The 55,096-nt window shown below is 36.5% G+C and overlaps 5 protein-coding genes across 5 annotated transcripts; 3 read left to right on the top strand and 2 right to left on the bottom strand.

Annotated features, from left to right (window-relative positions):
- Positions 1 to 1,713: 1,713 nt before the first annotated feature.
- LOC130727842 (protein FD-like) lies at positions 1,714 to 3,073 on the top strand. Its single transcript, XM_057579102.1, has 3 exons — positions 1,714 to 2,220; positions 2,313 to 2,390; positions 2,700 to 3,073. Exons 1-3 carry the CDS (start codon positions 1,867 to 1,869, stop codon positions 2,772 to 2,774), a joined length of 507 nt encoding a protein of 168 aa, XP_057435085.1. The 5' UTR covers positions 1,714 to 1,866; the 3' UTR covers positions 2,775 to 3,073.
- A 3,416-nt stretch (positions 3,074 to 6,489) lies between these two features.
- LOC130732236 (protein FD-like) lies at positions 6,490 to 7,646 on the top strand. Its single transcript, XM_057584331.1, has 3 exons — positions 6,490 to 6,905; positions 6,999 to 7,075; positions 7,312 to 7,646. The coding sequence occupies exons 1-3, from the start codon at positions 6,722 to 6,724 to the stop codon at positions 7,387 to 7,389; spliced, it is 339 nt and encodes a 112-aa protein (XP_057440314.1). The 5' UTR covers positions 6,490 to 6,721; the 3' UTR covers positions 7,390 to 7,646.
- Positions 7,647 to 26,439: 18,793 nt separating this feature from the next.
- Positions 26,440 to 36,063, top strand: LOC130727840 (CO(2)-response secreted protease). The gene is made up of 9 exons (XM_057579100.1): positions 26,440 to 26,694; positions 26,854 to 27,107; positions 27,207 to 27,318; positions 32,914 to 33,430; positions 33,524 to 33,624; positions 34,001 to 34,243; positions 34,382 to 34,496; positions 34,592 to 34,802; positions 35,274 to 36,063. Exons 1-9 carry the CDS (start codon positions 26,495 to 26,497, stop codon positions 35,834 to 35,836), a joined length of 2,316 nt encoding a protein of 771 aa, XP_057435083.1. The 5' UTR covers positions 26,440 to 26,494; the 3' UTR covers positions 35,837 to 36,063.
- Positions 36,064 to 37,033: 970 nt separating this feature from the next.
- On the bottom strand, positions 37,034 to 40,942 carry LOC130727841 (GDSL esterase/lipase EXL3-like). Its single transcript, XM_057579101.1, has 5 exons — positions 40,555 to 40,942; positions 38,424 to 38,554; positions 38,066 to 38,299; positions 37,700 to 37,955; positions 37,034 to 37,332 (listed from the first exon to the last, which is right to left on the bottom strand). The coding sequence occupies exons 1-5, from the start codon at positions 40,814 to 40,816 to the stop codon at positions 37,142 to 37,144; spliced, it is 1,074 nt and encodes a 357-aa protein (XP_057435084.1). The 5' UTR covers positions 40,817 to 40,942; the 3' UTR covers positions 37,034 to 37,141.
- An 8,975-nt stretch (positions 40,943 to 49,917) lies between these two features.
- Positions 49,918 to 54,868, bottom strand: LOC130727838 (GDSL esterase/lipase EXL3-like). Its single transcript, XM_057579096.1, has 5 exons — positions 54,499 to 54,868; positions 51,206 to 51,336; positions 50,824 to 51,057; positions 50,363 to 50,618; positions 49,918 to 50,246 (listed from the first exon to the last, which is right to left on the bottom strand). The coding sequence occupies exons 1-5, from the start codon at positions 54,779 to 54,781 to the stop codon at positions 50,056 to 50,058; spliced, it is 1,095 nt and encodes a 364-aa protein (XP_057435079.1). The 5' UTR covers positions 54,782 to 54,868; the 3' UTR covers positions 49,918 to 50,055.
- Positions 54,869 to 55,096: the final 228 nt, after the last annotated feature.

Raw genomic sequence — 55,096 nt, 5'->3', positions numbered from 1 at the left:
ACTTCTTCTCTCATTTGTCCTCGTCCTTCATGGCGGAGTGAATTAATGTGTTATCAAGTTCTTCACTGCACTCGGGAATCTCCAACATGTCATTAAAAATTAAAAAGAAAAATTATATATAAAAAATGAGGTTATGTGATAAATTTAAAACCACAAATGACAATGTAGCTGCATAAATTTCAATATATATATATATATATATATATATATATATATATATATAATTATCACACAATATGCAATTTTTTCATAAGAGGAAGACTAAAAGAAACAACTACACAGCATACAATACTTATATGAGACGGCGGGAGCCTCTACACACACTAAGAGATACCTTCTTTATAGCATCTCCAATGCAAGGTTAATAGTTGGGTTGCTCAAACACTGTTATGGTGGGTCTAAACTGCCACATATAATTTAAGCAATCCAAACTTGCTCAAACCACTTGCTTATTTTACTTTTATTTGAGTCTCACTATACCTTATATATTTATATTATTTCAAGGTCATTACTCTATCCAAGTTCATTAGTAAAAGAGTTTTTTTTTAATAAAAAGTAAGAAGAAAGAGAATAAACAATCGTTGCTTAAATAAATTGTTACTTAAATTTAAGCAAATAATTTGTCATATCATGTTGCCTTAATGGTGATCCAAAATAAGCTATAAACGACGTTACTTAAGTGCTCCAACTGAATTAAATAACTCCTATTGGAAATGCTCTTAAAAGATTTTCATGTGACATTATTGACATCCCAAGGAAGATGTATAAATTTCAAAAAGTCATCCCTAATTTTTACTGCACTCAAGCCATCACAAACTTAAAGAGCTAGTTCAAATATGAATGTCCTGATATTGATACCCATTTTCAAAGTCCTGAGTTCAAATCCTATTAACACCTAAATAAAAAAAAATATGAATGTTTTCCCCTCGGTCATAATTAAATTTAAATGGCTTAATTACACTTTTGGTCCCCCAACTGTTGCCTTCATGCGAAAATCGTCCCCAAACTTCAAAATTAGCAAAAAAACGTCATCCAACTATACATGTCGTTGCACTTTTGGTCTGCTGTTTGCCTTCCGTGAGAAAACTAACGTGCGAAGCTAGTGTGACTCACTCACGCGTGTCTCCCGTGACTTTCTTCAGAGTGCTTCATGACTGGACAAGTCACATGCTTCTCACGTGACTCTAAAATGGTTCATGGTGAAGAAGACGATGAAGGAGAGAGATGATCGTTGGAGCCTTTCAGAGTCACGTGAGAAGCATGTGACTTGTCCAGTCATTAACCTCTCTGAAGAAAGTCACGTGAGACACGCATGAGGGAGCCACATCAGCTTCTTACATTAGTTTTCTCACGGAAGGCAAACGACAGACCAAAAGTGCAACGACATGTATAATTGGAGGACGTTTTTTTGCTAATTTTGAAGTTTGGGGACGATTTTCGCAAGAAGACAATAGTTGAAGGACCAAAAGTGCAATTAAGTCAATTTAAATTGATACTTGTGGAGATACCTTTCTTGAAATCCATTGGATTACAAGCGCCCCACCTGTGTAGAGGATCTAAATCTAGATATATAATGGCTAAAGATATTTTGCTAAAGAAAGAGACTGACAGAATTGACGCGTGAGTGGGTGACAGATATCAATATCAGTATAGTGTGCAAAGTAAAACAGTGTTTCCAAAAATGTCTTGGTGGTCTCGCTTAAAAAAGAAAACAAATGCATTAAATTTTGTCCACACCAAATGTGGCATACTAGGGTTATTACCAAACAGAGTAAACAAGACAAAACAAAGCTAAAGCCAACTAGGAGAGTCAGTGGAGTGTGTGTTGCTTCAGAGAAAAACAGAGAGACTGAAACAGGGTGAGTGATGGACCCTTCACCATGTAATTGCTGGAACCATTTCACCAAACCACCCTCCCCAACTCCTTCTTCTTCTTCAGAAGTATGGAAGGATCTGAAACTTTCCTCTCTCTGTGATTCCTCTATGGAGATGGAAGCTTCTTCCCCTTGGCACAGCCTTTGTCCTGCTAGCTCTGTTTTTCAGAAACAGAGCCATCAGCATCACTCGATGCTTTCTTCCTTCAACACTTCGTTTGATGCTTCTTCCTCCAGTGGGGAGAAAATCGCTCAGCAGGATCGTGTCTATGCCTTTTCTGATCAGCGACGCAAGCGCATCCTCAAGAATCGAGAATCTGCTCTTAGATCCAGAGCGAGAAAGCAGGTAAGTACTCTCTTCCCTCACTCTCTGCACCTTCTTGGTGCTTTAAAGTTAAAACTTTATTTCATTTAACTCATAGAGAACAATTTGTGCAGGCTTACAAAAAGGGGTTGGAAATGAAACTTGCCCTTTTAACGGAAGAGAACTCTAGACTCAAAAGTCATGTAGCAGAGGTCAGCCACTATTTCTATTTGGTTTTTTCATTTTTTGTGTGCTATTCATTTGGGATTTTGGGTAAAGGAAAAGTTCTACAGACTCTGCCCAAAAGAAGAAAGGAAAATGTCAACAGAGGAAGTACAGACTTTAATTTATCCTTTTTTGATTGTGGTACTATTCCAATGTTAATGTGAACTAAACATGAATTAACTAAAGAAAAAACCCCTTAATACGTTTTCATTACTTAGAGTGAAAGAAAAAAAGCAATACTTTTAGTTAGAGGCTTTGATGCATCCCCAATTTTGGTCACTTTTTTGTTCTTACAGCTGCAGTTCCGCTTGTCCTCTGCTAAGCCTGCCAAAGGGGGTGCGGTTTATAGAACCATGTCATCTCCGTTTTGAGGAGTATGGAAGCAGCACTTTCAAGTTTCAACCCTTTTCTTGTATGCTTTTAAGTTCTAAACTTTCTTAGATAAGAAACAGAGAAGTGTAAGGGGTGCTAAAAACCCAGTTTTGGTATATATGTATGATCTTAATCAAGTGTGTATCTTGCTGGTGATGTAGATATCTTTGTAAGCAGATTGTTGTTTGACCAGTAGTAGCGTTGTGCCTGAACACCTACTCTTTTTTTTAGCTGCTGTAAATTGGAAGGAATTTGTCTAGTATTGGTATATAACATATATGTCTAAACCTTTGCCTTATGGCATGTTGTATGAGTCATATCAAATGGCTTTTGATTCTTTAGAATAATTATATTTTCACACCTAAAAAATAGGTGTCAAGAGGTGGAAGAAAGAGAGATAAGAAGAAATGAGATAAAGAAATAAAGATGTGCTAGATGATTAGATAGAAAATGAAGGTGGAATAAGAGTGGAGGAGTGGATGAATCAAACTCGTATAATTTTTTTTTTTTTTTTGCATTTTCCATTTGGGTGTAAGGGGATTTAATGCTCTGTTTGGATGTATGGATGAAAATGGAAGGAAAGAATATAAGAGAAATGAATATAAAGAGAAAATAAAATGATTTTGAAGTTGTTTGAATTGAATTGAAGTGAAGTAGTAGTCAAAATAACAAAATAATGCAAGAGTTTTTTTTTAAGCAACAAGGGTACTGTTGTCTTTGACATGTAGGTGAACTAGTCTTTCATAGAAAACGAGGCAATTTCATCATCCTTCCTTGTTTTCCTTGCAGATGCGGATGGAAAACTGAAATGGTACTGTACTCCCCCCAATTTCCTTGCCCACCCATTTTCCACTCTTATCCAAACACACATACAAAAGTTGTTTTCCATTCATATTTGAATATCATTCACTCTTGTTTTAAATAATGAAAAGCGTCTAACTAATCTAGTTCTATGAAATTGTTGTAGGTAGGAGATGTAAAATAAGACAAGTTATAAAACGGTTCCATCTAGAAACCTATTTTGGTTTTTAGGTGGGTGGGTGGGTACATTTTGATGGCCGGGTTTATCCGGGTAAAGAGAATCAATTAGAAATGAGTGTAATATGATATCAAGTTGTGTTTTGCCCAAGTTAATTTGTTTACATCCAATTTCCAAATTAGGCTAATGATGTTTTTCTTCATTGTAGATGATGATCTTCAACCTTATGAAGGGTTACGATTATCTCACTACAAGAAAAATCGCTCTAACTAATTGCTTTTTGACCATCGGTAATTGTCATGCATTTGATTGTTGATATTTACTTGGTCAGGAAAAAAAAATTACGGATGTTTCTTTATAATATCGTTTGTATATAGGTCACTGACGTACTTAATTGTAGTCCATCAGTAACGTAAAGACAACACAAAGATCAATATTAATCATGTATTATGTACAACCTATACAATCAGTAGTTTTGAGATTTTTTAACAACCTAGTTGTTAATATAATTGATTTAACATGCTTAAAAACTCTTTATTAGTTAAATATGTTTTTATTATTTTGGCGACAATTCATATTTTGTGAATGAGTGAGTCATCTGGACTAGACTTTCCACTATTGAGATAAGTTTTAAATAACATTCAAGTGCTTGTTTGGATATACAAAAATTATAACAAAGACAAAATCAGAGTACATAATTTTGATACAATGTGATTTTCCACAACGTTATTCAAAATACATGCATGTACTAGGCGCACTAGGATTAAATTACAAATCGACAATTCAAGTTTTAGCAACATTTCATCTTGCAACTTTAAAGAGAATAATGTTACTTTCACACCTCTAAAAGAGGTGGAAAGAAGTGAATGAAGAAAGAGATAAAAAGAAAAGAAAAAGTAAGAGAGATAAAGTATGAGATGTGATAGATAATAAAAGGAGAGAGATAGAAATAAAAATATGTGGAAATGAAGTATTTATAAAATGAGGTGTGTCTCACCCTCTGTGGGTTTTAGAGAGCCTTAGTGCTTGCGGTTTCTAATCCCCTCCCTGTAATAAAAAAAAAAAAATAAGGTGCGTACATATCATTATTGATTTAAAGATCTTATATTTCCTGGTCGATATGAAAAGCTTCTTCACCATGGTCTTCGCTTATTGAATGTTACAATCGAAGATATCTTTTAGGGTGCAGGCATTAAAAATTCAACTTCTCATATTTCTTGTTAATTCTTTTTTACCACATTATCTATTTATCATATTTTAAATTTTTCTCTCTTCCATTTCCATCTCTCTACCTCAATTGGATGTCAGTGAAATTGAGTGTAGATCAATTAGTTTCCATAAAAATGTCTTGTGATTCGATAACTTGTGCTAAATTCTTATATAAAAGTAGGAAACAACGTATATGCCATATGGTCCCTTACACCCTTTTTTGTCTTTTGAATTTCTTCTCTATTACTATACCATAAAAAGAAAAGGACAAGAAAACGTTGCTGTCAAATGAACTATTCCTTCTTTTGACTCATAGGGAAAAAGCTATGTGATGCCATTTAACATATGGACCAACTGGCAGGATATTAATTTCTCTTAATCATAAGGTGTCGACATGAACAAAACCAAAATTACATTAAAGACGTCATTCTATTAACTACATGGGAATTAAAAAAGTTATATGGTAAAGATTAAAACATAATATAAGTATAAAATAACAGATTAAAAACTTATTTAGGCCCTAATATTTTTTGAATTTCTTTTTGTCAACATCTTATCTTCTTATATGCATTGAATGTAAAACTTTATGGTGGGCCCCAATATTTTCTGAATTTCTTTATGTCAACATCATACCTTATCTTCTAATTTTAATTAGGAATTGAAGTATGTAGAAAGCCAACAAGGATACGATCTAGCCTACATCAGACTTGTGTCAAGTCGGATCAAATTTGAAAATAAATATGGTTAAGTTTTTTAAAAGGCTATCTAGTTAAAAAAAATTAATCATATGTCCCTTGAAAAACCTTATAAGTGTAATAGACTGACATATTTAAATAAATACAATTAAAGAAAAGTTATTTCTTTTCCTCTTATAAAAAATAAAATTATTTTATTATTGTATGCTGGTTTTTATTCTAATATGTTTAAATTCTATTTATATGTTTAAACATGTTGAACTATATAATGATTTAATCATATAAACATTTTTAGGATGAACCGATAATCTATTTACTTTAACTTAAGCATTATATATTGATTTTAATATATTTTAACTTTTTAAAATTTAAATTTTTTTGACATGTTTACAACTAAATTTACGAGTTTACTCAAATGTCTTATTATAATTAAACATACATTTAAGTAAGCTAGCAAACTACTCCCTCCGTTCCTATATATAAGTCTACTTTACCAAATTTTCTTAAATTAAGAAAAGTAGTTACAAAAAATAAATTTGTAAAAAACTTTATTCACTTTTCTATATTACCCTTATTTAATTTCTTATAAATTTCTCTCTCCAAGTTATTATTTCAAAATCTCATTGTCTCTTTCATATTAAATATGAGAATAGTTTTGGAAAAAAATAATTAATGCTCAATTAATATTGTAAATTGACTTATATTTAGGAACGAGAAAAACACTAAAAAATAACCTTATAATGAACGGAGGGAGTAAATAAGACTTTAAAGAAGATGAGACACCAACTTAAAAGAAAGCCTATGACACATAACTATTTCTTCTCCTACTTCCAATTATAATCATTTATCACAACTTTACTTTTACTCTTCTTTCTTCACATCTTTACAATAGACATTGAATGCAAAACTTTATGGTGGGCTCCTTCTCAATTCCAAATATGGCGAGTTCATCCAAATCGGTAGCACAACTTAAAGTAGTAAAATTCCCACGAGACACCATTCGTATGTGGGGAATGAGGAATCTTTCTACCTGACTGACTGAGAGAGTTGATCGCGTGGAGTCATGGCATCACCGCCGCCACCATGTAACTGTTGGAGCCATCTCACAAACTCACCACCAATTCTATTATCCGGTGCTGCTGATTCTGCACAAGCTCAGCCACCTTTGCTGATCAGCTCGAATCAACGGCTTCAGCGCCAGATCAGGAATCGTGAATCTTCTGCTCGTTCCAGAGCAAAGAAACAGGAAACTCTGTTTATCCATTTCATTTCTTCATGTTTCTTTTTCGCTTTTTTTTGTTTATTAAATTCCTGATGAAGAAGAAAACCATTTCTGCAGGCTTGTTATAATGAGTTGGAATTCAAAATTGCTCGCGTAATGGAAGATAATTCTAGACTTAGAAGACAAATAGAAGAGGTTAGCCACTCCTATCTCTCTGACTCTGTTTCTTAATTTTTGAAATGACAATTTGAGAGTGTAAATTGATTGATCTCTACAGTTTTAAGTTATATTACTCTTGCGCCTTGGTTTTTCTCCTTGAGGTTCGATTTTTATTTAACGGCAAACTGACCATGAAGTTAGATAGCCCTCAGCATTTCTGAATATTTGTTCTCTTATTTATTTGGTCATGTTTCTTTGGACTTTGGTTACAGTTGCAGCTCCGCTTGAAGTCCTCTACTAACCACTCCAATATGACGACTCTGGATCGAACCTTAACATCTCCGTATTAAGAGGGAAATAGCACTTGGGAGTTGCAGTGCTTCTACCAGCTTGGGTGCAAACAAAAATTAAAAGAAGTTTTTTAAGCGTATTTAGTTAGTTGCTATGTATGGCTTATGGGTAATGTCAAGTTTAGGGTTTGAGCCTTTGAGGGGTTAGGGGTATTATTGTAATCTGGATTATTAGTATCTATTTATATGCATGTAACACTGTAATCCTAAGGTATTTTAAGTCCTAATCAATAAATGGAACTATAATTTTTCTATAATCACAGACGTATGCAATTTAACTGAATTGCGTGACCAAAGTCTTGTGTGTTTCTCTCCACTCTAATTTGTATTCGCAATACTGTTATACCAAAAATGTATTTAATTTATATTAGATAAGCTCCAATAAATCGGTATTCAAATCTCTTAAGAGTCTTTATCAAGAGCTTGCAATAAACAAAGAACATGTACAAAACACTCGCAAACCATATTCTCTTCATTCATCCTAAATACAACTAAATCACAGTTTGCCCACCCTTAGAATTTTGATCATGACCGAACTGTGCTGTCATGAACCACATCATACATGTTGCCTCATTTGTAGGCTTTGATGTATTTTTGGGTTTTGATCTGTTGTGTTGTTGTTTCCTCTGCATTTTTGTTCCAAGGCTCAAGAAGAAAAGAAACTGAGAAGAACACGAGTGAGAATCTGTGGAAAGATTGACAAAAAAGAAAGTAAGAGTGAGTGAAGGGTGTGTTGAGTGTTTCTTCACTATTGTTTAAGGAGTTATGATTCATATCCAGTCTCATCTAATTGTCACATTCATTTTCGATCTATTTCTCATCTACTCTATCAATCAAAATATCAATTAATCTATCATATTTTTACTTTTACTTTCATTTCTTTCTATCTCTATTTTCATCCACTTCAACCTACCTAAAAAATGAGGTGTAAACAAAAGATTATTCTTATTTTTTAGGAAAATAACAATTCTACTTTGGGGCTATTGCTTTTAAGAAAAAGTGGGTGTGTGTAATAATTAGGGTAATTAAAGTCAAGGAAAAGTGGGTGAGAGCAGTTATATGATACCATTATGTAAAAGTAAAAGGGTCAATCCAAACATTAAATAAGTTTTTTATAGGCAAATGTTAGTTTGTTAGTAATGTTAATAAATTAGTCATCTTTTAAGGTTCGAACCCTGGACCCTTCACCCTTCATCCCACCTAATCCTTATGTCCCTGGACTGATATAGGCGAATCGGGTCATTTATTTTGGGCTTATCACTATCATGTAACAAATGGGCCGGGCAACCCATGGTCCAGCCGGACCAAAACCCAAGCTATAAATAGAAGAGGACCGCCCAAGCGGCAGGGACCCTATCAAATTTACGCATTTTTACTTATCTTGTTTACCTTGTGTTCGCTCTCTATTTCGATTAGCCCGCTCAGTGGTTCCATACCGGAACATTGGCGCCCACCGTGGGGCCAAGGATACTTTCCTAGGCTTCAATTTTCACCGCGATGGTGACTCGATCCGGGGCGAACGGAGAGAGGAATCATGTTCAACAAAATGATGTTCCTCCCGATGTTCTTCAGCGGATCATGGACGATCTCAATGAACTTCGTCAACATAATCAACAGTTACAGAATCAACTTACTGATATCAATCAGACTCAGGGTTTACGAGAGGGCGATCGAAGAATGGCTGAGACGGTGGTGGACTTTCAACCTTTTACAGAGGAAATAACGAACACTGCCGTCCCAGACAATTTGAAGACGTTGAAGCTTGACTCTTACTATGGCGATTCAGATCCAAAGGACCATTTAGTGTATTTCAACATGAAAATGGTCATTGTAGGCGCATCAGACGCGTTGAAGTGCAAAATGTTACCATCAACTTTTAAGAAATCGGCGATGATTTGGTTTACAACTCTACCGTCAAGGTCAATTGTCAATTTCACTGAATTATCTACAAAGTTCTTGTCTCAGTTTTCTACCAGTCGTGCACAAAAAGTAACTCCGGCGACATTATTTAATGTTCGTCAAGGACCAAATGAGACTTTGCAGTCTTACATGGGGCGTTTCAATCAATTATCTGTTCATTTGGAGGATAAAATGCCAGAAATTTGCATTGCAGCTTTTGAATTGGGCTTGAAGCCGGGTGGTTTGAACAGTAATTTGAGTAGAAAACCTGTGGAGACAATGGTGCATTTGCGCGAAAGGGTACAAGGATACATCAGGGAGGAGCAGAGTGATCGGATCAAGAACAACCGCCCGAATGCAGCGGTTCCAGGGCAGAAACAGCAGTTTGAGACGAAGAAGGGAGCGGTTGCAGATCAATATTCGAAGGGATGGACCGAACGTGGCAACGCAGGGTATAACAATCGTAACCGTTATGACGGCCGATTTGAGAATCGTTCTAATTTCAAAAATCGTGCTCAACCGTATGGAGTGCGTGGGCCAGGACATTCGATGACGTGGACTCGGAACCAAAATGATCGTGCAGTTCCTTTGGCGGTTAATTTGACTGAAGCTTTGCACACGTGTCTGGAGGCGAATGTTATTCGTTTTCCGCGACAGCCAAAGCCGTCAACGGGTTATGTGGATAAGAAGAAGTGGTGTGAGTATCATAGGATTTCAGGACACAATACTGATGACTGTTTTACTTTGAAGAAGGAGATTGATAAATTGATAAAGGCTGGGTATATGAAGCAGCTTGAAGGGCGAAGCAATTCAGATGAAGCAGGAACTTCAATAAGACGAACCGAAGATGGAAAAGAGATTGAGGAAGATGGTCAAGATAGGCAGTCAGATGGAAAAGCAAATGGACGAATTCATTCTATTTTTGGTGGATTTCGTGGTGGAGGAATGACTAACTCAGCTCGTAAGAGGTACGTTCATTCTATTAATGCTGTTTACTCTAACGATTGGGGAAGTTGGGCAACCAATCAACCCGATATAACGTTTACTGTGCGAGATTTTGAGGGCGTACAACCTCACGAAGACGATCCAATTGTTGTAATGCTGAGGATTGCGGATTATGAAATTGAGAGGGTACTTTTGGATCAAGGAAGCTCAGCGGATTTGATTTATGGTGACGCTTTTGAAAAGTTGGGGCTCAGTGAATCTGATTTATTGCCTTATGATGGTTCTTTAGTGGGTTTTTCTGGAGAAAAAGTATTTGTTCGAGGATATGTGGAATTGAAGACTGTTTTTGGAGAAGGGAAGAACGCGGAGGCATTTGCTATTAAGTTTTTGGTAGTAAAGTGTACTTCACCGTACAATGTACTTATTGGGAGGCCATCACTAAACAGACTGGGGGCGATCATTTCTACAAGACATTTAACGGCGAAGTATCCATTGAGCAAAGGAGGAGTTGGAATTTTAAAGGCTGATCAAATGGTTGCTCGAAAGTGTTATTCAGAAAGCTTCAAGCAGTATGGGCACATGGGTAAGAAGGCAGTGAAAGAGGGGCATCGGGTCTATGAGGTGGATTTAGAACAGTCAGAAATTATTTTGGATCCTCGAGAGGGATTCAGTGAGCACAAGATGAAATCAGAAGAGGAAACTAAGGCGATCCAGATTGGGGAGCGAAACTTGAAAGTTGGTGTCAATTTAACTACAAGTCAGGAAAACAGGTTAGTAAAGTTATTATCTGAGAATATGGATTTGTTTGCATGGAGTGCAAGGGATTTACCAGGAATCGATCCGGAATTTATATGTCACAAATTGGCTTTAAATCCCGGGGCGAAACCTATTGTTCAGTTTAAAAGAAAGATGGGCAAAGAAAAGGCAGAGGCGGTAAAGGTGGAAACAAATAAGTTACTGGAAGCTGGATTTATTAGGGAGGTAAAGTATCCAACTTGGTTGACGAATGTTGTTATGGTGAAGAAGGCTAATGGAAAGTGGCGAATGTGCACGGATTATACAGATTTGAACAAACACTGTCCTAAGGATTCTTATCCTTTACCAAATATTGATAAGCTTGTTGATAGGGCATCAGGGTTCGGAATGCTTAGCCTCATGGATGCATATTCAGGGTATCACCAGATAAGAATGTACCAACCCGATGAGGAGAAGACAGCTTTTATGACAAATCAGGCGAACTATTGTTATCAGACTATGCCGTTTGGGTTGAAGAATGCGGGAGCAACATATCAAAGGTTGATGGATAAGGTGTTTGACAAGCAGGTGGGGCGGAACATGGAGATTTATGTAGACGACATGGTGGTCAAGTCAGAGGAAATGATGGCACATTGTTCTGATCTCGAAGAAGCTTTTGGCGAACTAAGAAAGCATAACATGAGACTTAATCCAGAAAAGTGTTCGTTTGGAATTCAAAGTGGAAAGTTTTTGGGTTTCATGATCACGAGGAGAGGAATTGAGGCGAATCCTGATAAGTGCAAGGCGATACTTGATATGCAGAGTCCAGCCTCAGTTAAAGATGTGCAGAAATTAACAGGAAGAATAGCGGCTTTGTCCAGGTTTCTTCCGTGTTCTGGGGAAAAGTCAGCACCATTTTTTCAATGCTTAAGGAAGAACAAAACTTTTCATTGGACTGAAGAATGTGATAGGGCGTTCCAAAGTTTGAAGGATCATTTATCCAAGCCACCAATTTTAGCCAAACCAGTTCCAGGTATTTCATTATCAATGTTTATTTCCATCTCTGATAATGCAGTTAGTTCAGTTTTGTTGCAAGAAAGTAAAGATGATGTGAGGATCATATATTTTGTGAGTCATGCTCTTCAAGGAGCTGAAGTTAGATATCAAAAAATTGAAAAGGCTGCGTTAGCTTTAATCATATCCGCCAGGAAATTAAGACCTTATTTTCAAGGCTTTCCAATTGTGGTAAAAACAGATTTGCCACTTCGGCAAGTTTTGCAAAAGCCTGATCTGGCTGGAAGAATGGTTTCCTGGGCTCTTGAGTTGTCGGAATTTGAAATCACGTTTGATAAGAAAGGTCTGGTTAAAGCACAGGTATTGGTGGATTTTGTCAATGAAATGTCTTCCTGTGAGGAAAATATGGAAGTTGGTGAATGGAGTTTGTCTGTAGATGGTTCGTCTAACGTCAAGGGCAGTGGAGCTGGAATCATTTTAGAAGGGCCAGGTGGCGTGACAGTTGAGCAGTCACTCAAGTTTGACTTTAAAGCAAGCAATAATCAGGCAGAGTATGAAGCTATAATTGCAGGGCTGAAGTTGGCGATCGAGATGGGAGTCAAGAGCATAATGATTAAAACAGATTCTCAGATAGTTTCCAGACAAATTCAGGGTGAATATCAGGCGAGGGACGCACAGCTGGCTAAGTATTTATTGAAAACTCAAGGATTGATAAAGCAGATAGGCACAGTGCAGGTCAATTATGTTCCGCGGGAGGAGAATACAAGGGCAGATATTTTATCAAAGTTAGCAAGCACCAAGAAGCCGGGAAACAATAAATCAGTCATCCAGGAAGTTTTAAGCAGCCCAAGTATCGAAGAAGATGAGACAATGATGGTGTTAACTTTAGCGGATTCAGATTGGATGGGGCGTATCAAAAAGCGTTTGGAGGCAGAAGGATCTGATGTGTTGAAATTTTCTAAGGATCAAATTCGCGAGGCAAGTCGTTACACATTGTTAGGCGGTCAATTGTACAGAAGAGGGATTGGAATACCTTTATTGAGATGTGCTTCCAAGGATGAGGCGGAAAGAATCATGTTTGAGGTTCACGAAGGTGTATGCGCAAGTCATGTTGGGGGAAGATCTTTGGCGGCGAAAGTGCTCAGAGCAGGGTTCTATTGGCCAACTTTACGAGGGGATTGTATGGAGTATGTGAAGAAGTGTGGTAAGTGTCAAATTTATGCAGATTTACATAAGGCGCCGCCTGAGACTCTTAGATCAATGAGTTCATCGTGGCCATTTGCAATGTGGGGAGTAGATATTCTGGGACCGTTCACTCCGGCAGGTTCTCAGATCAGGTTTATTTTGGTTGCGGTAGACTATTTTACTAAGTGGATTGAGGCGGAATCAATGGCGAAAATAACAGCAGAAAAAGTTAAAAAGTTTTATTGGAGAAAGTTGGTTTGCAGATTTGGCGTTCCAGCAACTATCGTCTCAGATAATGGAACACAGTTTACAAGCAGGAGTGTGAAGGATTTTTGTGCAGAAATGGGAATTGAGATGCGTTTCGCCTCGGTTGAGCACCCTCAGACAAATGGACAAGTGGAGTCAGCGAATAAAGTCATTCTCAATGGAATTAGAAAGCGTCTAGGCGAAGCTAAAGGCTTATGGGCTGAAGAGTTGATCACAGTCATTTGGGCGTACAATACAACTCCTCAATCGACTACTGGCGAATCGCCTTTTAAGTTGACTTACGGGGTAGATGCAATGATACCAGCAGAATTGCAGGATGTAACTTTCAGGGTGACAACTTATAATGAAGAGCATAACGACATGAACAGAGTGGTTGATCTCAATTTGGCAGAGGATGAAGGTGTGAAAAACGACTAGAAGGGGGGGGGGGTTGAATAGCGTTTTCAATATAAAAACTTTCCCCTTAAGATTTAAAGTAAATCTTTTCGGTTTCTCTAAGATAGATGGTGCAGCGGATAAAGATAGAGAGAAGAGAAAAGCACACAAGTATTTTATCCTGGTTCACTTGATAAATCCCTCAAGCTAATCCAGTCCACCCGTTAAGGTGATTTCTTCCTTCTTAGAATGAAGGCAATCCACTAATCAGATAATTGTTACAACTGCACTTGAAACCTACAAGTGACTAACAATACACTGACTTAGCTATCACTAAGATTCACTCTCTTAGTCTTCTCTAGGATCCGATCAACCTTGATCTCCTAAAGGAATCACCACTAAGATTCACTCTCTTAGTCTTCTTAAGGATACTGACCTACCCGGTCCCTTAAGGAAAATCAAACAACTGTTTGAGGTTGGTGTTTACAAAGGTTTGCTTCTAAATAAGCTGAGTGTAAACTAAATAAGAACAGATGAAGAAAGTAGAGGCTTGAATCTTTTCTTGTATTGCAGCTCTTGATTTCTCTCACTCTTAGTCTTTCTTCTTTTCTTCAGCCTTTTATAGTCCAAGGTGCAAAGGATATTTCTGTTGAGAGAATATGACCGTTGGAGGGCATTTCTGGAACTTCCAGAACCTGCTGTGGCTGAACCTTGGTAGGTAGGCTTTTCAGAATAGTACACTGCTCTTGTACTTCTCGATAGAGACATTTGCCTTTAACCATTGACTTCTGATCAGAGTTATGCTTCGTGTTGGAACTTGTGAAGCTTGGTGATCAGAGTCAGAGGGATGCTTGGATCCTCTGACCTTCGTAACTTCTGCTTCTGGACCTTCAGAGCTTCTGAACCTTCAGAGCCTCTGGTCCCTCAGAGCTTCTGGTCTTCAGATCTTCTGATCCTCAGATCTTCTGATCCTCTGATCTTCTGATCCTCTGATCTTCAGATCCTCTGATCCTCAGATCCTCTGATCTTCAGATCCTCTGATCCTCAGATCCTCTGATCTTCAGATCCTCTGATCTTCTGATCTTCTGATCTTCTGATCTTCAGAACTTCTGACGAATATATCTTCTGGTGTCAGAATCAGAACCTGTTTGTCAAAACACTCAAGACAAACATTAGAGTATCATAGTTGTTCATCCACAAATAAATACTTGTTATCATCAAAACATAGAGTTGTACCACATGACCAAATCTTGATCTTACAGAGGAAACGCAAGCAGAGGTTCGTTTGAGACAAGCGATGGTAAAACAGAGGTCGGAAAGGCGATACAATTCTAGAGTGGTTCCGAGGCAAATGAAAGTTGGTGATTTGGTTCTGCGTAGGAAGGCAAAGGGGCCTGATGATTCGAAGTTATCACCTAATTGGGAAGGACCTTACAGGATTCTGCGTGAGCTTGGTCAAGGGGCGTATCATTTGGAGGAGTTATCGGGGCGAAGGGTCCCAAGGGCTTGGAATGCACAGCATCTCCGTTATTATTACAGTTGAAGTGCAGGGTGGTTCGTTCGGTTTGTTTTGTTTTGTACAGTTTGTTTCAGTGTATGTTTGTCCAAGACTATGTTTCGTTGTTTCAGTTTGTGTGTGTTGAAGTCTACGTTTGTTGGTTGTATTGTTTAAGACTATGTTTGTTGTGTAAGACTAAATTTGATGCACTCTTTTCTCTACCCCAGGCGGGAGAGTTTTTAACGAGGCATCAATTATTAATGAATAACAGGTATGCACTCTTTTCTCTACCCCAGGCGGGAGAGTTTTTAACGAGGCATAACCTTTTTAAAAAAAATGATCAAGGGCGTATCATTTTACTTATTTATTTTACCTATAGCGGAAACTTATCAACTAAGGTCTATCAATTGGGCGACGTCAGACAATTGAGAAAAAAGTAAGTCTCTTAAAACAAGAGTATTCGGCCACGAATTCATAAGCACAGTCTTAAATTGGATTTAAGCTTGTCCAAACTAAGCACAAGTCTCCACGCGAGCATACTAATGAAATCGAATATGTTGACTTTGATTTCCTTGAGTAACTATGTCAAAAATGAAAAATTTGACTAAGTTATGTACACAAAGGCCTTATGATTCCAAAATAGTTGATTAAGTTTAAACTTCACAACATTTGAAGAGATTCATTTAAGCATATTTCATTATGTACGGCTAAATGTGGGAATAACGTATTCAACTAAACGACGAAGGCGGATCAAATTTGGTGAAAGGTTAGTAAAAGTTATTCATGTTAAGTTATACTTTGAACTTACTGATTGAAAGGTTAGTAAAGCGCAGTATTATTAATTATATTGATTTGTCTGATTGATCTAGTTGTTATTGGATGAATCATGTTATTGAGATTGAAAGAATTACTTAATGGTTTCTATGTTAAGTTAAGATGTGATGTCCTCATAGAATAGGAATAGGAACATAAATATATTAAGTGTTGAAGTAATTTAGACAGGAGGCAGAACCATTAGAATTATACAATTTGAGAGTTGATATATAGAAAACACATCATATTAATAGTGCTTGATAAACATTACATAAATACTTAGGATAAACTGTGGAGCTAATTGCTCAACACTTACAGAAATAAAGATAAAACATAGGCAGATTTAACTAACTTAGAAAATAAAAAAAAAAGACTAAAGGATAATTCATGTAGAACATATGCTTGAACAGGGGTGGAACTAGTGATTTTCTCCTTCGCCTTCGTTGTTGTTGGCGTTCCCATCTTCTTCATTTTTATCTGCTTCTTCTTCCTCTTCTTCTTCTTCCTCATCACCAGTGTCAGGGCTGATCAATTTGCCATCAACAATCCTTGCATAAGGATCGGAACCGGCAAAGTTGATGGAAACTTGAGGATTTAGGAAAAGAATCTGTTCTTTTGCTTTTGCGAATCCAGCTTCAAATTGGTCAAGGACAGAATTCTTCAGTTCAGAAATTTCTGAATGCAACTTAGAATTTTCATTTTTCAATTCAGCATTGGCGGATTCGAGTTGTGTGACTTCTGCCTGAGATTTCACAAGTTCTTCTTCCTTAGCTTTCTGAGCGGTGTTTAAATCTTCAGCATGTTTTTTCAGGCGTTCATTTTCTAGGGCCAAATCTGTGGCTTTTTTCTCATTCACTTTGTTGGCGGAATCCAACAATTTCATCGTGGCTTTCATCTTCAAGATTTCTCTTTCTTTCTCTTCAAGTTGTTTGGCGGAATTAATCCCGTCAAAACCAGCGGTCTCCAGGTCGACCATTTTTGAAATAGCCGCAATTTCCAGTCCTTTTGTCATGATGGCTTGACAAGCTTCTTTTAGTCCAATCCTTTTGATCTTCTCCTGATCCGCCTTGAACACCAAATTGGTTTCCACCAATGCGTTGAAGTCAATCTTTGAATCCCATATCGAAGTTACCTCTTCAGAGGTAAGTTCTTCGAATTCCTTCAGCATGCTTTTCCATGTCGGAGGCGGAGCGCTTGAAGACCCACCTTGATGCACCAAACGTTGAGGGTTATTCTTCACCATAAATTTTTCCATTGAAGGTTGAGATGCGTCCTTCCCTTTGTTTGGTTCAGGAGTGTCATTCCTCTTCTTTTTCTTTAGAGGACAATTAGATTCCGTGCCTGAGTGACTAGCATCGGCATCAAGCAGAGTCTTCGCCGGGTTCCTTTTTTCTCTTGCAGCTTGTTGTTCACGGCGGAATCGTAGGATATCATCATCAGAAAGGCGAGTCATTTTCGCTGAAATAGAAAAGAAAAGTTAGACACAGCAAACATTTGAAATACAAAGATACTGAAATTCAAGAGTCTTACCCACATATTCACCCAATCTGTTTTCATAATGGGCATCTAGAAATTCGGTGAGATTCAAGTCAATGCTAGATAGAAAGGTGCAATCCACCATTTCTTCAGGGGTGAGGGAATCATCAGGAAGTTTGATGATAGCCTCATAACGGGCGGTCCAGTAGAAAGGGAACTTTGGGCTTCCATCATTGAAATAAAATACATCCTTGCACTTTTCTGTTTCGTTTAGCCTAAAGAATCTCCCTTTAAACTGTTTGTAGTGGCTTCTAAATAAGGTAAATAGGCCTTTTCCCCTAGCGGCGGCTAGAGAAAGATATTCGCCTTTTATGCTTCTACCACTAGTTTCAAAGAAGTAAAAAAACTTACTGCTAGTGGGTTCGATACCTAACACTTGACACAAAAGTTCGAACGCCCTCAGGTATGCCCAGCTATTACAATGGAGTTGTGTGGGGGCAACATTTAGTAGGGTTAAAACGGAGCAAGTGAAATCTGAGAGAGGGAGTTTATATTTTAGGTCAGTAAAAATGTTTTCAAAGAAATAGGTGTGATTTTTGCCGTTAGGGTCAGGAGCCCCAAAACAACAAGGTTCGGTAGGTAAACAGGGGACTATGTCAAGGTACACATCTTGGCCATCAGAGCGAAAAGTGTTTTCAGTAATTAAATCCATTACAGTTTTAACATTGCAGAATTTAGTGAACCTAGTTTTAACTTTGCTAGTGACCCATGTATCGACTGCAATGGAAGAAGTTTTAGAAGCTTTAGAGACTTTACGGGTGCGTTTTGCATCCATTTTGAAAAGAATTCCTGAAATTGTAAAGGATTCAGGAGTTATGACATGTAGCGGGGTGAAATTTGAGTTGCAGTTGTGAAGGAGATTAGTTTTTAAGAATGATTTCAGTAAAACAAGAAGATGAAGAGGGAAAGATTTTACATGAAGGGTTTAGTGTAGAATGATGAAAAATTGTACAAGCAGGTTGAGTGAGAAGTGCTTACCAGGGAAAGGATCTGATGAACTTGGCTAATTTGGGGGAGTTCTGGCAATGTTGGAGAACACTTGCAGGTCAATGCAGGAAACTCTACGAGTACACGAGGTTTGAAAAACTTTTGAAAGAGAAGAGTGAAGTAATTTGAGGTAAAAAATGACTGCTATATATAGAGAAACGGTGGAAGATGAAGAGATGAGTTAGAAAGGTATGGTTAAAGGCACTTAAGGTAAATGGTGAGCAAACGCGTGGTTTGTGTGAATCCACGCGTTCATTCAAGCCACTCATTCAAACTCATTAAGGCGGTGAATCAGCGCGCCATTAAGAGACGACGTTTGGCAAAAAGGTAGCGATTGAATGAAGAGTGACGTCAGTTAGCAGGTGAATGTGTCGTTTCGAGGGAGTCGAGTCTTTTCAGAGAAGGGCTACTCCATGAGTGGATTTTAAATGCATTTTTTAATTAAAGTGAGTAGCATAGCTTAGGTAGGCCTTATGCATTACAAGTTTCAAGATATCTGTGTTATATTTGTGATGATTGTAACAGGTACAAAATCCGGAAAGAGATTTGATTTGTGCATAGTGATTGAAGTGATGGGTGAAGTGTCATTTAGACTTCATACGCCACACAGACCGATTTAACTTTGTAATGATTAGCTTAACATTGTTTACATTATGGTTAGCCTTATTTTGTTGGAAGCCTGTGCGCTCATGAATTTATTCACATTGTATACGGGCGAACCAGACGTTGTGGGCCTAAATAAGACACTATCGTTTTAGTTCTAAAACATCAGTGTCTTGTGGGCCTGTGGACTGATATAGGCGAATCGGGTCATTTATTTTGGGCTTATCACTATCATGTAACAAATGGGCCGGGCAACCCATGGTCCAGCCGGACCAAAACCCAAGTTATAAATAGAAGAGGACCGCCCAAGCGGTAGGGACCCTATCATTTTTACGCATTTTTACTTATCTTGTTTACCTTGTGTTCGCTCTCTATTTCGATTAGCCCGCTCAGTGGTTCCATACCGGAACAGTCCCTAACTCTTATCACTTGAGCTACATTAAATAAGTAATCTCAAAGTAGAAAACTCCAAAATTCCACCATGCACCAATCAAGTCCAATTCGCTGTCAGGAAGACCAATCATAGAATAACAAGTGCTTCACCCGCACCAATCCACAAGAGATTGCAGAAGTACAAGTGTGTCAAGTTTTTTTTTTTTTTGATAAGCCACAAGTGTGTCAAGTAATTAATCATTTCAAAAGTTTCAGCTATTGAGTAAGAGCAATATGAATGGTTTCAGGGGTTGTCTAAATGACAAATGAGAAAGTTTGAATTAAATAACCAATCATTCAATCACATTGAAGATAAGTGAGTTGAAATTTTTATATTTTATTTATTAATTAATTTATTTATAAAAAATCCAATTGGTCCATTGAGTTGTGGGTTAGTAACCCACATGAGTCATTTAGACAACCCCATGGTTTTATATTATTTCTTTAACATGCCTCTTCGCGCAAGAGTCATTTGGGCTTGAAGCGTAAAGAATGCACAGATCCACCTGCCGTGTGCTTTAATTTTATTTATTAGAAGAATTGAGGGCGACATTAAACTCTGAATTGCTTAGTCATAGAGACTCTGATACCATGTCAAGTAACCAATTACCACAAAAACTTAAGCTATTAGGTACACAATTAATGATTTTATATTACTTCTCTAACAAAGTGTTTCACCAGCTGCATGCATGAGGAAAAGGTAATAGGGAAAGTGGTTAGAGATTGTGAACGAGGGAGGGGAAGAAAAATGAAGGAAAATTTAGATGACATATCAGATAAAGGAAAGAGACAAGGTAAAAGGAGAGAGAGAGAATCATATAGAAGGTGGAAGTCCTTATGAGGGTATGAGGAATATAATGACCTAACTAAAATGTGTAAAGAAGCATCCTATAGGTAGGATGACCTCCCTCAACATTAGAGGCTTGAATCTTTATGACCGTAGCTATAAGTTTTAGGGATTCAATTTCTCAAAAGTGAAATATGGAGATCTCTATTGTTATTGTACATGTGCTTCAATATTATCACAATTTTAACCATATATTGATTTATCAATCCACAAACTCGTGACAATTTACTTTATCCTATAAAATAACTCCTTTACTTTAAAAATCAAATCTTAGTTTTAGATACAAGAGTGAGCGAGTGTAGTGTGTTATAACAACTGTGTTACTTTTCACGTTAAAAATTGTGATATATGACAGATTTTTCCATGGTTATTGGATAATATTCTAAAGTTTGGACCAAATTTGTTTGAATTTTGAAAATAGAGGGCCTTCTTTTTTTGGCTGAATAAAATTATAGAGGAACTAAATTGATCAATTGAATCTATTGAGAGTAGAGACCAAAATTGTGCATTTGTAAAACTATGAGGATTGAGGACCGAGAATGTCACTAAGCCGAAAACGAAATAGATCTTATCATGGACTTTTTTGATGGTCTACTTTGGCCCAGTAAATATTGTTCCCTGACAAAAACACTAGTAAATAAACACACTGGTATGTATCATGTGGACTAAGAAAAAGAATAGCATTAATGTATTGGATCGTGGACTAAAGTAATGGTAATGTGCTGGATCAATTGTTTTCTTAAAATTTTTTGACAAATATTTTTGTTTTCTTACAATTTAGGCTTAATCCTCAAATTAGTCCCTGTCTTTGTCTCGTCGTCTGATCTAAGTCCCTCGCCGGAAAAATTTGTGAAATACATCCCCATTTTTGCAAAACGTCTGGAGTCAGTCCTCCGGCGAGTGATGAAATAGCATGGTGACTGGGTTAATAAGGCTTACGAGGATTTAAATAAAATAAAATAAAATTACACATCATTAAATTAAATTAACAAAATCAAATTAAATTAAAACCACATATCTTATTAAATTAAATTAAACCCCCAAATTAACCCCAATTCTAAATCCCTAATTCAGAAAAACCAAATCCCAATTCCTAACCCTAAATCAAACACAATCCCTAATCTAGTTCTTCCATCTTCATTGCAGGCAACAGATGCAGTAGCAGCAAAGGGAGAAGAAAGGCGATCATGGAGAAGAAATTGCCATCTCCCGAGAGATTATCAACAACTGAAGATTTATTCACTTCTGATGTCGCCTAAATCCCTAATTCAGAAGCGGAAAAAGTAGAAGAAATTGGGGATTTTGTTTGTTGCAGATCTCTCCAGTTCGGTGATGAGTTGCCATGCGAGGTAAAATTGGTGAATCTTAGCCATGGTGTCGATGAGGAGGTGGAAGGAGGAGTGGGAGAGAGGGGTGGTTGGGGACAGATATGACGTAGTTGAAGAGGGAGAAGGCGATCTTGGAGTGGTGCTTGAGGCGGAGCAGGGTTTGGGTGAGGAGGTTTGGGGTGAGTGTGATGCCGTGGAGAGGGATGGTGGATTCCATGGCGTAGACATTGTGCTCGTTATCGTCGATGTCGATCACCATAACGCTGTGCTCGCTGTCTTCTTCCCGTTTCTTGACCCAATCTCCATAACAGCTTGGCCACCACCACCACCACTGACAGCTTGACCACCGCCACTGCTTCTGAGTTTCTTGGCCACCACCACCACTTCTGGGTCTCACTCTCCTGGGTTTTTTGTTGGGGATTTGATTGGGGTTGGGTTTTTTTGTTTGTTTTCTAGATTTGATTTTTGTGTTTCTGGGTTTCTGTTATGATGTTGAAGATGAGGGGATTTTTTTTTTAATTGAAGACCAGGGGAATTAAATTTGGTGTTTTTGGTATTTACTTTGTATATTATTCTTAATTTTATGAAGAAGATGAATAAGAAAAAGAAGATGAGATTAATGTAAAAAAATTTAGATCAAGAACACTCATAATGTTGAAGAAGATTCGTGTTTTTTGTTTCATAAAGAAGAAGATTCATGTTAATGAAGATGAATTAGGGATTTAGAATTGGGGTTAATTTGAGTTTTTAATTTAATTTTATGGTGTGTAATTTTATTTTTATTGTTTAATTCATATTATTTTTTTTTTAAAATTTTTTTTAGTGCCATGTCAGCTTTCTTTACACAATCACCATGTCATTTCATCACTCGTCGGAGCTTCGGGCTCCGGCGAGGACTGACTCCAGACGTTTTGCAAAAATGGGGATGTATTCCACAAATTTTACCGGTGAGGGACTTAGATCAGACGACGAGACAAAAACAGAGACTAATTTGAGGATTAAGCCTACAACTTAAATGACAAGCAAAATCTTGAAAAACAAATGACAAGCAAATTAGTGAAATCTTTGACAAAAAATAGCTGGATTGTTGATTCATTCGCTTTCAAAAAAATTATCGAAGTATTTTTTTTATTAATAATTAAAATATAGTATGGATAATATATTTTTTGCTTTTGAAAAAAAAGAATAAATTTTGGCTTAACTAGTGATTTACTATTAGTTCATTAACTCTAATCTTCTATTGAGTGAAATCTGAATTTTATGATATTTGTGTAAACAATTTTATTAAAATGTTATTAGGTGATTCCTCAAACAAAGACAAGAAAAAGAGCCATAAACAAATAGGAAATGAAAGTAGAAAATATTTTCCCGAATGAAATAGGCCATAAACAAAGAATATTGATATTCTATTAAGTATTAACAATGTAAATGTTGATACCATTGATATTTGAACTGCACCCAATTAGAACATTTGGTTTCCTATTAGTTTAGAACGTACACTACCACAGAGGAAATGCAGCTACCCACAACAATATGTCCCCAAATGTATCCGTGGAAGTAGTGGCGCACTACAATGATTCTGATGAGTCAGATACACACAAAAAATGTGGGAAATATACACCCCACCCGATCACTTCAGATTTGAGTAACCAAATTTATACTACCTTGCCCTATATAAATATAAGACAGGGAATTAATGGGTTTATTTTGGGTATATCTATATCTAGATTCTAGACTATAATAAAAAATATTTGTTTTCAATTGATAATATTATCCATAGGTTTAATTCCATTACCATCCCCACTTTGTGTGCATATGGTTTGATGTGCTGAAATTGCTTGCCTGATAAGATAACCATTTCTCCACAAATGGTGAATGGTTTGCAGTTCTTCAGCCCTATGATTAATTTCCTATTTGATTATCCTCCTACCTCACTAACTCGCGCGCACACATAGAGAGGGTGAGACCACTTTGCGCTATTTAATAAATAGAAAAAATGAAAAATATCCCTTCACCCCAAACACATATAATACATGCTTTGGACTTTTGCACTTTGTAGCGGTTTTGACCACCATAAATTGTGGATTTAACAAAAAAAAAAAACTAAAGATAAATTTTTACCGGTCTTATACTGCTATAAGCCGCGCATGTGTTTTTAAAGGTGTGCATTGGTAGTAGTGTTAGACTAGCAATTTTTGTTTGTTTTATAATTTGACAATTTGTTTTTTTTTTTTTTGATAATTTGGAGGGTCTGAGACCCATAATTTGACAATTTGTAGTGAAGAAAAAGATAATCACAAATATAATATAGGTGTTGTGTATATATTGCGCTTCTGAATCTTGGGCGACCCTTAACAATATTTTCATTGATAAAATTGTTGAATTCTCAATGATGGGTACCTAAAAATCTCTTAATATATTTTGATGATAAAATAAAAATTTATAAATATTAGGAAAAACAGTGTAACTTTTTAAATTTCAGGAATGATTTAATGCTTAAACAAGCGAAGACGTCGTCTACAAGGATGAAGAACATTGTCTAGAAAGTATTGAAGACATCGTCTCCCACCAAAGCTGACATTGTCTACATTTATCAAAGACACGGTCTGCACCAAGTGAAGACATTGTCCAACACATGACATCACCTAACAAGCTCAGTATAAGACCTCATACGAACTTTAGCACATATGACATTTGTCTCGGTCTAAATAGGGACTTTTGTTGTTTTCGAATATCCTCGGACAAAGTACCTATTTTGCAAGTCAACGGAAATGGAAATGGTCGTGCACACATTTCTTCAAGGCTACATTTTTTGCAACCATTTTTGACAAAGGTTGATATGACTAGAGTTGTTTTGAAGCTTGTCCATTACAACAATAAGTCAAATGCATCACATGAAGAACATAAAATTGTCTGAAGGTGAAGAAGGATGAAACTCAAACCCTAACATTCATATTTCGTGGGTCTATATGTAGTGAAAGCTGAAGAAGATTGATTTTGGGAATGAGACACGCCCCAGACTCCTACGGGAGACCGCAATGTGGAATTTTCTGCAATGGACGAAAGGTTGACAGATGTTGTTTTCAAATCATTCACTTAAACCCTTTGTCGAACTCAACCCGAATGAGCTCCAAATCGACTAATTGTTCTCGAATAGAACGCTTCCGCTATTTCAAGAGTTTGATGTGATTCTTGTTGCCCTTTCAAAGTTTTGGAGAGAAAGATGCACCTGACAGGTTGGGGCTTGCCTTTACTGATTTAATTCCCTCTGCGGGTCTAGTGACTTACTTTAAGAATTCATACATGCAAGAATTCTATGTTTTCATTCTTTCATCCCTCATATGTAAAGTCTATGTGGAGTTTCAAGTTAAGACACTTACAAGAGAGCTAAAAGAGCTTACATCGCCTACTATTCACATCTTACGAATGAATTGAGTAAAGTTCACTCTTTACCTGTGAAAAGGTTGTTGAACTTGAAGAGACTTGGTAAAGTAATTAATACTTGTAAGGAAAAGTCTTGTAGAATACTTGAGTTTTTGTGGGTATACTTGCTAGTGATCACCAAGGACTAGAGATAGGCCTAGACTTAAGAGTTAAACCAGAATAAATGATTGGTTTTCCTATCACATCACCTATTATATATCTCAATATTTTCTCCAGTATCTTCCTATATATCTCTCCCTAGATCGATGTGTTTAGAATTAAGATGTGAATGAAAAATTATTGATTTTTTAGACACCTAAACAATGTAAACACATTATATACACATCACTTTTCAATCTGCCCTTGTCATACGGTAAACAACGATACACAAGTGACGTGCTGATCGTGCATTGTATATTACAAGAAGATCCTAACGGTTTGAAAAACTACAAAAAATTCCACATTTTTACGTGTTTTATATGCGAAGGTTGAAATTAAAACCCCCCTACTCAACGCTTTTTTTACGCTTCGTGTTTAAAGGCGGTCTTTAGCTCGACAATCAAAACCCCCCTCTAGATGTTAAGAATAAGACTCCCCTCATATACATTGTTATGGTGTTAGCTTAGTTTCTAAAGACTCCTATACCAGTGAGCTAGATTTATGCTAAGGCGCAAGCGGTGTTTTGCTTCCTGTCTTCTTACCCAGCTCTGCTATGACAATTTGTTTCTGTGATATTCTTCGCATCGCATTATATGTTAGTAGAAATTATAAGTTGCTTCCTCCACTTGCAGTTATAATGTTATATATAGTAGTATATAACTATATATATCATATATGTTTGGAGATCGTAACCAAAAAACAATAATTTCTATATATATGGCTATATCTTCACATTAAATGGCGCACTTTGCGTGGATTGAGTGCTTGAAGCCTAAGTGCAGTGCGCCTAACTGCATAAGCAATACGCATGCCATGATTCTCCACCACCGATCACAGATTGCAACTTAATTACTTTTACCGTAGATCATGAATCATGATGATCAGCTGCTGACACAATTAAGCACTGACTAGTAGAAGCCACATTAATTGATTTTGATATATATTTACCAATTATGCATGCTCCTGACTCCTCAATGTCATGGTGTGTGTGAGCTGAGTTCTATATATAGGTGTGAGGTTTTACGCATCTACACAAATTGAGCACCAACAAAGTGCAACATGAAAGGACATTCAGTTCTATTGCTATTATTCAACTCTCTCATCCTTTTTAATCTTGGAATCATTGAAGCAGGGAGTGGTAATGGTGCCACTAAAAGTAATCACAATGAGGTTTATATTGTGTACATGGGAGCTGCAGATTCAACAAATGCTTCCCTCCGGAACGACCATGCTCATGTTCTGAATACAGTGCTAAGAAGGTACAACATATAATTGCACACACACACACACACACACACATATATATATATATATATATATATATATATATATATATATATTATAGGACACATAACTGAATTTGATATATATGTCACTTAATTAAGGTATACTTACACTAATTACATAAATTATGAAAGGAATGAGAGGGCTCTAGTACACAACTACAAACATGGTTTCTCAGGATTCGCTGCTCATTTATCAAAAGAGGAGGCAAGTTTAATTGCTAAGAAACCTGGAGTGGTGTCTGTTTTCCCTGACCCCATTCTGAAACTGCACACAACACGTTCTTGGGAATTCCTCAAGTACCAAACTCATGTCAAAATTGACACTGACCCAACCGTCACCAATTCTTCTTCATCATCAGACATCGTCATTGGCATCATAGACACAGGTTAGTTATAAACTTATAATTACTTTTAAACGTACATTTATTTTATTTGTATCATCATTGATTTGTAATATAATCCATATGTACAAAAACGGAATTCAGGTGTATGGCCTGAGGCGGCAAGCTTTATGGACAAGGGTCTGGATCCTGTTCCATCAGGTTGGAAAGGCACCTGCATGAAATCACAAGATTTCAATTCATCTAACTGTAACAGGTACATAAGCAACACACAATTAAGAACAAAATGTACCCAAAACATAAAGATGCAAATGCCAGGAGAGTACATAAATTGACTAACTTGAAAAGCTGCATATGTCATATCTAGTCTAGTTGTAGTCATGTAGATAAGGATTCCCACTAATCTTCTACATATATACTGTAGTAGGATCATCCGGCAAGTCTTCCCCATCTTTCTGGTACTTGACACTCACTATGTTTTCACAACATATTTGAATTAGTTTCTTTTTCATGAATATCAATTTTGACCCAAAAGATAACTCAAATGATTCTCTGAGAATTTTTTGGATCTAGAATCAATTGGACAACTATTTTTTAAATGTAGAAGCCAAAAAATAGCTTCTACATTTAATTCTGAAATCATGATTTGTTAGAACCAGAAGGTTCTCTAGAGAGAGAGAGAGAGAAAACTAGAAAGAGATAAGTCTTGAGAGAAAAATGATTAATTGTTTATTAATTGCTCTCACAAACTCAGTTACATTGTGTACTATATATAGCACTCATTAACTATACACTAGTTAATCCTCCTGAGCCTAACTAACTATATGAATTACACTTGCTTCAACACACCTCCCTAATTCATACTAGCTAAACTAACAATTCCAAGCTGCACCTTCAGCTTTACAAAAGTGTCCCTCTTCAAGGGCTTTGTGAGTATATCTGCAAGTTGTTCCTCAGACTTGCAAAACTCTAACTTCAAGTTCTTCTTGTCTACTTGATCTCTCAGAAAATGATACCTGGTCTCAATGTGTTTACTACGACCATGAGACACAGGGTTCTTGGCTAGATTGATTGCTGACTTATTGTCCACTAGCAGTAGCATAGGATCTTCAGTGTGCATTCCCATTTCCTTGAGCAATGACTGCAACCATAAAGCTTGACATCCACCCATGCAAGCTGCTATGTACTCAGCTTCACATGATGACAAGGCTACAACTTGTTGCTTCTTTGAACTCCAACTCACTGATGCATCCCCATATCTGAACAAATAACCAGTGGTGCTTTTTCTATCACTTTTATCCCCACACCAGTCAGCATCTGTGTAGCCATACACAACTTTTAACTCCTTATTCTTCTCAGCTGGGAACAAAATCCCATGATCCATGGTTCCCTTCAAGTATCTAAGCAACCTCTTTACTGCCAACATATGAGAATGTTTAGGATCCTCCATGAATCTGCTGACTAAGCCAACACCATAGGCTATGTCAGGCCTGGAGTTGCAAATGTACCTCAGAGAGCCTATCATCTGCCTGTAGAGAGTTGAATCAACAGCTTGATCTTCAGGGACTCCTGTGCTCAACAAATTTCCAGTTTCAACAGGAGTTGAAGCCGGATTACATTCAAGCATATTGAACCTTCTAAGTACATCAGTAATGTACTTTTTCTGATGCATTAGAATCCCATCATCACTTCTGAAAAACTCAATCCCTAAGAAATATGAAAGGGACCCCAAATCTGACATTTCAAACTCCAATTTCAATTTTCCTTTGAAATCCTCAATCTCATCATCCTTGCTGCCAGTTATCAGTAGGTCATCTACATATAGGCATATGATCATCAAAGAATCCAGGGAGTTACCTTTAATGTAGATACCATGCTCACTTTTGCATCTATGAAATCCAAGCTGCAAGAGAAAGCCATCTATCCTCTTGTTCCAAGCTCTGGGAGCTTGCTTTAATCCATAGAGTGCCTTATGCAATCTGTACACCTTCTTTTCTTGGTTAGAAACTTCAAATCCAGGTGGCTGAGATACAAACACTTCCTCATCCAGTGGACCATTCAAGAATGCAGATTTAACGTCCATCTGGTATAGAGACCATTTCTGAGAACTTGCAATTGCAATAACTAGCCTTACTGTCTCTATCCTTGCCACAGGAGCAAAAACCTCATCAAAATCCAGCCCTGGTCTTTGCAAGAAACCTTTGGCCACTAGCCTGGCTTTGTACTTAGCCACTGTCCCATCTGGCTTCAATTTCACTTTATAAACCCACTTTACTGAGATAGCTTTCTTCCCAGTGGGTAATGAAGTGAGTTCCCATGTGCCATTCTTCTCAATGGATCTGATTTCCTCCTTCATAGCTTCAATCCAGTGAGGTTCCTTAGCTGCCTTCTCAAAAGTCACTGGTTCCATTTCAGCTAAGAGAGCCATGTGCACAAAATCACCTTCAGATGTGATTGTGGAATCAGGGAACACCTCATAATCCCTCAATCTAGCTGGAAATTGTCTTTCCCTTTGAGGTCTCTGAGTTACAGTAGTAGTGGCAGTACCTTCACCACTTGTAATTTCCTGACCACTGTCAAAGTCTAGATAAGAGACTTTCCTTGAAGCTGTTGTATCTGAGCTCCAATCCCATTGTTGAGACTCATCAAACCTCAAGTCTCTACTAAATGAACTGCTACCAGTTGCAGGGTCAAACACCTTATAAGCACCTGTTGAATGATATCCTAGGAGAATCAATCTTTCACCCTTATCATCCAACTTCTTCCTCTTATTATCAGGGACATGCTTATAGCAAATTGAGCCAAACACCCTAAAGTGCTTCACACTTGGCTTGTTTCCTGACCATGCCTCCTCTGGTGTCATGTTCTTCAGCCTTTTTGTACTGCACCTGTTCAGAATGTAGGCTGCAGTAGCCACTGCTTCACCCCAAAACTTCTTGGGAAGCTTTTTAGTCTTCAGCATACTCCTAGCCATATTGAGAATGGTTCTGTTGACTCTTTCAGCAGTTCCATTATGCTGAGGAGTGTATGGGGCAATCACCTCATGTGTGATGCCTTCCTTTTCACAGAAATCAGAAAACTCATGTGAAACATACTCCCCTCCTCCATCACTTCTCAGCAGCTTCAGCTTCTCACCACATTGTTTCTCAACAAGTCTCTTGAAGCTTCTGAATTTTCCAAAGACTTCACTCTTTTTCTGAATGAGATACACCCATAACTTCCTTGTGAAATCATCCTTGAAAGTCACAAAGTATCTATTCCCTCCAATAGATTGAACCTCAAAAGGTCCACACACATCACTATATACAACTTCTAATGGTTTAGTAGTTCTAGTTGGTATATGTGAAACAAAAGAGTTTCTGGACTGCTTACTTGTCATGCATTCATCACACAATTCAGTTGGTGATTTGATGTGAGGTAGTCCAGTCACCAATCCTTCCTTGCTCATCTGTTCCAAGCTCCTGAAGTTGAGGTGACCCAATCTGTGATGCCACTTCCATGATTCATCAGCCACTGCCTCCAAACACTTGTGATCTTTGTTGTGAAGGGGAACCTTGAATGTCTTGTTCTGTGAGAGTGGTGCTTTGAGAATCAGAACCCGCTTCTTGTTGAAAACCTTTAGCATTCTGTCCTCTAACCTCATCCTGTACCCTTTGTCAAGTAGCTGGCCTAGGCTGAGAAGATTGTTCTTCATCTTAGGCACATACAAGACATTTGCAATGTAGGAAGTTTTTCCATTCTGCCTCTGGAACATCACCCTCCCAATTCCTTCTGCACGAATGAAGCTATCATCCGCAAATTTCACCCTTGTCTTCACAGAATCATCGATGGATACAAACCACTCCTTGTGCCCAGTCATATGATTGGAGCACCCTGTGTCAAGATACCAGTTGTTGGAAGCATTCTGGTCATTCTTGGTAGTCACCATTAGCACCTTGCTCTCAGATTCTTCAGTGTTCAAATCTGGATTTTCACACCTTGCTAACAACAGAACCTCATCAGAATCTGAATCATCATCTTTGGCTAATCTGGCTTCCTCTTCCTTGCCTCGGGTAGCCTTCTTTTGCTTGCATTCTGAAGCAAAATGCCCCTAATTTCTGCATTTGAAACACTGGATCTTGCTCTTATCCTTCTTCTGTTTCCCATTGTTCTGGTTTCCACCTTTCTTGGCATGACTTGAATCAGAATTTGACTTCTGAGATCTTTGCTCTTGTGAGCTGGATCCTCCACCATCATTCCTCTTATCCCCAGTCCATTTTCCCTTGTCTTTCTTCTTATCATTCTGCCCAGAATTATTTTTTCCTCTCCATTGAGCACTCAAAGCTTGTTCAGATTCCCTATCACCTGATCTCTCCTTGAATCTTTGTTCATGTGCCTCTAAGGATCCTTGTAACTCATCGATCTTGAGAGTTTCAGTGTCCTTAGATTCCTCTATTGCTACCACTACATGATCAAATTTGGGAGTAAGGGTTCTGAGTACCTTTTCAACAATTCCTTGATCTGGCATGCTCTCACCATAGGTCTTCATTTGGTTGGTCAAGCTTCTGATTCTGGTGAAGTATTCTGCAATAGATTCTTGCTCCTCCATCTGAAGCAGTTCATATTGCCTCCTCATCGTCTGGAGTCTAACTTTCTTCACCTTTGCCAACCCAGAATGACTTTTCTCCAATATCTCCCATGCTTCTTTTGAAGATTTTGCCTTTGAGATCTTCTCAAAATTTGCAGCATCAACGCACTGATGAATCAAGAAAGTTGCCTTGCAATCCTTCTTCTTGGCTTCACTGTGTGCAGATTTCTGGGTTTCAGAAGAAGATTCAGTGATTTTTTCAAACCCAGATTCAACAACCTCAAGGCACTCTTGGAATCCGAAAATTGCTTTCATCTGGACACTCCAATGCTCATAATTCTTCCCATCGAGAGTAGGAAGATTCATCGGAAGCGAATTCGATCTTGACATTGCCCTCTGTTCTTCGATTCTTCTTGAATTCTCTTCAATTCTCTCAACCCGTTGATCTCTGCCTTGAGCTCCGCCACTGGAACTCCTTGCGCCGCCGCAGCACCACCTTGCACCGCCCTGGGCACCACCACAGGCTCCTGATTGATGAGCTCTTGATACCACTGTTAGAACCAGAAGGTTCTCTAGAGAGAGAGAGAGAGAAAACTAGAAAGAGATAAGTCTTGAGAGAAAAATGATTAATTGTTTATTAATTGCTCTCACAAACTCAGTTACATTGTGTACTATATATAGCACTCATTAACTATACACTAGTTAATCCTCCTGAGCCTAACTAACTATATGAATTACACTTGCTTCAACATGATTATCAACTTTGGAAGATAAGATTATAAGAATAGCTTATAGGTGCTGACATTGATTTATGTGATTAATTAGTTATCTAAATACATGCTAATTCACTTTCAAATAGTATATAAGGATAAATACACAACAAAAAAATAATGATGAGTCAAAATCACAGTGGACAAAAACAACTTCTTTTATCTCTTATTTAATTCTATCATGATCTCCACCGTATATTCAAACATGCACAAAATTCATTCTACTGAATCAATTTCATTGAGAATCAGTTTTCTAAACCCTAGTCCAATCATATCCTTACTCTTGTTTACATTAGTCAATTCATAATTATTTATATCATGACATTTTCACCCTCCACATTTTCTTCCATTTTATTTATTTATTGATTTTCACATCATATTTCATATCTCTTAACTCACTCTCATCGCTTCCTATCTTTTCCTAAATTCTAAAGTGGATCAATGTAAACAAAAATATTATCCTTGACATATGAACATGACCTTTTGTCTTTTTCATTTTCTTTTTTACCACCAGGAAGCTAATCGGTGCAAGGTATTACCCTGACCCACAGTCAGACGATGACAGTGCCAGCACAGCAAGAGACTCAAACGGGCATGGGACCCACACGGCATCCACAGCGGTGGGAGCCACCGTGCTCAACGCCTCATTCTACGGTCTGGCGGAGGGGACCGCCAGGGGTGGGTCCCCTGAATCCAGGTTGGCGGTTTACAGAGTGTGCTACGACTTCGGCTGCCGTGGCTCCGCCATCCTCGCCGCGTTCGACGACGCCATCGCTGATGGAGTGGACGTGCTATCCCTCTCGCTCGGGTCGCCGTCGTATCTCCGACCAGAATTGACCACGGATCCAGTCGCCATCGGAGCGTTCCACGCCGTGGAGCGCGGCATCGTGGTGGTCTGCTCCGCCGGGAATGATGGACCGGATGTGAACACCGTTGTGAACGACGCTCCTTGGATCTTAACCGTTGCAGCCACCACCATTGACCGTGAATTTCAGTCTAATGTTGTCTTGGGTGGTAACAAAGTGATCAAGGTAAAGATTAAAGTGGTGATAATGCAAATCGAATTTCAGTCTAATTCTAATGCAACTGATGCTGATTATTGGTAATTACTATGAAATTTTCAGGGTGAAGCTATAAATTTCTCACCTCTTTCAAATTCCCCTGACTATCCATTGATATATGGTGAGTCTGCCAAGGCAAGCAGTGCAAAATTGGATGAGGCAAGGTACGTACACAAATCAATTTGAAAGTCGCAACAAAAAAATTCTTACTTCTACTTTTGGTGTTTTGGAATGTGTGCAAAGCTCGTGTATGTTTGATTTAACGTTAGAATCAGTGCCAACATGATTCCACTTATCTCAATGACCAGCAAATAAGCTAGAATTTGTCATATTCAATTTAACGTGGATAGGAGTAGTTGTATTCTAACACACTAGCTTCAATGTGGATCCATGTTGACTTCAACGGAAATTAATACACGAAAATCAGACAAAAATTCAATAATTGAACTATAAAAGTATCATTTTATCAAAGCAAATACTACCTTACTTATGGACAAGCTCCCTGCGAAACAAATTACATATATCATTTGTGAAATGCAGGCAGTGCCAGAGTGATTCATTAGACGGGACTAAAGTTAAAGGAAAGATTGTGATATGCAATGGCAAAGGTGACACATCTTCAACTAGAGAATTAATTGACACGGTGAAATCAATAGGAGGATCAGGTCTTGTTCACATTACTGACCAAAATGGAGCAGTGGTATCAAATTATGGGGACTTCCCAGCAACTGTGATAAGTTCAAAAGATGCCACCACAATCCTTCAGTATGCCAATTCAACCAGGTAACTCATTATTTAGGCATTAGGAAAGTGGAAACATAGTTAATTTTAGAATTTGCTTGGAATCTTGTTTGAGATTGAGATCAATGACTATTCAGCTGATCACAAGTTAATTTTATTGTATGTGCATATAATTTGAAGCAATCCAATGGCAACAATTCTACCAACAGTTTCTGTCACTGATTACAAGCCTGCACCAATGGTGGCATATTTTTCATCAAGAGGGCCTTCAACGCTATCAAAGAACATTCTCAAGGTAAGCATTTACAACCTCCGGTCATGAACCAAATTGGAGTTATAGCTTGGTCGCTTTTATAAGAACCACTCAAGGCGAACCTGTTTTCTTTGTAGCCTGACATTGCAGCACCAGGAGTTGACATTCTTGCAGCATGGATTGGCAATGATGCAGATGATGTTCCAAAAGGAAAAAAGCCCTCACAATACAACATCATTTCAGGGACTTCCATGTCATGCCCTCATGTTTCAGGCCTTGCAGGCAGCATTAAATCTCGCCACACCACTTGGAGTGCCTCTGCCATCAAATCTGCCATCATGACCTCTGGTTAGGCTTTTTATTTGCACATCAATAGAAAATTGGAAATCAATGTTGATAGATTGAATAGTCGATCACTTGGTCCTGAAAAGGTATAAGGTCGGTCACCTTAGTCGTTGAAAGATTAAAATAAGCAAAATACATTTTGAAAAGTGAAAAACGATCAATTTAGTCCATAAAATTTGAAAATTGTGATCAATTAGCCCTTGAAAGATGAAAGGATTCAGGGACTTTATTGTCTGCTTCGTAGTTAATAAAATAACGACTCTAAAATTTTCAGCAACCATAGTGATGTTCATTTAGTGTATGTTTGGAAACCTTTCTACAATCGATTCTAAAGTTAGAATCAATTTTATGTGGGTAGCTTCTGGACTTTTGAATTGATTCGGATAAAAAAGAAGTTGATCCAAACATGCTATTATTAATGTAATCCTTATATAAGGTATAGCAATTTATGAAATCCTATATTTCTAAATGCAGCAACTCAAAACAACAATTTGAAGGCTCCCATGACAACAGATTCAGGGTCAGTAGCCACACCTTATGACTATGGAGCAGGGGAAATGACAACCTCTGCATCATTTCAACCAGGGCTAGTTTACGAAACGAGCACCACTGACTACCTAAACTACTTGTGTTACATTGGACTTAATGTAACCACGATTAAGGTCATTTCCAGAACTGTCCCTGATAGCTTCACTTGCCCCCAGGATTCAAGTGCTGATCATGTTTCCAACATCAACTACCCTTCCATAGCAATCACCAATTTCAATGGGAAAGGAGCAATAAACGTGAGTAGAACTGTTACAAACGTTGGTGAAGAGGATGAAACAGTTTACTCCCCCATTGTTGATGCTCCCAGTGGGGTAAACATCAAGTTAATTCCAGAAAAACTCCAATTCACAAAAAGTAGCAAAAAACTAAGCTACCAAGTTATTTTCTCTTTGACTTCTTCGACCTCGCTGAAAGAAGATCTATTTGGATCCATTGCCTGGAGTAATGGTAAATATATTGTTCGAAGTCCTTTCGTACTAGCTAAGTAGCCAGGAAAGTGGTATGGAAGTGGTAGGTGTACACACGGACAACCATTAGACATATGGTTTAGCAGCGGATTTTAACCGTCAGTAATGTTTGCAGTCATTTAAAACTGTCACTAAGTCATATGTCTATTGGGTGTCCGCTAAAATCCGTATGTACACATATCATCAGTCAAGTAGTAAACTAGAAGCAGCAATGAATAAATGCAAGTGCCAAGTGAAGTTCTTTTTAAGTGTCTCCTTGAGCTTTGATTATTTTTCACATTTACTTATGTTTTTAAAATATATAAGTTTTTTTTGAAACTGCTCATATTATAAAAGCTAAACCTATGACCCGGAGGCCATCAAATCACGAGTTACAAACTCCATAACGGCCGGTGGAATAACCTCCACCCAAACACAAGGGCTAAAATCCAATGCATTACGAGTTAAAAAGTCTGCTACACTATTACTACTACGACGAACAAAGCTTAAATCAAGAAAATCAAAACAAAAAGACATAGCACGAGCCTCACAAACTACCGAAGCTAAGTAGGATCTTCCCCCACCTTGCTTCTTCCACATATCGAACAGAAGCAAACAATTGGCTTCTGCCACCACCTGTCGAAGGCCAAGGTCAACCGCGAGCTTGAAGGACCAAATTAAAGCAGCAGCCTCTGCCAAAGCCACAGATTGCACGCAAACATGGTCCATTGTTGCTGCTGCTATGACCGCGCCATCCCCATCCCTAGCCACCATGCTCTCCCGCCATCAAGAACTGACGCATTAAAGTTGAGCTTGTACAGCTCTGGACCTGGCCGCTGCCACTGCGAGGACAGCTGTCTCTGCTGTCTTGGCTCACTAACTGGTACAGCAGCCACCGGAGACAATTGCAGCACCCGTTTGAAGATCCTTTCTCATGTGAATGGGTCACCATCAAACACCCATCGGTTCCGGGCATCAAGTAAGTGTACGTGTATTGAAGTTGTTATTCCGAGTTTAGCCCAACACTATCATATAAGGCTTTTAACGAAGTCACACATTGCGTCCAGAAAATATATATAGCCTACATATGAACTGAAAAACTGAAATAAAAAACAATCCATGTTGACAACTCACTAGTCACTACTAACATTTCCTAATAACATGAGAGACTAATTGAAAGGACATAACTAATTAAAGATAAAGAAAATTTTGACATGGAAGTGAAGCCAGATCCAATGATTAACAAAAAGGGATCAAGTTCAATTTTTTAAAATTTATTTCAACAAGTTTGTCTGAGAAAAATACAAATAAGGGCAGTGAACTCGAATGGAATGAGAGTCAATTCTCTCAAAAGAAGTTATTTATATATCTGTTGATGATTTTGCCAACAAGAATCTGGTATGTCCTCTCTGTAGGATGAAAACTATCCCAAAACACAGACTTAGAATCGTCTCTGCAAATTTGTTCTAACTGGTTACACAGTACAGACACCTCTATAGTCCCTGTGCCACAGCATCCTCTATCAACAACTTCAAACCCTGAAATTCAATTGAGACAAATGTATATAACTAAATATTCACTTCAGCAACATGTGCAAACTATCCAATAGAAGTTAGAGGTAATGGTCAAACTGTTGATTGAAAATGTTGCGGAAAAGTTCGTCCCTAAAAGAACCAAATACTCTCGCAGTATTTAATTGTGTAAAATGTCGGTCAAATTAATCATTGTGGTAAGATAAAACATCGGCCTGATCATAGAGAATAATTTGTCCGACATTTTACACAATCAGGAGCCGCAAGACTATTTCTTTTTTCTATGGACAAACTTAATTACCCTCATCTAATACTTTTATGGACCAATTTAATCATTCTGTTAAGAAGCTAATTACAAAGTATATATTTGTACCATAATCGGTGGGGTTTTCGATGATATGAATCAAAGGGTCGTAAACATCAATATACACCACTTTCCCTTGAGGCAGATTTTGATTGAGGTACTCCATCTCTGTTGATAATTTAGCATTGAACAACTTCGATGCCAAGTCTATTTCTTGCAGGCAGTTTCTCTCTATGCCACCAAATAGCGTTCGCATAAATGGCAAGCATCCTACTGGGGGTGCACCAAACACCCCTATTCTCCTTGCTCCCAATCCATATATTTCCTTTAACAAAGAAGGTGTGAAAAGGCAAAACAATATAATTAATCTTCAATTTTTAATCATGAGAGTGAGAATTAGAAGGTTAGTTAATCAATGAGAATGAGATTAATTACCTTAACAAAAGAAGAGGCAAGTTGCGACAAGAAATCAGAGTAAGATCCAATATCATATTGCAATTTCCTAATTCCAGTTGCATAATAAGAATTGGCAATGTCATTGCTGCTGGCAACCACAATGAATAAACTTTTGGACAAGATAAAGTTGGTCTTTTCCTCTCCATATTTTCCTTTTAGCTTTTTCACGTATTCTTTGAATTGATTCAGTTGCTTAGATAATGGTATCACCGACTTCATTCCAAAGTAACAAAACACAAGGAAAATTATTTAGAGTATATAGAAGATTGATTTTGTCTTCATATATGAAATGAACAAAATGAGAGAAATCACAGAAATGAAATGCATATGTATTTACCTGAATTTTTGCACTTAAAGGATCATATCCTGATCCACCGGATGCGAAGTTAACTCCTGTAAAATGATTATCTAGCTGAAAACTTGGACTCCAATATGACGGTATCAATCCTTTCATTCCCAATTCTTCCGCTGATTCACCATAATTACGAAGACATCAATTGCAGAATCGAAATAAAAATTCCCAATTTTTTTTCATAGAAATAAGATTATACTATATAATCATAATATATTAATATTGAAAGCATGGTGGTACTTAATGAAAATTCAGAGCTACTCAATTAATCATATATCACATGACATTGAGAAAGTGTGACTTCACACATAAATTTTTCTATGTATTATGTATATTTGTGTGTGAAATTTGACACATAGAAAACTTATGTAAGCACGTTGTTTAACTTTCAGCTGACAAAATTTATTGAAAAGGAAAAACTAAGAAAAAGGGAGCACTTGAAAGAAAAGGGACAAAGTCTATTTAAATCATAAATCTGTGTCCACCATAAAAAGCATAAAGGGACCACAATTAGTAAATGCGTGGGTAGAGATGTCATGCGGGGAGAACATAACTGCCGCGCATTCCGTTGGTAATTAAAACCCACATCCTATTCCTAATGTGTTATTAAGATTCTCAAATAATAATTCAAGTGGTAAGAATTGAGAGATATTGAGTTTAGAATCAGAAGATCCAAGAGTTAATTTTTAGAGAATGTAATTTATCTTTCCATTTACCAAAAATATGTATTCCTCAATGAAATTTTAAGATCACACAATATATATAGGCATCTTTCGACAAATTATTTCCCCTACCCACCGTTCATAGTACGAACATTCAACCTCTTCACATATACTCTCTCCGTTCCTATTTATCTGTTCACTTTGAGAAAAATAATTTGTTCATATTTAACTGTTTATTTAGTTTTTTAAAAGAGCATTAAATGATGTTTTTACAACTAATACCCTTATCAGAACAATAAATAAGGAGAGATAAAACACAGTTTAAAGGATATAATAGTAAAAGCATGCTCAACTTTTCTAACATTCAACAAAGTTAATTACACTCTTAATTTATGTGTCACCACCTAAAATGGACAGATAAAAAGGAACGGAGAGAGTATGAATATTCATATTTATTTGGTTGGGTTTTTAATGCATTTTACCAATATTTGTGGATATTAATAAACCTCAAGTATACTACAAACGAGATTTAATATGTGTGTACTTGCCGTGCAATTTTACTTTTACATAAACATTTAATGGTTTATGGTCTTGTTAGAAATTGAGTTTTTAGTTTAATTAAAGGGTTTAATGTACTATTAACGTAAAATTTGTTTATTTTAACATTCAATGATTTCATGAGAAAGTAAATTTAAAATTTAATTAAAATAATATACTATAGAGTTTTCCGATGTATAAAAAATAATATATACATAATTGTTTAAGTTAATGTGACATTGAAATAAGTAACACATGTACATTTCAAGAAAAAATAATGTGATTTTCACGTTTTCCAATAAAAACATCAAAGGAAGTTGTGAATTTCGTACTTTTATATTAACTTAAATACAAACATATACTCCATCCGTTCCTTATTATAAGGTCATTTTTGAGTGTTTTTCTTGTTCCTAAATATAAGTCCATTTACAATATCAATGGCGCATTAATTATTTTTTCCCAAAACTATCATCATATTTAATATGAAAGAGACAATGAGATTTTGTAATAATAACTTGGAGAGAGAAATTTATAAGAAATTAAATAAGGGTAATCTAGGAAAGTGAATAAATTTTTTTACAAATTTATTGCTTATAACTACTTTTCTTAATCTAAGAGAATTGGGTAAAATGGACTTATAAATATGAACGGAGGGAGTAGCTTAAATATATTTCACAACTAAAATGTGAATAGGAATGTGTTGTAATGCACAATTAAGTTGAGATGACAACGCACGATCCTTCATTTCATGGAAAAACAGAAGTTTATTTTTGAAAAAAAAAAACATGGGAATGTAGATGGTTGTGATATATTCATCTTCTGTTTTTGCGCAAATTTGGTGTGCCATCAAGCATTTTTTTTTATAAATTTAAATATAATTTTTCAAGTTTTATTTTGGATAGAGTTTAATAAGGTACCTATGAAGTCGGTAGGGACCTTGCCATTGGAGAATCTTCCTGTTGGGTGATTCCCGCCCTGGAAATCCTTTCCATAAGGAAGGAAGTTGCATTTTGCCACAGTCTGGAGGCCATTGTTGCTTCCTGTGTCAACGATAGAATCGCCAAAAATAATGAGTCCTGGGATTGTTTCATTGCCTGGAAGCTTAATGATAGCCTCTGCTGCACTGAAATAATGAAGACACAAAAGAAACACCGCCACAGTAATCATGGACATTTCCATTTCTTGCTATGTTGCGTTCGTTTCTGCAAAGGCCTGCTTCATTACTCATTATTATATAGATACCAAGTACTCTGAGCTGATCAATTCATGCTGGTTATGGTGTAGACAGTGTAGTTCAAGTCATTTATTGGTCAGACAAACACAGCGTTGCCTATATCTTCTTTTCAATATCGTGATAAAATGTTTCTTTTTTTAAATAAATAAAATCAGTGAACTTCATGATTGCTTAAAATCAATAGCCTTACTCTCACGCACGTTCTAGCTAGCCTATATAGTATATTCTCTCCCTGCATTACTAATTAATTGTTAAAAAAAAAAAGGAGAAACACACATATTAAAAAAGTAAAATTAATTTTATTATTTTTATAAAAGTATTAATTGTTATCCTATACTATTACCCTCTAAAATATATTTTATATTTTCTCATTTATTATTCTTACAAAAACATTACATAGAAAAACACCATTTAATTTTTGTAGTCTTAATCAAATCACACTCATCCAAAGTCATCAGCACATTAAGTGATATGGTTTGGTTAATGGATATATATATATATATATTTTATTTATTTATAAGAGTTAGTTGTAATTGAGAGAATCATCAACCAATTGTTTAAGCGACGAAGTAGTAACTGGATTGTTGCGCGTCCCAACCCATTTGGTTTCACTTGTTTTTTTTTTTGTTACAACACTTGTTTTTAATTTGATACGTTAAATACTTAAATGTAAGTTTTTTATCCGTATTTTCTTGGAACTGAATGCCTTATAAACCTGGCACCATATGTATATAATTAACCATAAGTTTTTTATCCGTATTTTCATCCTAACATTCTTACCACCAAAAAGCTGGATTTACATGTAGACATCTTGACTTCATTACTACTTCGACTCACATCGACATACCTGTCATGCAATATTCCACAAGTGAATGCATTGAATTTCTGGAATACACACATTTGAGGGCTATACATCTACAAGTCAATGATATAGTGGTGGTAGTTCAACTATACTCCAACCAATAAGAAGAACCAGCACGACAGCAATCAGAAATATTTTGGAATTAAATGAGCACGTTCACATGGATTAAATGCGGAGGCAGCTGAGCCCAGAAATAGTACTACTAAGAGTAAATTCTCTTGTACTTCTTGATCAATACAATTTTGACTTATCTAAAAACTAAGAGTAAATTAATTTTTTTGATAAATACTGATTAAATTAAAAGTTCAATAGCTATGCATATGACCGACATTTAATTAATCAAGATTTACTATATACTGTATTAATTATGTCATATCATATACAAATTAAAATAAAAATATCGAAAAGAAATGTGACCATATATGATTAAGTATTGAGTGAATACCTGACTTGATCTTGAACTTGAACACTTACTGCAGGTTGGTCGACCCTCGACTTGGGAAATAACTTTAGAGGCTCTCAATTTGCAAATTCATTTCACGTTTGTCTTTTTTTCCGTTCGTCCTTGAAACAAAAAATTCCATGTGTCACGTTATCGAATGCGTTGGACGTTTAAAATATTTTAGTCAATTTAGTCCCTATGAACACTCAGTGCCGTGAAAACCACAAGACTAGTTCGTCACATGCCTAAGGCCCCAAAAATATTTTTTTTTTCCACTACCTATAGCTCATAAAAAAGAAATCCTCCCTTTTCCCAAAAATTAGCCAACAAAAAAGGGAAATTGCATCAATATCATTTTTTTCAAACTGACCATATCTTCATTAATATTATTTAATTTTTTTCCATTTATAACAAAAGAAATTAATTCCCCATTAACCTTCACTTTCAATTCTTTAGAATCCACACAAAAACGGTCATCTAAATGGATATAGATAGAGCCAAAATTTTGCGAAGAACGTAAAATTCATAGAAAACCTTTTATGAAAATATTATTAATGAGATCACACATTCACCTAAAAAAAAATTCACATTGAATATTTTTACACATATTAGATCAATAAATTAATTCTATTGAGACACAATTTGAACAAATTTTATGAGACTATTTTTTGTTTTTTATTTGATTCCAGAAAAATTAGATATTTAGTATGAATTCAAAAAATATTGCAATAATCTTAATTTTTTAAAGTGTAATGAATATTCTATTATTTATGGTTTTGATTTATTTTGAGAATTGAAAGTACTAAAAGAAGTGTTAACAAAAGAAATTAACACTCCGATAAATGGATTGAGTTTTATTAAAACTCTAGATTCCTTTACAAATGTATGTTTTTTTTTTATATGCTAAAGATGTATTAAAGGGAGTACAAGGGGTACTTCAGCCCATAATACATGAGATCAAGAAAGAAAAAGTAAAAAACAAAGTTTACAAAAATTGCAAGTAATCAAACAGCCAAAGCAATTGTGCAAGTACTAGGCCCAGTTTGGAAGAGCTTATTTGAGCTTATCTGACAGCATAAGCTCTTATATCAGTGTTTGGGAGAGCTTATGCAAACAGCTTATGGCAGGTAAGCTCTTATATCAGTGTTTGGGAGAGCTTATGCAAACAGCTTATGGCAGGGCCATAAGCTATTTTCAGCTTATTTTCATAAGCTAATCAGGATAGCTTATGAAAAACAGCTTATGCTTATATACAGCTTATTTTTAATTTATTTCAATAAATTTTTAAAAATAGCTTATGAATAAGCGCTTATGTCATAAGCGCTTATGACCATAAGTGCTTAATTAAGCTGTTTTTCCAAACAGGGCCCTAGTCTATCAGTCCCAAAGCCATCATGCTGGTATGTATCCATAATTGATGGTCCTTCCAAGATAGTTCCTAATCATAGCACAATAGGTGAGTTCCAACCTGCTCCAAAGCTACAACCAGCTACAGCGACGAGATACAGACAAAGGGGTTTTGCTTCCACTCAAACCAAGAGTAGGAAAAGCCCTTCACTTTTGCACGAATCCATCACCATGACTTCACTTGAACCAACTCTATGATGTGAGCCATATCCAGATCAACAATATTAGTGTTATTAAAGACAATCCTATTGCGCAGCATCCAAATTACCCATATTGTTGCCATCCAAATAGCTATCTCCCCTGAATTTTGGTTTTTGCTTAGCCCTGAAGATGCAAACTGCAACAGATGTACTCGTGGAGATGGTAGTTGTGCAGTACTGATACCCAGCCACATATAACATTCATACAATATCTTAATAGACACCGGGCATGAGAACAGCAAGTGTGAAGATGTACACACAGCGGACAAAGAGACTCCTCAAAGCCATTGATAACATGTCGTTTAAGTAAGTTGTCCCGCGTCTGAATGCGTCCCAATAGTAGCCTCCACGCAAAGGCTTTATTATTCAAGGGCAGTGGTGTTGTCCAAATTAATTTGAATGCATTGTCCGTCTCCTCCAGTGGTTGTCCCTGCAAAAAAAACATAAGAGAAGTTAACTGTATAAAGGCCTTCCCCCTCCAACCTCCAAATCCACTCATCTTTCTTATTTTCTATCAATTGTGCTCCCTGTATTACTGCCAACAATTCGTCCATCCACACCACCTCCCTACCCCTTAAACTACGTCTCCACCGGAAATTCCAACTCCAAACCCCACCATTCCACTGTCCCAGATCCGTGATGCAACAATACTTCTGTCTAGAGAGGTTGTAGAGCCTAGGAAATTGCAGCTCCAAAGGACCATTGCCAATCCAATTCTCGGACCAGAATTTAGTATCATTGCCTTGAAACACAGTTTTCTGCAAACCAGCTTCAAACCAGTTGATGCCCTCCCACATACACTATGATTTGATATCCCTCCACCATGATGACTCACCATACTTCCCCCTTCTAGCCTTGATCACACGACACCAATGGCTTTCGGGCTCGAGTAAAAACCTCCATTGCCACTTGCCAAGCAATGCCATATTGAATATGCGCCAATCTTTGAGTCCTAGGCCTCCTTGGTCCTTAGGCTTACATACCTCTGACCATTTAATCCAAGATATTTTACTATTCTCTTCCACACCTCCCCATAGAAACCTCCTCATAATACCAGTACAAACCTTAAGCACCCCAGCCGGGATCTTAAAGAATGAAAGAAAAAATAATGGCAACGATGACAATACACTTTGAATAAGACACACCCGGCCCTCAAAAGAAATATGCTTATGTTTCCATGACGGAAGTCTCCCTCTTAGCTTATTTACTATTGGATCCCATAAAGCTAAGCTACTTGACCTGCCACCCACCGGGATGCCTAAATAGATAAATGGTATGCTCATTATTTTACAGTGAAGAACAGCTGCAAACCTGGTCAAGTTGTCATTGTCCACCGCCACCCCTGTTATTTTGCTTTTATGAAAATTAACTTTGAGGCCTGAAATGAGTTCAAAGCATCTGAGTACACACTTTACCGTCATCACATTAGACATAATAGCCTTACCAATGAATATGGCATCATCTGCAAATTGAAGCATTGAAATATCCAATCCAGATTCCTCCCCAAAGTTAAATCCCTCAAATCTTCCCAAGCTCACCGCATTTCTGAAAAAGCCATTTAAACCTCCTGCTATTATTAGAAGAGGGTCCCCTTGGCGCAAACCTTTCCGCATTATGAACTCCTCACATGGGCTACCATTCACCAAGACAGACACAGTAGCGGAAGCCAAGCAATTCATAATCCAAGTGATCCATTTGTTACTAAACTGCATTCTCCTCATCATATACTCCAAGAATTCCCAAGAAACCGAGTCATACACCTTCTCATAGTCAACTTTAAAAAGCACAGTATATTGTTTCACTTTCTTCACTGCATGAATAATCTCATTGATCACCACTACGCTGTCAAGCATATTGCACCCTCCCAGAAATGCAAACCGGTTTTCATGAATCAGCTTGGCCAACACAAATTTAAGTCGAATAGCTAGTACCTTCGACACAACCTTATAGATGCACCCAATAAGAGAGATGGGTCTAAAATCATTGAGTCCCACCGGCAAATTCACCTTCGGAATCAAAACTATGAATGAAGCGTTGCTGCCCTTCGACCACAAACTCCGATGCCAAAAATCATCAAGTACTCTCAAGAAATCAGCCTTCACCTCATCCTTCACCTCATCCTCGTCAAACCGCCAGGCCTTGGGCTTTTATAACCTCCACAATCCCATACATCATCCTTCACCTTATCCTCGTCAAACCGCCAGGTCAAGAAATCATTATCTGATTGGGGCAACGAGCTAAAATTGACACCATCCAGATCTGGTCTCACCCAACTATGGGCTGCAAAACGCTTTTCAAAGAACTGTTTCACCTCGTTTTTTACAAGCGAAGGATCCTCCTCCCAATTCACATCCACCATTAGGCCAACTATAGAATTAGTTCGCCTCCTCCAATTAATTAATGAGTGAAAGTATCTAGTATTTTGATCACCATCTTTTAGCCATCGTGATCTCGATTTCTGACACAATAAAGACTCTTGGAGTTTCAAAACTGACCAAAAATCATCCAGCGGTAGCTTTCGGGAATCTGCCTCCTCAATCGACAAGCCTTTTTCCTCTTCCTTCGAATCCAGTTCATTTAATTTTAGTACAGCCGCATCTCTTCTAGCTCTCAAATCCCCAAACACCTCCTTATTCCACCATTTCAGCTTTACTTTCATTAATTTAAGCTTTTCTTTGAGGACATAAGCCCCCCAACCATCAATTTGATTCTCAGACCATGCTTCCACCACAAACTTCTCAAACCCCGGATGCTCAAACCAACAATTCAGCACACGGAATGGTTTCAGACCCCAATCTTGGGCAGCTGATCTTAACAGAAGTGGACAGTGGTCCGAGATATCACGATTGAGACCCAACAGCTCACAATTAGGCCAATGCATTAACCAATCAGAAGATACAAGGAATCTGTCAATTCTGCGTGCTTGTCCATTTGGACGATACCAAGTATACTTCCTACCTGCCATCGGAAGATCAATCAACTCCATCTCCTCTATAAAGCTGTTAAACTCAGTAATTTCCCTTCTTTGACACCCTGTACCTGCTGCAATTCCACTACGCTCCTCCTCCAGCCGTATAGAGTTAAAGTCCCCCCCCCACACACACACACCATGTTGACACTAGACATCGACCCTTCCATTCCAGCAGCTCCTGCCATAAGACCCTCAATTCTGCAGGAAGAGTAAACATTAACCACAACAGAGTCTTCCACCATATCACCCCATTTACCAAGCAAGCCAATAAACGCTGATCCTCTTACGCAGTCCTGGAGAAGAAAACTGCCTTGCTTCCACACACAAAGAAGGCCACCACCTCTGTTTATTGCTGGACTAGCTTGCCATTCAAACCCTAAGTCACCCCAAATATGATTACAAATTCTCAAATCCAGTACCTCCATCTTCTTTTCCTAGATTAGCAACATGTCAATTTGATGTTTAGCAATCAGCTCCCTAAGCACCCTCCTTTTACCACTGCTACCCAACCCCGTACATTAAATGAGATAGTCTTCACGATAAACAGTCAGCTCCCCTGTTTGGCTCGCCTCCCATAGACTCACCTGCCTCCAATGCGTCCCTTTGCTCCAAGGACACTAACCTTTTCACAATCTCCTCTTCATTCCCCTTTACAAATGTATGTATTGAAAAAAAATTATTGACAATCCTTGTAACGATTGCTACTGCTGAAAAAAGTTTTTCAAAATTAACATTGCTTAAATCATATCGAAAGTCAACAATATTACAAGATATATTGAATGAATTAGCTATTTTATCTATTGAAAGTGAAATGTTATAATTGTTTGATTATAAAATTCTGATAAATGATATTGCAACGACACAAAAAACTAGAAGATTAATATAAATAATTTGAGAATTTATATGATATATTAAGTATCTTTAAGTCCCAAATGATCTTCGCCTTATGCCCTCAAATTTCTATACACGGCCTTGATTTACTTCAAAACTCCATAATGCTCTTCTTTAAAAAAAACTGCCCAATCCATCTCTTCCCCTTGACTCCATGGACTCAACATTCTCCTTCCTTCAAACACTAAAACATAACCTTCAATCATGAAAACAGGGATAGTTGGAAGCTTCTCCTAGAAAACCTCCACATAGCACAAATCCATGGCATTGACCCATCTTAAGTGATAAAATATGAAATTATATTAGAATTACGGAGACCTAACTCAACGCAAAAGCTAGCTCAAGAGTTGAGGTTTGCACTAACATTTATAAGTGCTTGATTGGCCACATCTCTAGCCAATGTGAGACTCTAACTCACCCTGTCACACCCAGGATTGGACATTTGAAGCGTGGAATGAAACATGTGATCCAAATATGGGGAGTCCCACAACAAATGGATCTAGGATAGATTTTGATACCATATTAGAATTAGGGAGGCCTAACTCAACCCAGAAGCTAGCTCAAGAGTTGAGGTTTGCACTACCATTTATAAGCGTTTGATTGGCCATATCTCTAGCCAATGTGAGACTCTAACAAATTTTTATTTCACTTATCTTAAATATCATTGATCCACTTAAGACTAGGATTATTTAACCCAAACATTTCTCTAGAGTTATTTGGACAACTACTTATTTTATTTTATTTGTGTCCCCTTAACGGGCCGTGCTTGTCATAAGGTTTTTTTTAATGCATATATGTTTTTGGCTTGATCAAAGAGGGTGAAATGTTTTATCTCTCGTGTTGAAGAATTTCAAATACCAGATAAGTATAATATGAGTTAACTTTTGTCTCGATCTATAAAAAGAATTATTGAAGAGGGTATTACAAAGAGTATTTAAAAGAATGTATTGTCGGCATTTATTTTTATTGTTTATTTAACTAATAATCTTGTTATTGAGCAAAAATAAAAGTAAGTGGAAAAATCAATGACAATGAGACCCATCTACATCAGCTTAGCGGTTGTTGATGGTGTTTGCCATGCCAAGCCCCACCTCTCCCTAGAGCTTCAGAAATCGACAGAGAAGAGTCTCCAAGCTTGCTTAACCCATTATGCATTGTTGCTTAAGGTTATATGTATTATTTAATCGGAAAGAATATGGCCAATATTTGGGAGGACCGGCCCAACACTTGTTTTATATCTATTGTTTGTGTTCACTTTTATTATTGTTATTGGTGTCCGCAATAAAGTGGGTTTTGTATATGGGCTTGATGAACACACGAGTCACAGACCATGTAGTAGAATGTGAAGGTGTCTGAAATGATGGTAGATAAAATTTGAGTTTTGACCAAAAAAAATATTTGAGTTAAATTACTATAGATCTAGGTTAATAAATACTCCCTCCGTTCCAATTTGTTTGTTGTTTTAGCTTTTGCTAGGAATTTCAAAATGGTTGTTGTTTTATATATTCAATGCATTTTTTCCCATTTTCTTCCCTCTATACCCTTGTTGAATAATTAATTCAAAGTTTCTCAATAAACCAACCTTCCACTTAAATTAACTATCCCACTATCTCTATTAATTACTATCCTTATTTACGAAAATGTAAGTCATTAATCTGGTCAAGTTTCTCTCTTGGGTAACTCAAATTTTGAATTCACACTCTCTCTCTTATATTTTCAATGGGGAAGTGAGTGTGGAAAATGAGGAAGGAATGATTGACATGAATGAAAATAAATAGGGGTATTTTGGTGAAAATATTAATCTAATAATTAACTCTTAAACTGTGTGCAAATGCTAAAACAACAAACAAATTGGAACGGAGGAAGTAATATTTAAGATAAGTGATAAAATATGAAAATTTTAACTCATTTATTTAAATATCATTGACTCACCTAGGATCAGACTAAAGTGATATAACCTAAATTTTATGTAGGGTCATTTAAAAAACTCCTTATTCCATTACATAAGGTTTTATGTTTATGTTTATATGTTCTTTTTGTGATGGAAAAGGGGGAAATATGCAATTGGCTTGATCAAAGAGGGGGAAGGTTTTGTCTCCCTCTTGTTGAAGAATTTCAAATAGCAGTGTAATCAATTTATAAGAAGAACTATTGAAGAGAGTGTTGAAGAGAATGTCTAAAAAGTAAAAGAGTGTATTGTTGACTATTTTTTTGTTAGTAATTTAACTAGTAAATTTTTTTATTGAGCAAAAATATAATTAAGTGGAAAAATCTATGAGAATGAGACCCATTAACATTTATTATTGATATAAATAATAACACACACACACACAACTTGATACAACAACCTTCAATCCTTCAATGATATTTTATAATCAATTAAATAACATGCCATGGACAAACTTCAGGACTCAGAAAAGCCGATTCAAATATTTTTGCAGGACTTGGTCTATGAGCTTTCTATACACAACTTCGGTGGGATGATAACTATCCCAAAAAACGTATTGTGAAGCATCGGAACAAGAATCACCTAAAGGGTTGCATAAAATTGATACTTCTAGTAGTCCTGTGCCACAGCAACCTTTATCCGCAACTTTAAAGCCTGCAATTGATGAGAGCTTTAATAATTGAAGGAAACTTAACAACATCATTTGAAAATTATATAAATGCTTATTAGTTTGCTAGCTACTCAAAAGCAAGATTTGCATTAGGATTTACCATATTTTTGATAATTTACAATGATATCAAGTAGAGGGTTGTAAATGTCAATGTAAACGATTCTACTATTGGGCGAGTTGTGGTGAAGCGAGTCCAATTCCTTTGAGAGTTTGGAGTTGAATAATTTGGCTGCATCATTGTATTTCCCTGAGCACTCTCTGTGTATACCTCCAGCTAGAGTCCTCTGTGATGGCACACACCCAATCGGAGGTGCACTTATAACTCCGATTCTACGAGCTCCAAGTATATACAATTCCTTCACAAGGAAAAAATATCATTCGTAAATAGAGAAATATTATTTTAACACGTTGACTCAATTGTTAATTGACGTTAATTGAAGCAAACAAACAGTGAGGTGTATGGCTAATGAATAGTAAATCATTAAATTAACTTAATTTTATTAATCTTAAACATGAGTTTTAAAAATATGAAAAAAGAATGTAATTAAAAAAAGGGTATACCTTTACAAATTGAGAGGCTGAGTTGACCATGAGGTCAGTGTAAGCAGGAACATCATAATGTAATTGCCTTACACGAGCAATAAAATAGGTGTTGGCAATGTCATCACTTCCAGCTACCACAAGCATTAGACTGTTGGCTATGATGTAGTTTGTTCTGTTCTCTCCAACAATGTTCTTAAGCTTCCCTATGTATTCTTTGAACATATCAAGTTGATCGGACATTGATATCACTGACTGATTATTCATAATTACAATTATCAAGTTAGGAAAAAAATGATTAACAATTATTAAAGGACACATGTTAATCGGTGCATTAGTGCTGATACGATTGCACCTAAGTACATATTCGTACACACATAAGTAAAGCAAACATATTTATTACCGCTATTTTTGGCGTTAGAGGATCATATCCAGAGGCACCTGAAGCAAAGCTTACTCCAGTCAGAAGATCACTTGGTTTGAGATTTGGTTGCTTATAAGCTGGTAAAAGCTCCTTGATACCCAATTCTTCAGCTGAAATTCAAAATAATTAATTTTAATCCGAAAAAAAAGTATTTTGAATCCACTAATTATTCTTAGACCATTTATTGAAAAAATGATATGTGGAGAAATAAAGTCTATCCTTTTTAAAATATCATTATCATGATTTTAATCAGAGGGATGAGAAAAGATCTTTTGGTGGAATCACATAGGCAATAATAAAAAGGGAAACTTAACTTTTGCCAAGAAATATGTGATCTTCAATTATTTGATTTCTAATGAGGATAAATTTATAATTGCACTCAAGCCATCATTTTCATTTAGGTTGGGGAACTGCTCTCTTAAAATGAAAATAGTGACTCAGCATATTTGGATAGACAGTTAAAATATCCATTGTAGTATTTAGACCAACCACTTGTTGTTTTGCTATAAAAGAAAAATGGTTAGATTTGTGTTTTTACTTAACTCATACTCTAGAATATGAAATGTTCTTAAACAAATTCATATGTCCTGAAAAAGTATGTTATATTGAATAAACACAAAGAGTGGTAACCCATATACAAATAGAGAAGTAAATTGTCTCTGTTGTCATGGGGAAAGGGCTCTGTTTTATGGTGAAGAAAAAGAGGAAATGGTCAAGTTTGATGGTGAATGGGGAGAGGTTGGGTTTTTAAGTCTGGGAGAGGAGAACTCAGGTCTTGCTCAGTCCAATAGTCACATGTTAGCGGGGTCTTGATGTTAATTTGCAACAAATTCACATTATATGCAAAAAGGGCCTAGTAATCGTTCTAGCTTGAGTATCTGCTAAGTGTAGAAAACTCAGGCGCTGCTCTTATCTTTTTGCTTTAAATCTTTAATGCTGTAGGTGAACATCCTCTCATGCTAACCGACTCTGATTGAAATTGATTCGGACAAAAAATCAATTTGGAAAAGGAAAGGACAATTAGAAGGAGAGATTTGGGGAAGATGATGGAGAAAGTTTAGGTGCTGTAGTTAATGGTGATTGTGGAATGAGTGGTCTAAGTGGTTCACCGAAAATAATGGTGGGTGAGAACTGAGAAGTGGAGGAAGGGGAAAGGAAGAATTTTTTCTTAAAAAAAAACGAGGAAGATGAGAAATGAGATAATAAAAGTAACTAAATTGAGAAACAATTTCATGTGAGTAATGCTATATTCTCTTTAAAAAAATGATATATTCACGTTCAAAAAGTGATATCCTGTCCCTTCTAAATATAATATTCACACTTTAATTTCTCTCATTTTATTTTCACATTTTTTTTATCATTTTCTTTGCATTTCCTCACACATTATAAATCATATCACTAATTTTTCTTTTTTTCTTTTCTTATTCTTTACTTAATGTGAAGGACCGAAGGTTGAAGTGAATTGTCAAAACAACATTACATGCACCAAAATTATTAGGTAAAAAATTTAAATGAATGTCAAATAATTTTTATGATAAGATAGGAACTATTTTAAATCAAATAAAAATTTTAACGGACAATGACAAGAATTTTTTTAGAGACCATTTGAGATTCGAGTGTTTAAAATCATAGACTAATTAACTATTTAGTATTAAATGGTATGAAACGAAAGCAAATGTATTCTTGGTTCGAGTTGAAAACATTTGCACCATGATGAAGCTAATTTATGAGCGAGCAAAATGAAATGAGAGAAAATTTTAGTATAATAATTAGACAAAATACCCCTAATTTTAAAAATGTCACGCTAAAATATATGTCAAAAGCCCTTCGTGATGAATTGCAATAATGTTTTGTTAACAATTGCTTTCCATCTTCACTTTAGTGCATTTCAAAAAAAAAAATCTTCACTTTAGATGAGTATGAAGAGAAAAATGAGAAATGATTAGTATGATATGCGATGTACCAGGAAATGCAAAGAGTGATTAAAAAAATGTGTGGAAATAAAATTAAAGAAAAAATGAGGTGTGAATGAATCAGTACTCGATGAATTATCATGGCAACCAATTATTTATGCTAATTACAGATTATGTGTTATACAAACATGGACAACTATAATTGTGCTTGATTTCATTTTGTAAATTAAACTACTTCTATTGACAAAATTAGTCTCAATAAAAAGCATGAAAATAAAACTTTTGAAACATAAGTTATAGGTGTGGTTATTCATAAGTTTTTTATCACACAACTTATGTATTTTGGATAATTGGTTCGTGACATAGTATTAAAATATATATGTCTTTTACCTAATAATTTAAATTTTAGATAATTAATTTGTGATAATTTAAAAGCGTAATTAACACGTACTACGTTATTACAATACTATTTATATTTCTTTATAACTGTTCAAAAAGAAGGAACAAAAACCTACATTAAAAATGCAATCAATATTATTAAATTTAGAAAATAATATTTATACTTCAAATTTTAAAGGATATTCTTATCAAAATTTTGATTGTTTGCTGCAGCTCCATCGTGCAACATGTTAGAAAATAACTAATATGTATATATATTCTCACATTTGACTAATCTCAACCACTGGATAATAAAATTGATGGCTAAGAGTATGTTGGAGAGTTGCTGCATAGATAAATGGCGTAGAGGATCCAAAATTGTATATTATCACTCATAATTTATTCATTTCATAATTAAGAACATTATTGAGGACAAAAATTGAAACTGATTTAAAATTTTAAGTGCAGAAATAAATAGAATTTTTTTTTGTATGTCCACAGTTAAAATGAAAGTACAAAAAAGGCTCCTTATTTCTCCAACATTTCTTTGCAGATTGCAAGGAGATGAAAAGCTATTAATTGGACAATAGATGTTTTATTTCTCATCCCCGGCCCCCAATTTCTCCCAGACACATCACAATATCCACCCAAACTCCCTCCTCCCTAATTTCCACCTTACCAAGGGATGACTATATTGTAAATCTGTAATTGTATATATACTGTACTATTCAGTTCATGATACATTTTGGTTTTAATTTTTATTGATTAGAAAAATCCAAAGATCAATTTTTTTATCACAACAATGGTATATATATGTCATCAATACTATAAAACATATCTATCCAAAGGTGGTAGCCATACATCTCTTTTATCAATAAAAAAATTTAATGCAAGGAAGCTTATTCTTTTTAGTTTTTACTAGCCTATCAGAAAAAGTAAAGACAAAACATAACAGAAAAGAAAAGAAGAGGCAGTACGTACCAAGCAAGTCTGATGGAATTTTTCCATTGCAGAATCTACCAGTTGGGTTTCCTCCCTCAAAATCTTTACCATAAGGAGGAAAATTGCATTTGACCAGTGTTTTAATCTTGTTGTTGTTTCCGGGGTCTACAATTGAGTCGCCGAAAGCCATCACTGCAGGAACTTCAACATTTGGTGGCAGCTTCACCACAGCCTTCGTTCTGGATGTTAAAACTAACAACAATATGAAATGGAGTATTAAGGTAGTTGGAGAAACACCAGGGAGCTTCACAAACATAGCCATGGTGATCGAATTCTACTTTATGGGACTTCTTCACGAGTCAACTAGTAGTCCAGTGAAGAAGCAAAAGCTATTCACATTCTGTTTGAGACTTAGCTAACTAGTGTCAATTTATACACACACAACACAATATCAAGTCACTTTAGTCATTTATTGCACTAGAGTGATTGGTTTCAATAAGTACCGTTGATTTTTAAAAAGGATTTTGTATTTTGTAAGACTTAACAAAATAAGTAAGTAATTAGAAAATTAAAATAGATTAAAAGGGGCTCATGTTTTCCTTAAGTGCCTAATGTGGGATTCGACTTTGTTATCTAC

Source organism: Lotus japonicus, chromosome 1, assembly GCF_012489685.1.
Source record: "Lotus japonicus ecotype B-129 chromosome 1, LjGifu_v1.2".
NCBI classification, from domain to species: domain Eukaryota; kingdom Viridiplantae; phylum Streptophyta; class Magnoliopsida; order Fabales; family Fabaceae; genus Lotus; species Lotus japonicus.
This window is presented reverse-complemented; position numbering and strand designations above follow the sequence as displayed.

What these genes read in the sequence shown, in the direction of transcription:
- LOC130727842 (XM_057579102.1), top strand. Translation starts at nt 1,867, where the DNA reads ATGGACCCTTCACCATGTAATTGCTGGAACCATTTCACCAAACCACCC. An exon ending in GATCCAGAGCGAGAAAGCAG is followed by an intron (nt 2,221 to 2,312) that starts GTAAGTACTCTC and finishes CAATTTGTGCAG; the next exon opens with GCTTACAAAAAGGGGTTGGA. An exon ending in TCAAAAGTCATGTAGCAGAG is followed by an intron (nt 2,391 to 2,699) that starts GTCAGCCACTAT and finishes TTGTTCTTACAG; the next exon opens with CTGCAGTTCCGCTTGTCCTC.
- LOC130732236 (XM_057584331.1), top strand. Translation starts at nt 6,722, where the DNA reads ATGGCATCACCGCCGCCACCATGTAACTGTTGGAGCCATCTCACAAAC. An exon ending in TTCCAGAGCAAAGAAACAGG is followed by an intron (nt 6,906 to 6,998) that starts AAACTCTGTTTA and finishes CATTTCTGCAGG; the next exon opens with CTTGTTATAATGAGTTGGAA. An exon ending in TTAGAAGACAAATAGAAGAG is followed by an intron (nt 7,076 to 7,311) that starts GTTAGCCACTCC and finishes CTTTGGTTACAG; the next exon opens with TTGCAGCTCCGCTTGAAGTC.
- LOC130727840 (XM_057579100.1), top strand. Translation starts at nt 26,495, where the DNA reads ATGAAAGGACATTCAGTTCTATTGCTATTATTCAACTCTCTCATCCTT. An exon ending in TATCAAAGAACATTCTCAAG is followed by an intron (nt 34,497 to 34,591) that starts GTAAGCATTTAC and finishes TTTTCTTTGTAG; the next exon opens with CCTGACATTGCAGCACCAGG. An exon ending in ATCTGCCATCATGACCTCTG is followed by an intron (nt 34,803 to 35,273) that starts GTTAGGCTTTTT and finishes TTCTAAATGCAG; the next exon opens with CAACTCAAAACAACAATTTG.
- LOC130727841 (XM_057579101.1), bottom strand. Translation starts at nt 40,816, where the DNA reads ATGGAAATGTCCATGATTACTGTGGCGGTGTTTCTTTTGTGTCTTCAT. An exon ending in GGTCCCTACCGACTTCATAG is followed by an intron (nt 38,555 to 40,554) that starts GTACCTTATTAA and finishes ATGGTGAATCAG; the next exon opens with CGGAAGAATTGGGAATGAAA. An exon ending in CTTTAAGTGCAAAAATTCAG is followed by an intron (nt 38,300 to 38,423) that starts GTAAATACATAT and finishes TTTGGAATGAAG; the next exon opens with TCGGTGATACCATTATCTAA.
- LOC130727838 (XM_057579096.1), bottom strand. Translation starts at nt 54,781, where the DNA reads ATGGCTATGTTTGTGAAGCTCCCTGGTGTTTCTCCAACTACCTTAATA. An exon ending in AATTCCATCAGACTTGCTTG is followed by an intron (nt 51,337 to 54,498) that starts GTACGTACTGCC and finishes TTTGAATTTCAG; the next exon opens with CTGAAGAATTGGGTATCAAG. An exon ending in CTCTAACGCCAAAAATAGCG is followed by an intron (nt 51,058 to 51,205) that starts GTAATAAATATG and finishes ATGAATAATCAG; the next exon opens with TCAGTGATATCAATGTCCGA.